Consider the following 72,089-nt stretch of genomic DNA (forward strand, 5'->3'; position numbering starts at 1 on the left):
TCTCTCTCATGCACCTCTCTCTCACACCCCTTTTCTCACCCAACTAGTTATATCTCTCCCCCTTGCTCTCTCTGACCCCCTCTCTCTCACATCCTCTCTCTCTCCACCCTGCTCTCTCACTCACACCTCTCTCTCTCTGTCACCCCTCACCCTCTCTCTCACCTCTCTCTCTCTCACCCCTTCACTCTATCTTCCCCGCTTACACCCTCTCTCTCACCCCCCCACTCTCTCTCCCACCCACCTCTCTCTCCCACCCCTCACTCTCTTCCATTCCCCCTCTCTTTCCCACCCCTCTGTCTCTCACCCCCTCACTAGCTCTCTCTCACCCTCTCTGTCTCAAACCTCCTCTCTCTTACCCTCTCACTCGCACTCTCTCAAACTGCCCCTCTCTCTTACCCCTCTCTCTCTCACCCCCTCCCTCTCTCCCACCCTCTCTCTGTCTCTTTCTCATCCCCCACTCTCCTTCTTACTCCCTCTCTCTCTCACAACCCACCTCACTCTCAACACCTCTCTCACTCACACCTCTCTCACCTCTCTCTCTCTCTCTAACCCCTCTCTCTCTCACCCCTCTTTCTCTCACCCCCTCTCTCTCAAACCCTCTCTCTCACCCTTCCTCTCACCCTCTCTCTCTCACACCCCCTCCTCCTCCTCTCTCTCACCCGCTGTCTCTCGCTCTCTCAAACCCCCTCTCTCTCTAAACCCCCCTCTCTCACCCCTCGCTCTCTCTCACCCTTCTCTCTTTGTCAGCCCCTCGCTCTCTCACCCCTTCTCTCTCACCCCCTTTCTCTCAGCCCCTTTCTCTCTTACCCCCTCACTCTCGAACTCTCTCTCTCTCACCCCTCTCTCTCCACCTCTCTCTCACCCCCCTCACCCACCCCTCTCAACCCCTCTCTCTCTCATCCCTCTCTCAACCCCTTCTCTCAACCCTCACCTCTCAACACCCCTCAGCCTCTCTCTCGCTCACACCCTCTCTCACCCCCTTACCCTCTCTCTCTGTCACCCCCTCTCTCTCTCCCTCTCTCTCTCTACCACCCTCTCTCGCCACCTCTCTCTCGAACCCTATCTCTCTCACCCCCCTCACCCACCCCTCTCAACCCCTCTCTCTCTCTCACCCCTCTCTCTCACCCCTTCTCTTTCTCACACCCTCTGTCTCACCCGCTCTCTCTCACCCCCTCTCTCAACCCCTCCCTCTCACCCCCTTCTCTCAACCCTCACCTCTCAACACCCCTCACTCTCTCCCTCGCTCACACCCTCTCTCACACCCTTACCCTCTCTCTCTGTCACCCCCTCTCTCTCCCACCCCAATGTCTCTCACATCCCCTCTGTCTGACCTCCCTCTATCACTCTCTCTCTCACACACACACTCGCACACAGCCTCTCTCCCTCACCCCCTCCCTCTCTCCAACCCTCTCTCTATCTCTTTCTCATCCCCTCTCTCTTTCTGACTCCCTCTCTCTCACCCCCTCGTTCTCAACCTCTCTCTCTCTTCCCCTCTCTCAACCACCCTCTTTCTCACTCCCATCTCCCTCTCTCACACCCTCTGCTCTCTCTCATCCCCCCTCTCTCACCAACTTCTCTCTCTCACCCCCACTCTCTTTCTCATCCACCTCTCTCTCTCTCAGCCCCCCTCACCGCCCTCTCACCCAGCTCTCTCACACACCTCTCTTTCTCCCATCTCCCTCTCAAAACCCCGCTATCTCACCCCCACCTCCCTCACCCCCCTCTCTCACCCCCTCTTCCACCCCATCCCCCACACACTCCCTCACGCACCGCCCCCTCTCATCCCCCCACCCTCCTCTTACACCCCCCTCAACCTCCTCTCTCTGTCATCCCTCTCTCACCACTCTAACTCTCTAACCTTCTCTCCCCCTCTCTCTTCCCCTCTCTCTCTCTCCCCCCACCCCTCTCTCTCACCCTCTCTCTCACCTCTCTCTCACACCCTTCTCTCTCACACCCTCCCTCTCTCCCCCTCTCTCCCCCTCTCTCGCTCCCCGTCTCTCCCCCTCCCTCCCCTCTCACGCCCCTCTCTCTCTCACCCTTCCTCTCTCGTCCCGTCCCTCTTTCTCCCCTCCCACTCTCATCCCTCCTCTCTCTCACTCTCCCTATCTCACCCCCTCTCTCTCACCCCCTCTCTCTCTCTATGCCCCTCTCTCTCTCAGCCCCTCTCTCTCACACTCCCCCTTTCTTTCTCACCTTGTTATAACTCTTCCCCTCGCTCTCTCTCACCCCCTCTCTCTCTCTCATCCCACTCTCTCGCCCCCTCTCTATTACACCCTCTCTCTCACGCCCTTCTAACTCTCTCACCTCTTCACACCCCTCTCTCTCCACCACCTCTCCCCCTCTCTCACCCCTCTCTCACCCCCTCTCTCACCCACTCTCTTTCTCACTCCATCTCTCTCACCACTCACTCCCTCTCTCTCCCCACTCACTATCTCTCTCACCCCCTGTCTCTCACCTCCTCTCTCCCTCACGCTCTCTCTCTCTAAGCCCCTCTCTCTCTCTCTCAGCCCTCTCTCTCACACACCCCCTTTCTTTCTCACATTGTTATATCTCTCCCCCTCGCTGTCTCTCACCCTCTCTCTCTCACCCCTTTCTCTCTGTCACCGCTCACCCTCTCTCCCCGTTACACCCTCTCCCTCACCCCTCTCTCTCTCACACACCCCTTCACCCTCTCTCCCCAGCTCACACCCTCTCTCTCTTACCCACCTCTCTGTCTCTCTCTCTCTCCCCTCTCTCTCTCTCACCCCTCTCTCCCCTGCCCTCTCTCTTATCCCGCCCTCTCTCTCGCTCTATTGCCTTCTGTCTCTCGCTCCCTTTTTCTCTCTTTCATTCCCTTTCCCTCTCGCACTCTGTCTCACACCCCGCTCTCTCTCTCTCTCTGTATGCTCCCTCTCTCGCTCCCTTTTTCTCTCGTTTGCCCCATTTCTCTCTCTCTCTTTTGACCCCTTTCTTCCTCCCTCCTCCTTGCTCTCGTTCTGTCTCTCTCTCTACCGCCCACTCTCTCACCCCATCTCCCTCACACCCCTCTAACTCTTTCATCCGTTCACTCGTTCTCTCTCTCTCTCGCTGTCTCTCTCTCTCTCTCAACCCGTCATTCACTGTCTATCTCACCACCTCTCTCACTACTTTTGCTCTCTCTCTCTCGCGTCCCATCTCTCTCATCCGTCTTTCTCTTGCTGTCCCCCTTTCTCTCTCAATCCCTTCTCTATCTCTCCCCTTTCTCTCACCCCCCCACTCTCTCTCCCACCCACCTCTCTCTCCCACCCCCCACTCTCTTCCATTCCCCCTCTCTTTCCCACCCCTCTGTCTCTCACCCCCTCAGTCGCTCTCTCTCTCCCTCTCTCTCTCAAACCTCCTCTCTCTTACCCTCTCACTCGCACTCTCTCTCACACCCTCCTCTCTCTTACCCCTCTCTCTCACCCGTCTCTGTCTCTCTCCAACCCCCTCTGTCTCACTCCCCTTCTCTCTCACTCCCCCACTCTCTAACAACGTGATCTCTCTCAAACCCCCTCTCTCTGTCACCCTCCACTTACCCCCTCCCCCCTCTCTCCCCAGTCTCTCTCCCCACTCCCCCTCTCACCTCTCTCTCTCTCACCCCCTCTCACTCAGCTCTCTCTCCCAAACCCTCTCTCTCCCATCCCCTCCCTCCCACCCCCTCTATCACACACGCACTCTCTCAGCCCCTCTCTCTCACCTCCTCTCTCACCCCACCTCTCTCACACACCCTCTCTCTCACTTCCACTCTCTCACTCCCTCTCTCTCGCCCCCCCCTCCCCCCCCCCCCCCCCCCCCCCCCCCCCCCCCCTCCCCCCCCCCCCCCCCCCACCTCCCCCCCCCCCCCCCCCCCCCCCCCCCCCCCCCCCCCCCCCCCTGTCTCAACACATCTCTGTCACGACCTCTCCTCCACTCTCTCTCCCCATTACTTCCCCCTCTCCCCATCTCTCTCCTCTCTCCCCCCCTCTTCCCCTCTCTCTCCCCCTTCCCCCTCTCTCTCCCCCCTCTGCCCCTTCTCTCTCTCCCCTTCTCTCCCCACTCTCTCCTCTCTCTCGCCATCTCTCTCCCCCTTCCCCCCTCTCTCCCCTCTCTCCCCCTCTCTCTCCCCTCTCTCTCCCCTCTCTCTCCCCTTCTCACTGCCCCCACTCCCACCCCCTCTCCCTCCCCCTCCCTCACCCCCCTCGCTCCCCTCTCTTGCCCCCCTCAATCTCTCGCATCCTCTCTCACTTTTCGTCTTGCTCTCTTCCTCTCTCTCTCCCCCTCTTTCTCTTCCCCCTCTTTCACCCCCCTCTTTCTCTCTCAACCCCTCTCTCTATCACCCCTCTTTCTCGCACTCTCTCTGTCTCTCACCCCTCTCTCTCTCCCCCTCTCTCTCTCTGTCACCCCCTCTCTCTCCCACCCCAATCTCTTTCACATCCCCTCTCTCTCAAACGCACTCTCACACGCCCTCGCTCTCTCATCCCCCTCACTCTCTCCCACCCCTCTCTGTCCCTCACTCCCCTCTCTCTCACCCCTCTCTCTCTCTCAGACCCCTCTTTCTCTCTCAACCTCTTTCTCTCTCACACCCTTCTCTCTCGCACTCCCCCTCTCTCTCTCACCCCCCTCTGTCTCACCCCCTCTCACCCAGCTCTCTCTCTCTCACCCCCTCTCTCTCCTACCCTCTCTCTCTTCCACGCTCTCTCTCTCTCAACCCTCTCACTCACCCCTCTCTCTCACCCCCAGACCCCTCCCTCTCATCCCATTGTCTCTCTCTCAACCCCACTATCGCTCACCCCCTCTGTCTCTCACCCCTCTCTCTCACTCTCTCTCTCTCACTCCCTCTCTCTCACTCCCTCTCTCTCACCACCATCTCTCTCAACCACCCTCACTCTCTCATCCGCTCACTCTCTCACACCCTCACACACATCCCCTCTGTCTCTCAACCCTCTCTCTCTCACCCCTCTCTCTCAACCCCTCTCTCTCAATCCCTCTCTCTCTCACCCCCTCTCCCTCTCTCACACACGTTCTCTCTTACCCCACACTCTCTCTAACCCCTCCCCCCACCCCTCTCGCTCACCCCCTCTCTCTCTCGCCTATTCTCTCTCTCACACCATCTCCTTCTCACTCCACTCTCTCTTACCCCCCACCCCACTTTCTTTCTCTCAATCACACCCTGTCTCTCCCCCCTCTCACCCATTCTCTCTTTCTCACTCACTCTCTCTTTCTCACTTACACTCTCTCTCTGTATTCACTCTCTGTCTTTCTCAATCCCCCTCTCTCTCACCCTCTTTCTCTCAAAACCACTCTCTCTCTCCCCTCTCTCTCTCCCCTCTCTCTACCCCCTCTCTTGCCCCCACTCTCTACCCCCTCTCTCCCCTGTCTCTCAAACCCCCTCTCTCTCACTCCCATCTCACTCTCTCACCCCACTGTCACTCTCACCCCTCTCTCTCTCTCCCCCTGCCCCTCTGTTTCAAACCCCTTCTCTCTCACACACCCCGCTTTCTTACCGCCTCTCTCGCACTTCCTCTATCTCACCCCCTCTCTCTCAACACCTCTCTCTCTCCCCCTCTCTCTCCCCCTCTCTCTCCCCCTCTCTCTCCCCCTCTCTCTCTCCCCTCTCTCTACCCCCACTCTCTACCCCCTCTCTCCCCTGTCTCTCACACCCCCTCTCTCTACTCCCATCTCACTCTCTCACCCCACTGTCACTCTCACCCCTCTCTCTCTCTCCCCCTGCCCCTCTGTTTCAAACCCCTTCTCTCTCTCACATCCCGCTTTCTCACCACCTCTCTCGCACTTCATCTATCTCACCCCCCCTCTCTCCCTCCTCTCTCTACCCCTCTCTCTCCCCGCTCTCCCCCTCTCTCTCCCTCCTCTCTCTACCCCCTCTCTCTCCCCTTCTCTCTCACCCTTCTGCCCCCTCTCTCTGCACCATCTCTCTGCCCCCAATCCTGCCCTTTTCCCCCTCCCTCGCCCCCTCTCTCCGCTCCGCTCTCCCCTCCTCTCTCGTCCCCTCTCTTGCACCACTCTCTCACCCCCCTCTCTCTCTCTCTCGCGTCCTCTCTCTCTCACTTCCGCTCGCTCTTTCTCTCTCATTCTCTCACCCTCTTCTCACGCTCTCTCTCTCCCTGCCTCTCTCCCTCTCTCTTGCCTCCCTCTCTCTTATCCCACGGTCTCTCTCGCTCGCTCTCTGTCCCTCGTGCTCTCTCTCTCTCTGTCGCTCATGCTCTCTCTGTCTGTCTCACTCTCTCTCTCTCTCTCAGTCCACACTACCTCTCTCACCTCTTCTCTCTCACTCTTGCTCTATCTCTCTCTCTGTCTGTCACTCTCTCTCTCCGTCTTTCTCTCTATCAGTCCTCCCCCTCACCTCCTCTCTCTCAACTCATCTTTCTCAACCCCCCCCCTCTCTAACCCCCTCTCTCTCACACACACCTCCTCTTTCCCCCGTCTCTCTCTCAACCCCCCTCTCTCTCAACCGTTCTCTCTCACCCCTCTCACTTAACCCTCCTTCTCACCCCCTTCTCTCTCTCTGACCCCCTTCTTGCTCTCAAACCCTCACACTCTCACCGTCTTTCACCACTGCTCTCTCTCTCACACTCTTTCTCTCTAAACCTACGCTCTCTCTCTAACTCCTCCCCCCTCACCCCCATGGCTCACCCCGCTCTCTCTTTCCCTCTCTCTCTCACCCCTCTCTTTCTCTCTCAACCCCTCTCTCTCACCACACTCTCTCACACCCTCTCTCTCACCTGTCTCTCTCTCACCCCTCTCTTTCTCTATCAACCCCTCTCTTTCACCCCTCTTTCTCCCACTCCCTCTCTCTCTCACTCCCCTCACCACCCCCTCTCTCAACACCCCTCAATCTCTCATCCCCTCACTCTGTCTCCCCCTCAGTCTCTCACCCCCTCTCTCTCAATCCCTCTCTCTCTCACGTCCATCTCTCTCTCACCCGCCTCTCTCTCCCCTCTCTCTCCATCACCCCTCTCTCTCCCACCCCAATCTCTTTCACATCACCCACTCTCTCGCTCCCTCTCTCTTACCCCCTCCCTCACTCACCCCTCTCTCTCTCCCACCCCCTCTCTGTCACTCACTCCCACCTCTCCATCACACTGCCCTCTCAGCCAGCTCTCTCCCACCTCCCTCTCTCTAAACCCTTTCTCTCCCTCACCCCTCTCGCTCCAACCACCAACCCTCTCTCTCAATCCCCCTCGCTCTCTCACCCCACTCTCTCAACCCCTCTCTCTCACTCCCTCTCTCTCTCTTAGCCTTCTCTCACATCCCCTCTCTCTCACCACAGTCTCTCACTCATGCTCGCTATTTCTCACTTACACTCCTCTCTCTTTTTCACTCACTCTCTCTCTTTCTCACGCCCTCTCTCTCACCCCCTCTCTCTCAAACCCCCTCTCTCTCTCCCCTCTCTCCCTTCTCTCTCCCCTCTCTCCTGCCCTCTCTCTCTCCCCTCTCTCTACCCCCTCTCTTGTCCCCAATCTCTACCCCCTCTCTTCCCTGTCTCTCAAACCCCCCTCTCTGACTCCCATCTCACTCTCTCACCCCACTCTCACTCTCTCAACTCACTGTCTTTCTCACCCCACGTCTCTCTCTCTCCCACCCCCTCTGTCTCACACCCCTTCTCTCTCTCTCTCACACCTCTCTTCCTCACCCCTCTCCCTCACTTCCTCTCTCTCACCCCCTCTCCCTCAACACCTCTCTCTCAAACCCTCTCTCCCCCCTCTCTCTCTCCCCCCCTCTCTCCCTCGTCTCTCTCCTCCTCTCTCTCCAGTTCACTCTCACCTTTCTCTCCCCCCTCTCTGCCCCCTCTCTCCTCCCTCTCTGTGCTGTCTCTCTGCCCCCAATCCCACCCACTCACCCTCCCTCGCCCCCTGTCTCCCCTCCTCTCTCAGCCCCCTCTCTCGCACCTCTCTCTTACACCCCTCTCTCTCGCATCCTCTCTCTGTCACTCTTCCGCTCTCTCTCTTCCTCTTGCGGTCTCTCTCACTCTCTCACCCTCTTCTCACGCTCTCTCTCTCTCTCCCTGCCTCTTTCACTCTCTCTTGTCACCCTCTCGCTCTCATCTCATGGTCTGTCTCACTCGCGCTCACTCTCGCTCGTGCTCTCTCTCTCTCTGTCGCTCATGCTCTCTCTGTCTGTCTCACTCTCTCTCTCTCTCAGTCCAACCTACCACTCTCACCTCTTCTCTCTCAGTCTTGCTCTATCTCTCTCTCTCTGTCTGTCGCTCTCTCTCTCTCCCTCTCACTGTCCTCCCCCTCACCTCCTCTCTCTTTCAGCCCATCTTTCTCAACCCTTCTCTCTCCCCTCTCTCTCTAACCCCTCTCTCTCACACCCCCTCTCTCTCTCACCACCCCCTCTCAACCCCTGTCTCTCTCTCTCTCACATCCATCCCTCTCTCACACCCTCTGTCTCTCCCCTCTCTCTCCGTCACCCCTCTCTCTCCCACCCTAATCTCTTTCACATCCCCTCTCTCACACACACTCTCACACATACTCTCACACACCCTCGCTCTCTCAGCCCCTCCCTCTCTCCCACCAACTCTCTGCCTCCTTCTCATCCCCTTTCTCTCCTTCTCGCTCCCTCTCTCATCCCCTCTCTCTATCACCCCTCTCTCTCGCACCCCTTCTCTGTCACTCACTCCCACCTCTCCCTCTCACTACCCTCTCACCCAGCTCTCTCCCCCCCTCTCTCTCCCACACCCCCTCTCTTCCACCGTCTCTCTCTCTCAACCCCCTCTCTCTCACTCCCCTCTCTCTCACCCTCCTTCTCTCTCTCACCCCTTCTCTCTTTCAACCTTCTCTCTCAACCACTCTCTATCACCCCTCCGTCTCTCACCCCTCTCTCTTACACTCTCTCTCTCACCCCTTCTCTCTCACCCCCCTCTCACCCCACCCCCCTCTCTCACCCGCTCTCTCTTTGTCACCCCCTCTCTCTCTCACCCCCGCTCTCTCAACTCCTTTTTCTCTCCCACTCTTTCCCTCCCCTCTCTCTACCCTCTCTCTTGCCCACCACTCTTTACCCCCTCTCTCCCCCTGTCTCTCACACCCCCTCTCTCACACCCCACTCTCACTCTCTCACCCCACTCTCTCTCTCTCAGCCATCGTCTCTCTCTCTCTCCCACCCCCTCTGTCTCTCACGCATTCTCTCTTACACCCCTTCTCTCACTCACACCCCTGTTTCTCACCCCCCTCTCTCACCCTCTCGCTCTTCGGCTCTCTCATACTCCCTCTCTCCCCCATCTCCTTCACTCTCTCCCCCTCTCCTCCCCATCTCACTCCCCCACTCTCCCCCTCCTTTCCCCCTCTCTCTTCCCTATCTGTCTCCCCCCTCTCTGTGCCGTCTCTCTGCCCCAATCCCGCCCCTCTCCCTCCCGCTCCCTCGCCCCCTCTCTCCCCTCCTCTCTCGCCTGCCTCTCTCGCACCACTCTCTCACCCCCTCTCTCTCTCGCGCATCCTCTCTCTCTCACTCTTCCACTCGCTCTCTTCCTCGTGCTCTCTCTCTCTCACTCTCTCACCCTCTTCTCACGCTCTCTCTCTCTCCCTGCCTCTCTCCCTTCCTCTTGCCTTCCTCCCTCTCTTCTCTCACGCTCTCTCGCTCACTCTCTCTCGCTCGTGCTCGCTCTCTCTCTCTGTTGCTCATGCTCTTTCTGTCTGTCTCTTTCCCTCCATCTCTCTCAGTCCACCCTACCTCTCACACCTCTTCTCTCTCACTCTTGCTCTATATCTCTCTCTGTCTGTCGCTCTCTCTCCGTCTCTCTCTCTCTTAGTCCTCCCCCTCACCTCCTCTCTGTTTCAACCCATCTTTCTCAACCCCCCTCTCTCTCATCCTCTCTCCCCCCTCTAATTCAAACCCTTTCTCTCGTCAACTCTCTCTCACCCCTCTCTCTCTCACCCCCGTCTCTCTCACTCCCCTCTCTCTCACCTTCCTTCTCTCTCTCACACCCCTTCTCTCTCTCAACCCCTCTCTCTCACCCCTCTCTCTCTCACCCCCCTCTCTCTCACATCCATCTCTCTCTCACCTCCTCTTTCTCTCTCCTTTCTCTCTCCATCACCCCTCTCTCCCCCACCCCAATCTCTTTCACATCACCCTCTCTCTCACACACACTCTTACACATCCTCGCTCTCTCACCCCCTCCCTCTCTCCCACCATCTCTCTGCCTCTTTCTCTTCCCTTCTCTCTCCTTCTCGCTCCCTCTCTCTCACCCCCCTCTCTCAACCCCTCTCTCAACCCCTCTCGCTCATTCCTCGCTCTTTCACCTCTATCTCTCACACTCCATCTCTCTCACTCCCTCTCTCTCTTAGCCCTCTCTCACACCCCCGTCACTCCCATCTCACTCTCTCACCTCTCTCTCTCACCACAGTCTCTCTCTCTCTCAGTCCCACTCCCTCTGTTTCACACGCCTTCTCTCTCATACCCCGCTCACCCCACCCCCCTCTCTCACCCCCTCTCTCTCACCCACTCTCTCTTTCTCATTCACGCTCTCTCTTTCTCACTTACACTCTCTCTCTTTTTCATTCACTCTCTCTTTCTCACCCCCTCTTTCTCACCCCCTCCCTCTCAACTCCTCTCTCTCCCACTCTCTCCCTCCCCTCCCTCTCTTGCACCCCACTCTTTACTCCCTCTCTCTCCCTGTGTCTCACACCCCCACTCTCTCACCCCACTCTCTCTCTCACTTAACCGTCATCTCTCTCTCTCTCCCACCCCCTCTGTCTCACACCCCTTATCTCTCACACCCCTTCTCTCTCCCACACCCCTGTTTCTCACCCCCTTTCTCACAACCCTCTCTCTCAACAAATCTCTCTCACCAACTCTCTCTCACCCCCCTCTCTCCCCCTCTCCCTACCCCTCTCTCCCCCTCTCTCTCACCCCCTCTCTCCCCATCTCCTTCACTCTCTTTCACATCCCCGTCTCTCTCACACCCACTGTCTCTCACCCCCTCTCTCTCTCACACCCCCTTCTATCTCACACCCCCTCCCTTCCACCTTCTCACCCTCTCACCCCTCTCTCTCTCACCCCTCTCTCTCTCACACCCCACTCTCTCCCACCTCCCTCTCACTCAATCCTCTCTCTCTCATCCCTCTCTCTCTCTCTCACCCCTCGCTCTCTCACCCCGCTCTCTCACACTCCCTGTCTCTCACTCCCTCTCTCTCTTAGCCCTATCTCACATCCCCTCTAACTCCCATCTCACTCTCTCACCCTCTCTCTCTCACCACAGTTTCTCTCTCTCTGTCCAACCCCCTCTGTCTCTCACCCCCTCTCACCCCACACCCCTCTCTCACCCCCTCTCTCTCACCTGCTCTCTCTTTCTCACTCACACTCTCTCTTTCTCAACACTCTCTCTCTTTTTCTCTCACTCTCTCTCTTTTTCTCTCACTCTCTCTCTTTCACCCCCTCACCCACCCTTCTCTCTCAACACCTCTCTCTCTCCCACTCTCTCTTTTTCACATTCTCTCTCTTTCTCACCCACTCTCTCTCACCCCCTCTCTCTCACCCCCTCTCTCTCCCACACTCTCTCCCTTCTCTCTCTCCCCTCTCTCTACCCCCTCTCTTGACCCCAGTCTCTACACCCTCTCTCCCCCTGTTTTTCACACCCTCTTTCTATCACTCCCATCTCACTCTCTCACCCCACTCTCTCTCTCTTAGCCGACATCTCCCTCTCTCTCCCACTCCCTCTGTCTCACACCCCTTCTCTCTCACACCCCTTCTCTCTCTCACACCCCTGTTTCTCACCCGCTCTTTCTGACTTCCTCTCTCTCACACCCTCTCTCTCAACAACTCTCTCTCACCCCCTCTCTCCCCCTCTCTCTCCCTCTCCCCATCTCCTCCATTCTCTCCTCCTCTTCTCCCCATCTCTCTGCCCTCTCTCCCCCTCTCTCTCCCCCTCTCTCTCACCCTTCTCTCCCCCTCTCTCTTCCCCATCTCTCTCCCCCCTCTCTGCGCCCTCTCTCTCTGCCCCCAATCCTGCCCCCTCTCACTCCCTCTGCCCCCTCTCCCGCTCTCTCCCCTCCTCTCTCCCCTCCTTTCTCGGCCCCCTCTCTCACACCACTCTCTCAACCCCTCACTCTCTCTCACCCCCTTCTCTCTCTCTCAACCCCTCCCTCTCGACCCCACTCTCTCTCACCCCTCTCTCTCTCACCCCCCACCCTCTCGCTCAACCCCCCTCACTCTCTCATCCCCTCACTCTCTCACCCCCTCACCAATCCCTCTCTCTCCCTTCCCCTCTCTCTCTCACCCCTCTCTTTCTCTCTCAACCCCCCTCTCTCTCATCACTCTCTCTCACACTCTCTCTCACCCCTCTCTTTCTCTCTCAACCCCTCTCTGTCAAGCCTCTCTCTCTCACACCCCTCTCTCTCACCACCTGCTCTCTCAACCCCCCTCAATCTCTCATCCCCTCACTCTCTCACCCCCTCAGTCTCTTCCCTTCTCTCTCAACCCCTCGCTCTCTCTCACATCCATCTCTCTCTCTCACCCTCCCTCTCTCTCCCCCTCTCTCTCCCCCACCTCCTCGCTGTCACTCACTCCCACCTCTCCCTCTCACCGACCTCTCACCCAGCTCTCTCTCTCTCATTCCCTCTCTCCCACCACCCCTCTCTTCCACCCTGTCACTCTCTCACCCCTTCTTCTCTCTCACCGCTCTCTCCCACCCCTCTCTCTCAACCTTCTCTCTCTCTCATCCCTCTCTCTCTCACCCCCACCCTCCCTCTCTCTCAACCCACCTCTCTCTCTCACCCCCTCTCTCTCTCAATCTCTCTCTCACCCTTCACTCTCACACCCCTCTCTCTCACACTCCCTCTCTCTCACTGCCTCTCTCTCTTTCACCACCCCTTCTCTCAAACCCCCTCACTCTCTCAGCCCCTCACTCTCTCACGCCCTCACTCTCACCCCTCTCTCTCATCGCCTCTCACACCCTTTCTCTCTTACCCCGCGCTCTCTCTCTAACTCCTCCCCCTCTCACCCCTCTCGCTCACCCCTCTCGCTCACCCCACTCTCTCTCACACCCTCTCCTTCTCACTCCACTCTCCCTATTCCCCCTCCCCACTTTCACTCTCTCCATCACCCATTATCTCTCATCCCCGTCTCACCCCCACCCCCCCTCTCTCTCAAACTCCTCTCTCTCACCAGCTCTCTCTTTCTCACTCACGCTCTTTCTGTCTCACTTACACTCTCTCTGTTTCACTCACTCTCCCTCTTTCTCACCCCTCTCTCTCTCTTACCTTCTCTTTCTCTCTCTCTCACCCTCTCTGTCTCCCATGTCACTCTCTCACCACACTGTCTCTCTCTCTCTCTCTGTCCCACCCCCTCTGTCTCTCACCCCTTCTCTCTCACACCCCTCTCACCCCCAACCCCTCTCTCACCCTCCTCTCTCTCACCCACGCTCTCTTTCTCACTCACTCTCTCTCTTTCTCACCCTCGCTCTCTCACGCCTATCTCTCTCCTCCCCTCTCTCTCTCCCACTCTCTCCCTGTCGCTCCCCCACTCTCTCCCCAAACTCTCACTCCCTCTCTACACCCTTTCTCTCCCCTCTTTCTCCCCTTCCCTCTCCCCGTCTCTCTCTCCCCCTCTCTTTCACCCCTCTCTCCCCTTCTCTCTGCCCCTTCTCCTCCCCTCTCTCTCCCCCCTCTATTTCCTTGTCTCTCCCACCCTCTCCCCAAAATCTCACTCCCGCTCTACACCCGTTCTCTCCCCTCTCTCTCACCCTCTCTCTCCCCCTCTCTCCCCCACTCTCTCTACCCTCTCTCCCCCTCTTTCTTTCCCCTCTCTCTCCCCTCTCTCCCCCCTCTCTCTCCCCCACTCTCTCTGCCCTCTCTCTCTGCCATCTCGCTTGCCCCCTTCCCGCTCCCTCCCCCTCTCCATCCCCCTCTTGCCTCCCGCTCCCCCCCCCCCCCACCGCCCCTCTTTCTCTCTCACTTTGTCTCTTTGTCTCCCGGACTCTCTTGCTCTCTCAGCTCTCCCTCCCTTTCTTGCTGCCTCTGTCTGTGTCTTTTGCCCCTCTCTCCCTCTCTCTCATCCCTCTATCTCTCTCTCGCCCCCTCTATCTCTCTCACACCGTCTGTCTCTCTGTCTCTCTCAGCTCTCCCTCCCTTTCTCACTGCCTCTGTCTCGCTCTTGTGCCCTCTCTCTCTCTCATCCCTCTGTCCCTCGCTCGCATCCTCTCTCTCTTGTTCTTCCTCTCTCTCTCTCCCGCTCTATCTCTATCCCTCTCTTTGCCCCCTCTCTCTCTCTCACTCTTCCTCTCGCTCTCTTCATCTCGCTCGCGCTTTCTCACCCTCTCACCCTCCCTTACGCTCTCACGGTCTCTCTCTCCCTCCTTCTCTCCCTCTCTCTTGCCTCCCTCTCTGTCTCATCTCACTCTCTCTCTTGCTCGCTCTCTCTCACTCGTGCTCTCTCTCTATTGCTTGTGCTCTGTCTGTCTGTCTGTGTCTCTGTCTCCCTCTCTCTGCCCTCCCTCCCTCTTTCAACTCTTCTCTCTCACTCTTGCTCTTTCTCTCTCTCTCTCTCTCTCTGTCTGTTGCTCTCTCTCTCCGTCTCTCTCTCTCTCTCTCTCTCAGACCTCCCCCCCCCAGCTCCTCTCTCTCTTGCACCCCTCTCTCTCATTACTCTGTCTCTCGCTTGTCCCCATCTCTCTCTCTCTGTCCTCCTCTCTCTCGCTCTCCCCGTCTCTCTTTCACTCGCTTGGTCTCCCTCGCTCGCTTGTGCTCTCTCTCTATCCCTCTCTCTATTCCCCCTCGCAGTTTCTGTCCCTCTCTCTCCCCCTCTCTCCTCTTTCACTCTCTCTCTCACTCCTCTCTCTCCCCTTTCTCTCTCTGTCGCACCTCTCTCGCCCCTCTGTCGTCCCTCTCTTGCTCTCTCTCACTCATTCTCTCCCTCTCTCCCTCACCCTCTCTTCCATATACACTCTCCCTCTCTCCCACCCTTGCTTTGTCCTTTCTCTTGCTCTCTCACTCTCACCTCTCTCCCTCTCTGTCTCGTTTTCTCTCTCTCTCTTTTTCACTCTTTCTTACCCTTGTCTCACCCCACTCTCAGTCACTCTCTCCCTCTCTCTCTCTATCCCTCCCTCTATCACCCGCCTCTCTCTCCTCTCTCAATCTGTCTCGCTCTTGTCTTTCTCCCATCAGTTTCGCTCTCTCTCTCGCCCCTCTCTCTTGCTTCTCTCTCTTGCCTCTCTCTTTCTCTCTCGCCACCTCTCTCCCCCGTTCGCTCTTGCCTCATCGCTCTCGCACCCTCTCTTCATCTCTCACCCCTCTGTCTCGGTCTGTCTTTGTCTCTCTCGGCCTTCCCTCCATCTCTTGCGACCTCTCTCTCTATCGCCCCTCTCTCAACTCTCTACCTCTCACTTGGACCGTCTCTCTATCTTGCTCTCCCTTCTCTCACTCTCTCTCTCTCTCACAGCCTCTCTCTCTCACTCTCCCACCTCTCTTTCTCTGCAGTCCTCTCTCTCTCTCTCTCTCTCTATCCCGCCCCTTCTCTCTCTCTCTCTCTCTCTCAACCATCTCTCTTGCTCGCTCACTGTCTCTCTTTCTCTCTCTCTGTCAGACACTCTCTCTCGTATCTGTCCCCTCTCTCCCTCTCTCTATCCCCCTCCCTCTCTCTCTCTACTCCCCTCTCTCTGTCTCTCTCTACACCCCTCTCTCTCCCACCCCACCTCTCTCTGTCTCTCTGTCTCTTGTCTCTGTCACTCAATTATCCCCTCCCTCTCTCTCAGTCTTCCCCCTTGCTCCCCCATCTCTCTCGTAAACTCTCTCCCTCATTCGCTCTCTCTCATACCCTCTCAATCACGCTCTTGCACCCTTTTCTCTCTCATCTCTCTCCCTGTCGCCTTCTCTCGCCCTCCCCTCTCTCTCTCCCTGTCGCTCTCTCTTGCCCTCCCCTCTCTCTCGCACTCTCATCTCTCTCTCGCCCTCCCCTCTCTCTCACCCCCTCTCTCGTTCACCCCTCTGTCTCGCCCTCCCCTCTCTCATCCTCCGCGCTCTCACACTCCGCTCTCTCGCACTCCGCACTCTCACTCTCCCCTCTCTCTTTCACCCTCCCCTCTCGCTCACCCTCCCCTCTCTCTTTCACCCTCCCCTCTCTCTCACCCTCCCCTCTCTCTCTCGCCCTCCCCTCTCTCTCGCCTTCCCCTCTCTCTCGCCCTCCAATCTCTCTCCCTCCCCTGTCACTCTCCCTCCACTCTCATTCTACCTCCCCTCTCTCTCCCTGCCCTCTTTCGCCCTCCCCTCTCTATTCACTCCCATCTCTCTCGCCCGCCCCTCTCTCGCCCTCCCTTCTCACTCTCCATCCCCCTCTCTAACCCTCCCCCTCTCTCTCCCTCCCTCTCTCTCACCCTCCCATCTCTCGCCCTCCCCTCTCCCACCCTCCCCTCTCTCTCACCCTCCCCTCGCTCTGGCCCTCCCCTCTCACTCTCCCTCCCCTCTCACTCTCCCTCCCCTCTCTCTCACCCTCCCCTCTCTTTCAACCGCCTCTCTCGCTCACCTCTCTCTCTCTCGCCCTCCCCTCTCTCGCCCTCCCCTCTCTCACCCTCCCCTCGCTCTGGCCCTCCCCTCTCACTCTCCCTTCCCTCTCACTCTACCTCCTCTCTCTCTCCCTCCCGTCTCCCTCCCTCCCTTCTCTCACTCTCCCCTCTCACTATCCCTCCCGTGTCACTCGCCCTCCCCTCTCATTCTCCCTCCCCTCTCACTCTCCCTCCCATCGCTCTTGCCCTCCCCTCTCTCTCGCCCTCCCCTCTCTCACCCTCCCCTCACTCTTCCTCCCCTCTCTCTCCCTCCCGTCTCCATCCCTCCCCTCTCTCCCTCCCCTCTCACTCTCCCTACCCTCTCTCTCACCCTCCCCTCTCTTTCAACCCCCTCTCTCGCTCACCTCTCTCTCTCTCGCCCTCCCTTCTCTCCCCCTCCCATCTCTTGCCCTTCCCTCTCTCACCCTCCCCTCTCTCACCCTCCCCTCTCTCTGCCTCCACTCTCATTCTCCTTCCCCACTCACTCTCCCTCCCCTCTCTCTCGCCCTCCCCTCCACTCACTCTCCCTCCCCTCTCACTCTCCTTCCCCTCTCACTGTCCCTCCCCCTTACTCTCCCTCCCCTTGCTCTCGCCCTCCCCTCTCACTCTCCCTCCCCTCTCACTCTCCCTCCCGCTTACTCTCCCTCCCCTTACTCTCTCTCCCTCCCCTCTCACTCTCCTTCCCCTCTCAGTGTCCCTCCCCTCTCTCGCTCTCCCCTTGCTCGCGCCCTCCCCTCTCACTTTCCCTCCCCTCTCACTCTCCCTACCCTCTCTCTTACCCTCTCCTCTCTCGCCCTTCCCTCACTCTCCCTCCTCTCTCTGTCCTTCCCGTCTCCATCCCTACCCTCTCTCCCTCCCCTCTCACTCTCCCTCCCCTCTCTCGCCCTCCCCTCTCTCTCGCCCTCCCCTCTCACTCTTCCTCCCCTCTCACTCTCCTTCCCCTCACACTCTCCCTCCCCTCTCTCTCGCGCTTCCCACTCTCTCTCCCTCCCCCAACTCTCGCCCTCCCCTCTTTTCGCCCTCCACTCTCACTCTTCCTCCCCTCTCACTCTCCTTCCCCTCTCACTCTCCGTCCCCTCTCTCTCGCGCTTCCCACTCTCTCTCCCTCCCCTCTTTCACCCTCCCCTCTCACTCCCTCCCCTCGCTCTGGCCCTCCCCTCCCCCACTCACTCTCCCTCCTCTCTCTCACCCTCCCTCCTCACTCTCCTTCCCCTCTCACTCTCCCTCCCCTCGCCCTTGCCCTCCCATCTCACCCTCCCTCCCCTCTCTCTCCCTTCCCTCTCACTCTCCATCCCTCTCTCTCACCCTCTCATTTCTTTCACCCTCCCCTCACTCCTCCTCCCCTCTCTCTCCCTCCCTACCGTCTCCATCCCTCCCCTCTCTCCCTCCCCTCTCTCTCCCTCCCCTCTCTCTCCCTCCCCTCTCTCTCTCCCTCCCCTCTCTCTCTCCCTCCCCTCTCACTCTCCTTCCCCTCTCACTCTCCCTCTCCTCTCTCTCCTTCGCCTCTCTCTCTCCCTCCCCTCGCTCTGGCCCTCCCCTCTCACTGTCCTTCCCCTCTCAAGCTCCCTCCCCTCTCTCCTTCCCCTCTCTCTCCCTCCCCTCTCTCTTTCCCTCCATCTCTCACTCTCCTTCCCCTCTCACTCTCCCTCCCCTCTCTCTCCTTCGCCTCTCTCTCTCCCTCCCCTCGCTCTGGCCCTTCCCTCTCACTGTCCTTCCCTCTCAATCTCCCTCCCCTCACACTCTCTCTCCCCTCGCTCTTGCCCTCCCATCTCACCCTCCCTCCCCTCTGTCTCCCTTCCCTCTCACTCTCCATCCCTCTCTCTCACCCTCTCATTGATCACCCTCCCCTCTCTCTCCCTCCCCTCTCTCTCCCTCCCTACCGTCTCCATTCCTCCCCTCTCTCCCTCCCCTCTCTCTCCCTCCCCTCTCTCTCTCCCTCCATCTCTCTCGCCCTCCCCTCTCTCTTTCCCTCCATCTCTCACTCTCCTTCCCCTCTCACTCTCCCTCTCCTCTCTCTCCTTCGCCTCTCTCTCTACCTCCCCTCGCTCTGGCCCTCCCCTCTCACTGTCCTTCCCCTCTCACTCTCCCTCCCTCTCTCTCACCCTCTCATCTCTCACCCTCCCCTCACTCTTCCTCCCCTCTCTCTCACTCCTGTCTCCATCCCTACCCTCTCTCCCTCCCCTCTCACTTTCACTCCCCTCTGTCTCCCACCCGTCTCCCTCCCACCCATCTCTCACTCTCCCGCTCATTATCCCTCCCCTCTCTCGCCCTCCCTTCTCACTCTCCTTCCCCTCTCACTCTCCCTCCCCTCTCTTGCCCTTCCCTCTCACTCTCTCTCCCCTCGCTCTTGCCCTCCCATCTCACCCTCCCTCCCCTCTCTCTCCCTTCCCTCTCACTCTCCATCCCTCTCTCTCACCCTCTCATTTCTTTCACCCTCCCCTCACTCCTCCTCCCCTCTCTCTCCCTCCCTACCGTCTCCATCCCTCCCCTCTCTCCCTCCCCTCTCTCTCCCTCCCCTCTCTCTCCCTCCCCTCTCTCTCTCCCTCCCCTCTCTCTCTCCCTCCCCTCTCACTCTCCTTCCCCTCTCACTCTCCCTCTCCTCTCTCTCCTTCGCCTCTCTCTCTCCCTCCCCTCGCTCTGGCCCTCCCCTCTCACTGTCCTTCCCCTCTCAAGCTCCCTCCCCTCTCTCCTTCCCCTCTCTCTCCCTCCCCTCTCTCTTTCCCTCCATCTCTCACTCTCCTTCCCCTCTCACTCTCCCTCCCCTCTCTCTCCTTCGCCTCTCTCTCTCCCTCCCCTCGCTCTGGCCCTTCCCTCTCACTGTCCTTCCCTCTCAATCTCCCTCCCCTCACACTCTCTCTCCCCTCGCTCTTGCCCTCCCATCTCACCCTCCCTCCCCTCTGTCTCCCTTCCCTCTCACTCTCCATCCCTCTCTCTCACCCTCTCATTGATCACCCTCCCCTCTCTCTCCCTCCCCTCTCTCTCCCTCCCTACCGTCTCCATTCCTCCCCTCTCTCCCTCCCCTCTCTCTCCCTCCCCTCTCTCTCTCCCTCCATCTCTCTCGCCCTCCCCTCTCTCTTTCCCTCCATCTCTCACTCTCCTTCCCCTCTCACTCTCCCTCTCCTCTCTCTCCTTCGCCTCTCTCTCTACCTCCCCTCGCTCTGGCCCTCCCCTCTCACTGTCCTTCCCCTCTCACTCTCCCTCCCTCTCTCTCACCCTCTCATCTCTCACCCTCCCCTCACTCTTCCTCCCCTCTCTCTCACTCCTGTCTCCATCCCTACCCTCTCTCCCTCCCCTCTCACTTTCACTCCCCTCTGTCTCCCACCCGTCTCCCTCCCACCCATCTCTCACTCTCCCGCTCATTATCCCTCCCCTCTCTCGCCCTCCCTTCTCACTCTCCTTCCCCTCTCACTCTCCCTCCCCTCTCTTGCCCTTCCCTCTCACTCTCTCTCCCCTCGCTCTTGCCCTCCCATCTCACCCTCCCTCCCCTCTCTCTCCCTTCCCTCTCACTCTCCCTCCATCTCTCTCACCCTCTCATTGATCACCCTCCCCTCACTCCTCCTCCCCTCTCTCTCCCGCCCGTCTCCATCCCTCCCCTCTCTCCCTCCCCTCTCACTCTCCCTCCCCTCTCACTCTCCCTCCCCTCTTACTCTGCCTCCCCCTCACTCTCCCTCTCCTCTCACTCTCTCATCCCTCTCTTTCTCTCTCCGCTCTGTCGACCTCCCCTCTCTCTCTCCCTCCCCTCTCTCTCTCCTTGCATCTCTCTCGCCCTCCCCTCTCACTCTTCTTCCCCTCTCACTCTCCCTCCCCTCTCACTCTTCTTCCCCTCTCACTCTCCCTCTCCTCTCTCTCCTTCCCCTCTCTCTCCCTCCCCTCTCACTCTCCCTCCCCTCTCACTCTCCCTCCCCTCTTACTCTGCCTCCCCCTCACTCTCCCTCTCCTCTCACTCTCTCATCCCTCTCTTTCTCCCTCCGCTCTGTCGACCTCCCCTCTCTCTCTCCCTCCCCTCTCTCTCTCCTTGCATCTCTCTCGCCCTCCCCTCTCACTCTCCCTCCCCTCTCACTCTTCTTCCCCTCTCACTCTCCCTCCCCTCTCTCTCCCTCCCCTCTCTCTCTCCCTCCCCTCTCTCTCTCCCTCCCCTCTCTCTCTCCCTCCCCTCTCACTCTCCTTCCCCTCTCACTCTCCCTCTCCTCTCTCTCCTTCGCCTCTCTCTCTCCCTCCCTACCGTCTCCATCCCTCCCCTCTCTCCCTCCCCTCTCTCTCTCTCCCCTCTCTCTCTCCCTCCATCTCTCTCTCCCTCCCCTCTCTCTCTCCCTCCCCTCTCACTCTCCTTCCCCTATCACTCTCCCTCTCCTCTCTCTCCTTCCCCTCTCTCTCCCTCCCCTCTCTCTCCCTCCCCTCTCTCGCCCTCCCCACTCTCACCATCCGCTCTACCACCCTCCCCTCTCTGGCCCTCACCTCTCTCCCTCCCCTCTCACTCTCCCTCCAATCTCTCTCACCCTCCCCTCCATTCTCTCGCTCTCCCCTCTCACTCTCCCTCCCCTCTCTCACCCTCCTCTCACTCTCCCCCCTCTCCTTCCCGTCTCCATCCCACCCCCTCTCTCCCCTCTCACTCTCGCTCTCCACTCTCTACCTCCCTCCTCCCTCCCTCCTGTCTCTCACCCTCTCCTCTCACTCTCCCTCCCTCTCTCCCTCCCCTCTCACTCTCCCTCCACTCTCTCTCCCTCGCCTCTCTCGCCCTCCCCACTCTTGCCATCTGCTCTATCGCCCTCCCCTCTCTCCCTCCCCTCTCACTCTCCCTCCCCCTCACTCACCCTCCCCCTCACTGTCCTTCCCCTTTCTCTCGCCCTCTCCTCACCTCTCTCGCCCTCCCCCGACCTCCCCCCTCGCTCTCCCCCTCTCTCTCTATCGCCTCTCCCTCACGCTCCCCTCTCACTCTCCCTCCCCTCTTACTCACCCTCCCCTCTCTCACCCTCCCCCCTCGCTCTCCCCCTCTCTCTCTATCCCCTCTCCCTCACGCTCCCCTCTCACTCTCCCTCCCCTCTTACTCACCCTCCCCTCTCATTCTCCCTCCCCTCTCACTCTCCCTCCCCTCTCACTCTCCCTCCCCTCTCTCTCCCTCCCCCTCACTGTCCTTCCCCTTTCTCTCACCCTCTCCTCACCTCTCTCGCCCTTCCCCGACCTCCCCCCTCGCTCTCCCCCTCTCTCTCTATCGCCTCTCCCTCACGCTCCCCTCTCACTCTCCCTCCCCTCTTACTCACCCTCCCCTCTCATTCTCCCTCCCCTCTCACTCTCCCTCCCCTCTCACTCTCCCTCCCCTCTCACTCTCCCTCCCCTCTCTCTCCCTCCCCCTCACTGTCCTTCCCCTCTCTCTCGCCCTCCCCTCCCCCCTCTCGCCCTCCCCCTCTCTAGTCCTCCCCTCTCACTCTCTCTCCCCTCTCACACTCCCTTCCCTCTTACTCACCCTCCCCTCTCTTTCTCCATCCCCTCTCACTCTCCCTACCCTGTCACTCTCCCTCCACTCTCTCCCACTCCCCTCTCTCTCCATCCCCTCTCTCGCCCTCCCCTCTTACTCTCCCTCCCCTCTTACTCTCCCTCCCCCTCCCCCTCCCTCTCCTCTCACTCTCTCTCCCCTCTCTTTCTCGCTCTTCTCTCACTCTCCCTCCCCTCTCTCACCCTCCCCTCTCACTCTCCCTCCCCTCTCACTCTCCCTTCCCTTACTCTCCCTTCCCTCTTACTCTCCCTCCCCTCTCACTCTCCCTCCCCTCTCTCTCACCCTCCGCTCTCTTTCTCCCTCCCCCTCTCTCGCCCTCCCCCTCTCACCCTCACCCCTGCCTTCCCCTCTATCTCGCCCTCCCCTCTCTCTTTCGCCTCCCCTCACTATCGCCTTCCCCTCCACTCTCTCTCCCTCCTTTCTCTCTCCCTCTCCTCTCTCGTGCCCTCCCCTCTCACTCTCTCTCCCCTCTCACTCTTCCTCCCCTCTCACCCACTCCCCTCTCTCTCCCTCCCCTCTTTCGCCCTCCCCTCTCACTCTCCCTCCCCTCTCCCTGTCCCTCCCCTCTCTCTCCATCCCCTCTCTCGCCCTCCCCTCTTACTCTCCCTCCCATCTTACTCTCCATCCCCCTCTCTCTCCCGCCCCCTCTCTCACCCTCCACTCCCTCGGCCTCCCCTCTCTCTCTCCCACCCTCTCTCTCTCCCCCATCCTCTCCCTCCCCTGTCTCTCTCCCCAGCCCTCTCTCTGCCCATCTCACTCTCTCCCCCCGTCTTCTCCCTTCTCTCTACCCCCTCTCTCTATGCCCCTCCCTCTATGCCCCTTTCTCTACCCCACTCTCTCCTCACCCTCTCTCTAACCCCCTCTCTCTACCCTCTTCTCTCTACCCCCACTCCTCTCTCACGCCCTCCTGTCCCCTCCACTCTCCCCCTCCTCTCTCCTTCCTCCTCTCTTTCTTCCTCTCTGTCCCCCCTCTCTCTCCCCTCCTCTTTCTTCCCTCCTCTCTCTCCCACTCTCTCTCCCCTCTCGCTCATTTCCCTCTCCCTTTATCTGCTCTCTCTTCCCTCTCTCTCTCCGCGCTCTCTCCCCTTTCTCTCTCCCCTCTCTCTCCTTCCCCTCTTTCTCTCCCCCACTTTCTCTCTCCGCACTCTCTCTACCCACTCTCTCTGGCCACTCTCTCTCCCCTGCTCTCTCTCCCCTCTCTCCCCCTCTCTTCCACCCTTTTCCCCTCTCTCTCACCCTCACTCTCTCGCCCCTCTCTCTCGCCCCTCTTTATTATCTCTTCCCCTGTCTCTCTCTCTCTCTCTCTCTCTCCCCCTCTCACCCTATTTCTCTCTTGCTCTCTCTCTCCCTGTTCCTTCACTCTCTCTCCACCTTCTCTTACTCTCGATCCCCTGAATTCCGTTTCTCTCTCTCTCTCCCCACCTCCCATCGTTTCTCTTTGACTGAATCTCTCTCCCACCCTTCCTCTAGATCTGACATAGTCCGATCTCCCTGGTCCTTCCCTCTTACTCTGACCCAGAGACTGGGGGTGGTGTTGAGGTTGCGTGTGGGGGGTGGGGGTGAGACGATAGAGAGATGCGGGATGTAGGAGTTCGGGGAAAATGGGGGTAGAGACGGAATTGCAGGAGGGAGACAGAGACGGCAGGAGAGAGAGAGAGTGAGGGTGAGGGGGAGAGAGAAGAATGGAGGCAGGTGGAGAAATTCATGTTGAGGTGTGAGAGAGAGAGGGGGAGAGTGAGGCAGAAAGAATAGTGGAGGCAGGTGGAGAAACCGGGGTTGGGGGGGATGTCTGAGAGGGGACCAGGGAGAGTGAAAGGGAGAGGTGGTGAGAAAGAGAGAGTGTGCAGAAAGAGAGGGAGAGAATTGAGGAGGAAAAGTGGGGGAGAGGAAATGGGGAGGCCAGGTTGGAGTGGGGGGGGACAGAGGGAGTTAAACCCAGCTCCTGAGCTCAGGGCGCGGTGCCCTCCCCTTCCCTGAGGACCAGGACTTGGGGCTGAGTCTGTCTCTCTCCAGCTCAGCTTCTCCAACACAAAGACACACAACAACATCGGTCACTCTGCTGCTCGGCACGATTTAATCAACATTTTTATTGGTTACAAATGGAAGTGATGGATACAGTCAGTGGGATGGTGCCTTTTCTCACTGGCCCCTGAGTTGTGAGAAACATTGAAATGTTTCCCTGTAACCCCCCTGTGGGATAAGGATGGGCAAACCAGCGCTACCCTCAGTCTGTTACCATAGTGACAGGCTGCTCCATCGCTGAAACACTGAACTGAAATGAGAAAATCCCGGATTGATTGATTAATGAGGGAATTTGATGGATGGATGGATTTGTGTGAAGGGATATTTCAGCACATTCTTCAGCTGCTGCCTGAACTTAGTCTGGGTCACGGCATAAATCGCGGTGTTTGTGCAGCAACTGAGGAGCTGCAGCATGAAGCCCAATTCCTGCACAAAGTAATCGAGATACACAGACTTATATCCAAAATACCACATCCGTCTCCATATAGAATACAGCATTAACGTTGACCATAACAGGATGAAATTGGCCGAGATCACAAACAGTAAAATGATGGATTTTTTTCGGTTTCTCATTTCAGTGTCAGACTGAGTGTCCCCATTGGTGTGAGCGCGGAGTCTCCTGCGGGCTCTGCTGGTCACTAAAATGTGTCTGACGGTGAGAACATTGAGCAGCAGAATCAGGAGAAATGGGACACACGGGGTTAGAATGTGGTGGAGGAACTCGATTGTGACCCAGACACTGGAGACTCGAACAGCGTCTGTTACATCACAAAACCAGGGGTCGTTCACCAGCCAATACTGAGCCGTGAGAATAAAATACCAGGAAATGTTCTTTAAACAGCTCAGCACAGTCACTGCTCCCAGAACCACAGCCGCCGTTTTCTCTCTGCAATATTTACTTTTCAGCTTCTGGCAACAAATGGCCACAAACCGATCAAAGGTGAAAGTGACGGTGAACCAGACAGAGCAGTCAGTGGCTGCATAAAGCAGGACGGCGTGGATATTACACACGGGGACGGAGTACAGGAAATAAAACTGTTCCCGATAAACAATGGGAATGTGTCTCAGGATCAGGTCGAGGATAATGACCAGGAGATCCGCCGCTGCCATGGCCCCCAGGTAACGTCTGACACATGGAGACAATCCACAATCTTTATAAAGCAGGACGTAGATGGTCACTACGTTAACTGTGAGGAAGGAAAACAAACCCATTATCCATCAGCCTGGAGGCAAAGGGACCCGTTTGATCGGGGACCCAGTGAGATTTTCAAATGTGTCCCTGTATTCAGGGATTTATTAAAATAATTGGAGCTGGAATAACAAATGGGAAGGTCGGAATTACTGACAAAAATGTGACATAAATCACAAGAAACCCTCCCTCCCCAAACACACAGAGACACATCCATAAGGACAGATGGTTTCTAGAATATTCCCACATACTCGATCACTCGAGAACAGACACAGGTCACTCCTTCCCAGTTCCTAATATAGAGGGTGGAAACGTTGCTGTCCTGAAGGATTCTCTCCCAGTTTCCTGAAGACAAATGGAGTTTGGGAATTCCTGTATTTTGGTCTAAATTGTGGTCGATCCTGTGTCGGGGAGAAATGTAAACGCAGGGAAAACGTATTAACCCCTTTAACTGCCTGAGGGTCCTTCGGAACAGAGTCTCCTTCTCCCTGGAACGGGATCCCTTCCCTCGGGATCTTATCGTTTGTTTAATTCACTGACGTCCGGCCGTTCACAAACAATGTCAGGGACAGAACGTTCCGGGGAATGTCAGTTATAGAATGTCAGGGACAGAACGTTCCGGGGAATGTCAGTTATAGAATGTCAGGGACAGAACGTTCCGGGGAATGTCAGTTATAGAATGTCAGGGACAGAACGTTCCGGGGAATGTCAGTTATAGAATGTCGGGGGCAGAACGTTCCGGGGAATGTCAGTTATAGAATGTCAGGGACAGAACGTTCCGGGGAATGTCAGTTATAGAATGTCAGGGACAGAACGTTCCGGGGAATGTCAGTTATAGAATGTTGGGGACAGAACGTCCCGGGGAATGTCAGTTATAGAATGTTGGGGACAGAACGTCCCGGGGAATGTCAGTTATAGAATGTTGGGGACAGAAATTTCTGGGGAATGGCAGTTATAGAATGTCGGGGATAGAACATTCTGGGGAATGGCAGTTATAGAATGTCGGGGACGGAATGTTCCCGGGAACTCCTTGACCTGTCCATGACCTTCCCCCAATCCACCCCACCCTCCTCTCTGACCTATCACCTCTCCCCCTGTAAACCGGGAGCCATCCCCCCCCCCCCCCCCCCCCCCGCAGCATGTAGGACTAAGTACACCGACACAGTGCGTTGATCTGTAACCCAGGAGCAGTTACCCTCCCAGCATGTAGGAGTGTGTACACCACCCCAGCACATTGATCTGTAACCCAACAGCAGTTACCCTCCCAGCATGTCGGACTGTGTACCCCACCCCAGTGCATTGCTCGGCAACACTGTGCTAGACCCCTGCCCAGTGTGGGGAAACTTGCAGCCCATTCTGTAACTGACAGGATGTGCAGCTCCCATCCATTTACAGCTCCATATCCCCATTATTGCCCTGACAAGGGGATGTTGTGGGTGTGAACCTCACTGCCAGAGAGAGAAAGCGTGGGAATCAGTTTAAATATCACCACATGGGAGGGGTTTGGGGTATAGACAGGGAGGGGGAGACTGAGAGACAGTGTCATGGAAGGATGTGTTCCCAGGTTTCAGAATGCTGAAATGTAGACACTTCGATAGCATCCTGTAACATGAGCCTGTCTTCCCAGGAAAGATGGGCAAATGGGATATTTGAGCATTTGCACTACAGCTTTGTAAATGGGAGTTGTTTCAACAGAATCTATGACTCACTGGGCTGAATCAAACAAAAAACTGTCTCAGTGACATTATCCCTTAGTCTGACAGAACGATTATCTGCACGATGCTGAGCTAGTTTCCTGGTGATATCGGATCAAACTCACCTCATTAACTACCCACCCCACCCCATGGTGTTCCTCTTATTCAATACCAGCCCGATTCTCCCACCCATCATGGCTGGAGGTACTCACCATCTCCCGGGCGACCCTGGATATTCATTGTTCCCTGACACTGGGGCAATCTTTAAAAGGCCAATGAGCACATGGTTGCGCTTTCTCAGTTAGGAGCTGCCCTGCGCAGTTTAACCTGTGCATGGGGGAATAAGAGACAATTACACTGCGGTTTGTCGACAGGGGCACGGAGGTCCTGGTGGATGTGCTAGTACAGAGGGGGACCATTCTCTTCCCAGAGGGGGCCACACCACCTGACCCACTGATCATGGTCTGAGCTCCCCACCCAGCTCAGTGCAGTATCTGGGGTCTGAGGAAATGCCCAGCAATACAGGACAAGCATCAATAACCTTCCCCACTCTGTCAGGATAAGGGTCACCGTATTCTGTCTGCTCCCTCACACTCCCTGTATAACAGGTAAAGCACCATCCCACCCCGCCGTGATCTCTCTCTCCCTCTCTCTCCCACTCTCTATCCCTCTCTCTCTCTCTCCCTCTCTCTCTCCCCTTGTCTTCCTCCTCCCTCCACTTTAACCCCCCCCCCCCCCACGTTAATAACACTGCATGGATACAACACTGTGAACTGATTCCCTCCAGACCCCTCACCATGTCCCCGTCCCCTTCACCTAAACCAGCACTAACAGCAAGGACACCCACTCCCACCCTCACTCCCTCTCTCCCTTTCTCCTATTTCAGGAGAAACAGCCTGGAATTGGTCAGAAAGTGCCAAGCCGGGTGGTGGAGTGCCCGATATCCGTTCCCTCCCCCCCCTCCCCCCGCCATGTGGGGAGGACCCTGGTAGGAGCTGGAGAGGACAGGGACGCCTTGTGTGGAGATTCTGAAACATCCATGTCCCACCGACCGAGTAAGGAGCAATGTTCAGCGAAGGGCAATTCTCACTTTAAACCCACTGGCAGCTCCGTTTCCCCCCGGCACAACTTAGAAGCTGTGGCCCTGATGCCGTCTCCCTTTTGTGTTGAGCTGGTACAAATGGATTCCCCACGGTCTCGGTGGACAGGAGGGTGGGCTCACAACACATCGTCACCACCACCTCCCAGGAAGGGAGCACAGAGACTCCCTCCTACACCTCCCCCTGTAAACAGCTCAGATACTGAAACTAATCTGTGATAGTTACTGCTCTCCCCACTTGTCCTGATATCTTCAACAATCTGTGCTCATATACACCCAGAGCCCTCTGCTCATGCAACCCCTTTATTATGGTACGGCCTGTATTAAACTGCCTTTCAATGTCCTTCCTACCACAGTACATCACCTCACACTGCTCTGCATTGATCCCCATCTGCCTTATAACTGAACACTACACCAACGTGTCACTGTCCTGTTAGAGTTCCACACTGTCTTCCATTGATTTCAGAGTTCTTCCAGGTTCGGTGCCATCTACAAACATTGCGATTGAAATCGTGTCACAGTCCCTATGAAACACCTGAAATCCTGCCCCACACACACAAGTCTGAGCAAGTGAAATACTGATATATTCCCACGGACAGAGTCGAATAATGACATGCTGTCAATGGAGCAACAGAAGTCCTGACACATACCAGACAGAGTAGATGAATTATTGACAAACCACAGAGCAAGAGAAATCCGGTTAGGTCCCACTTATCCACTTCATCAGAGTATAATGTGATGAAGTTGAAAGTGTGTACTGTACTTTTAAGAGAGGGAATGCTGTTTTGAACTGAGAGCTGCCTAGCACCTGTGGTATGAGAAGGTGGCAGACCCAGAAACAGTATATTGCTATAGAGCTGGAGTCGGGTAATAAGCAGTTAAGGGAAAGAGGGTCCCTGAGTTGTGAATAGTTGATGGAAAATGTTCACTTTCAGAGTGAAAAAAATAAATTGATGTTTTTATTTAAACAGTGGAAGTTGGCGGATCTGTCCCTCATATTTTAACAGTTTACGAGGGGAATTGAGCATTTCTTTGTGTCATTGAAGTTCCCAGATGAGCTTCATGCTGTATCCTTACCATCCCCATGTGTGTATCTGTGCACCTCCACACACATCATCTATTGTATCTGCTGCACCCGATGGGGCCTCCTCTATATTGGGGAGACAGGCCGCCTACTTGGGGAACGTTTCATAGAACACCTCTGGGACACCTGGACCAACCAACCCAACCACCCTGTGGCTCAACACTTCAACTCCCCATCCCACTCCAACAAGTACCTTGGACTCCTCCATCGCCAGACCATGGCAACACGACGGTTGGAGGAAGAGCGCCTCATCTTCTGCCTGGGAACCCTCCAACCACAAGGGATGAACTCAGATTTCTCCAGTTTCCTCATTTCCCCTCCCCCCAACTTGTCTCAGTCAAATCCCTCGAACTCAGCACCGCCTTCCTATCTTGCTATCTTCTTCCTGACCTCTCCGCCCCCACCCCATTCCGGCCTATCACCCTCACCTTAACCTCCCTCCACTTAGCGCATTTCCAATGCCCGTCCCCCAAGTCCCTCCTCCCTACCTTTTATCTTAGCCTGCTGGACACACTTTCTTCATTCCTGAAGAAGGGCTTATGCCCGAAACGTCGATTCTCCTGTTCCTTGGATGCTGCCTGACCTGCTGCGCTTTTCCAGCAACACATTTTCAGCTCTGATCTCCCGCATCTGCAGTCCTCACTTTCTACTCGGGTAATAAGCAGTTAAGTGAAAGAGGGTCCCAGAGTTGTGAATTTTTGATGTAAAGTGTTCACTTTCAAAATAAAAAAATAAATTGATGTTTTTATTTAAACAGTGGAATTTGGGAGTTCTCTGTCTCTCATATTTTAATAGTTTACGAGGCAAATTGAGCATTTCTTTATGTTTCATTTAACTTACCAGATGAGCTTCACGCCATGTCCTAACAATTCCTGTCAGTGTATCTGTGTGTCTCTGTGTGGGGCAGGTCTGCCAGTCTCTGTGGTGCTTAAAGTGATGCAATGCCACCCTCTGCTGGCCTCCCCTCGCCACTGCAAGGCATTGGCAGAGGGTGAAAACCAACAGGGATTCATTCAGAGAGGGGGAGGGAGAGAGCAGCTGCTCACAGCACCATCCAAACTGATGTCTTATACATGTACTGATCTAAATGTCCTTTAAACGTTGTAACTGTCCCTGCTTTCACCACTTGCTATGCAAGTTCATTCCACACACAAGCCAGCTTCTGTCTAAAATAATTAACTCTTATGACTTTTGTAAATCTTTTTCCTCGCACCTTAAAATATCCCTCAGTTTTCAATCCCCTACTCTAGGGAAAAGACATCAGCCCTTCAGCTTATCTGTACCCCTCATTATTTTGTAAACTTCTGTGAAGTTATCCCTTAACCTCATCCTCTCCAGTGAAAAAAGTCCCAGCATACCCAGCCTCTCCTTATCGCTCACTCCCTGCATTCCCAACAACATCCAAGTTCATCTGTTCTCAATCCTCTCCAGCTTAATAATATCAAGGTCAATAATATCAAAGTGAATAGTCAAGGTATTTTCTAAGGGTAGGGTAGACCAAAACTAGAGGGCAGAGGTTTAAGGTCAGAGGGGAAACATTAAAGCGACCTAAAGGGCAGCTTTTTCACCCAGAGGGTGGTGTGCCTATGGAATGAGCGGGCAGGATGACCAGACTGGACACAGTATTCCAGTAGAGGTCTCACCAATGTCCTGTACATCCTCAACATGACATCCCCATTCCGATACTCAAAGAGTCTGACCAATGAAAATAAGTGTGTTAAACACCTTCTTAACCGTACTATCTCTATGAGATGCAAATTTTAAAAAATTATACCTGACGGCCTACGTGTCTATTCTACAACACTGCCAAAGGCTCTACTTTTAATTGTATAGGTCCTGCTGTTGTTTGATTTACCAAATCCAATACCGCACATTAATCCAAACTAAACTCCATCAGCCACCCCTCTGCCCGTTGTGTGATATTACTGCCACCTCCCCTCCCCCTTCAATTTTAAAACGCCCATTCCTCTCCAGACGGCCTGCACACTCCGGCCTTGATTTTCACAAAGACCCTGAGCTTGGTTTGCCTTGTGTGGTTTGGGGGAGGAGGGACAGATTGCAGACACAGTCAGTGGGGAGGAGAGGCTGGACAGTAATCACCGGCCTGGTGTCATTTCATGGTTTTAGGAAAAGGGCAGTCGCACGTGAGAGTTGGGTAATAGTGATCGGTGTTTTGGGGTCAGAAATTAAGCTCTTCCTTCGTCTCTGCTGTTCAGTAATAAATATCCATTTGAGACCCTTCATTGGGCAGAGTGTTTCTGCAGGATTTCTTTCCGAAATATTGCAGACTACAGATACTAGCAATTAATCAATGGCATAGCACGTCACTCAATATCCTACAGTTGAGACAAATACCTTGCATTTGTTTAACAATACAAAGTGTTTTGTGTAGTTCAGTAATGGTAACCTGATTATAATAAATCCTCACCGAGCTGAAAGTGGGCACTAAAATATGACCCAAAATCTGGGTATGGCAGTGTGGTGGGTAGTGTCCCTGTCTCTGAGCCAGAACTCTGTATTTGATTCCAATTCCTGAACTTGTGTGGTAGTGTTCCTGGCTCTGGACTATAAGGCCTGGATTTAAGTCCTGCCTGTTGCAGAGGTATGTCCCAGCATGTCAGAACAGTCTGATGAACTAACACACAGGAGAATACTGTTATAGCTTTATGGGTATTGTTGAGTGATGCTAGTCCCTCCCTCTGGGCACAAAGGTCTCGGTGTAAATCCCACAGAAGTTTCTCATGATAAATCTGAACAAACTGATTAAAATGGATTTAGAATTGTGACTTGATGGATAAGGGAGCGGTGTCAGTATTGAATTTCAGAATTTAGGCCCAGGATGACTGAACGTACAGCTATTCGTGTTGATTGGAGTCACATTTCACAGCAGTAGGGGTTTATAAAATCAGAATGGTCATGGATAGGGTGAGTATGTCAGGGGTTATCCCCAGGTTAGGGGCGTCCAAAACTAGAGGGCATTGGTGGAAAGTGAGAGGGGAAAGATTTTGATGAGGCCTAAAGGAAACCATTTCACACAGAAGGTGGTGTGCATATAGAATGAGCTGCCAGAGGAAGTGGTGGAGGCTGGTACAACTACAGCATGTAAAAGGCATCTGGGTACTGACAGACCTGCCGAGCTTTTCCCGAAATTTCTGCATTTGTTAAAAAATGCAGTCATTTTAACACAGGTATTCTGAATATATTAAATAAAAATTTTTTAATGACGCAGGGCCATGTAAACATATTTCAAATCAGTCGAGACCATTTTCTGCTAAGGGTATGGCTCTGTCTATGACAGCAGCAATGATGGACCTACATGGAACAGGGAATGTGATGGAGACATAGTTTGGACAATGTACAAGGAGACCTCACATGGTCCAGTTTGGGAGAGGATGACATTACTGTGTGATTCAGCTCAGAGAGGGAGAAAATGTAACCTGCCTGAGAAGGAATTGCCTATCACACACTCTCTTCTTCGTTGTTCCTCATCACAGCAATGTGTGCAAGCTATAAAAAAAATTCTTCAGTCATCGTTACTTTTATAGAATCACTGCAGTGTTGAAACAGGCCCTTCGGCCTAACAAGTCAATACCAACCTTCCCAACCGATTTCCCTATATTTGCCCCTGACTAATGCACCTAACCTAGAAATCCCTGCACACTACAGACAATTTAACATGACAATCCACCGAACCTACACAGTTTGTGGGAGGAAAGTAGATCACCAATTAGAAGCTCTTACAGATAAGGGGAGAATGTGCAAACTCCACACAGACAATCACCCAAGGCTGGAATCGAACCCAAGCCCCTGCTGCTGTGAAGCAGCAATGCTGCCCACCGTGCTGCCCTTTGGGTGCTCCCTGACCAGAATTTACTGGAGTCTACTCACTGCCTAAAGCAAAGGGAATTCAGCCAAATCCAACTCTCCCAGGATGAAATCCCATTGCTAGCAGCTGTGTGTGTACAATATCTTCAGAAGCAGAATAACGTTTTGGACAATCTCAATTTTTACTTTTGTCATGAGTTCCAATAATATCTGGACAAAGTTCTTTCAAATTAAATTGCAGAAATTTTGTTAATCGGTGTGTGTTTGTGTTTGCATGTGTGTGTTTGTGTGCGCGTTTGTTTGTGTGTTTGTGTGTTTGTGTTTAGAAAGGGAAATATTAGACCTTAAGACATAGGAGTGGAAGTAAGGCCATTCGGTCCATCGAGTCCACTCAGCCATTTAATCATGGCTGATGGGCATTTCAACTCCACTTACCCGCATTCTCCCCGTAGCCCTTAATTCCTTGTGACATCAAGAATTTATCAATCTCTGCCTTGAAGACATTTATCGTCCCAGCCTCCACTGCACTCTGTGGCAATGAATTTCACAGGCCTACCACTCTCTGGCTGAAGAAATGTTTCCGCATTTCTGTTCTGAATTTACCCCTTCTCATTCTAAGGTGTAACGGAAAAAATTTCTTAGCGTCCACCCTTTCCAAGCCATTGATTATATAATTGCAATACCCAAACAGTTTGCCATTCATCTTTCCACCATAGTTTGAGTAACATTGCTCTGGATCATAAACGTGTTGTTTTAGCAGATTAAAGAAACTAGCCTGACTTGTTCCTAAAACTGACCCTGACCCAGTCTGAGAACGATATCATCGGCCATATCACTAACCTGGTTACAGTTAATATTTGTTGTGAGCAGTGGAGGTGTGGGACTAGAAAATGAAACAGTGACCCCAAAAGCCGGGGAACTATAATCCAGTGAGCCTGATGTCAGTGGTGGGTAAGTTGTTGGAGGGGTTTCTGAGGTATAGCATTTACATACATTTGGGAAGGCAAGGGCTGATCGGGGTAGACAACGTGTCTTTCTGCATGGGAAATCATGTCTCATTAATTTGGTTGAGTTTTTTGAAGAGGTGACAAAGAAGATTGATGAAGCCAGTTTGGTAGACGTTGTCTATATGGACTTCAACAAGGTGTTCATTTAAACAACAAAGAACAAAGAATATCTACAGCCCAGGAATAGGCCCTTCACCCTCCAAGCCTGAGCCGATCCAAATGTACTGTCTAAATCTGTCGCCCAATTCCTAAGCATCTGCATTACTCTGCTCCCCACCTACTCATACATCTGTCCAGATGCATCTTAAAAGAATCTACCGTGCCTGCCTCTACCACCAATGCTGGCAACACGTTCCAAATGCCCACCACTCTCTGTGTGAAGTACTTACCATATGTATCCCCCTTAAACATTCCACCTCCCACTTTGAAAGCATGACCTCTCGTTATTGAATCCTTCACCCTGGGAAAAAGCCCATCTCTATCCACCCTGTCTATACCCTTCATGATTTTGCAAACCTTAATCAAGTCCCCCCTCAATCTCCTTTTATCTATTGAAAATAAACCTAAGCTACTCAGCCTCTCTTCACAGCTGATATTTCATTCTGATTGGTAGACAGATTAGTAAGTTTCAGTCACGTAAGATACAGAGGAAGCTCGTCACAATTGGCTTGAAGGAAGAGGGATATTTTTCAGCCTGGAGGCTTGTGAGCAGCAGTGTGCTGCAAGAATCAGTACTGAGTTCACTGCATTTCATCATTTATGTAAAGGATTTAGATGTGAATATTGGGGCCATAGTTAGTAAATTTACAGATGACATCAGAAAGGTGGTGTAGTAGATTATCTCAGAGTACAACAAGACCACAATTAGATGGGACAAAGGGGCAAGGAGTGACAGATGAAGTTTAATTTAGATAAATACGAGGTTTTGTATTTTGTGAACGCACACCAGGCCAGGAATTATACACTTAATGAGAAGGTCCTGGGGCGTGTTGTAGAACAAAGGGACATAGGACTGCAGGTATATTGTTCCTTGAATGTGGAATCGCAGGTAGACAGAGTGGTGCAGAACACATTTGGCACATTTGCCTTAATCAGTCAGAGTATTGAGTATAGGAATTGTGGTGGGATGTTGTATCTGTACGGGACGTTGTGAGGCCACTTTAAGAATACTGCGTACAACTCGGTTTTCTGCAGAAATAACTTACCCAGATATTCCAGGACTGGAGGTTTGAGCTTGAGGGAGAGGCTGATTAGGTTGAGGTGCTTTCTCCTGGAGTGTCAGAGGCTGAAGGGTGACATTATAGAGGTTTATAAAACCATCAGGGGCATGGATATTCTGAACAGCCACGTTCTGCTCTCCAGGTTAGGGGAGTCCAGAACAAGAGGGCATTGGTTGAAGGGGAGAGGGCGAATGATTTAGAAGGGACCTGAAGATAAATGTTTCACAGAGAGAGTGGTGTGTGTACAGAAAGTGCTGTCAGAGGAAGTGCTGAAGGCGGTTACAATCTCACATTTAAAAAGTATCTGAAAGAGGAGGGATATTTACCAAATGCTGGCAAATGGGACTGGATCAGATTTGATATCTGATCGGAATGAACAGATTGGACAAACGGGTCTGTTTCCATTCTGCATGACTCTCTGGTCCTATAAGAAGGATGTTGAATAATTCTTAAAGGACCTTTCAAGTGGGAATTCTCTTCAGTGGAAGTTAATTGTGCCTCTATGTTCACATTGATTGAAAGCTGCATCAGTTAAATATTTGACAGAGAAGTGAGTCACGGATAATGGGATATAGACAGGAAAGTGGGGCTGAGACCACAACCTGATCAGCCACAATCTTAGTGCCTGGTGGAGAAGGCTCAAAGTATCTAATGACCCACTCCTGCTCCTCAGTCCCATGTTCCTGTGTTCCATTCAGCCCCTAATACCTGCTAGACAGGAACAGTTGGAGGCTACTTACTCCTATAATCTGGTGCACAGAAACAGAGGAGACCATTCAGCCTCTCAATACTGTCACACATGCTTTGAAGTGATTTGCGAAGTGTAATTGGAAAATCCAGGCACAGGTATGAAAGAGGCCCCTCATCTCTCTTCACAGAGCTTCTCCTCTCTGCAACTTGTGCTTCATTTGTTGGTCATGTTGTAGACCCAGATTCACTGTGAATACAGCCCCCATACCTCAACCAGAGTTGGCTCACAAAATCCTCTGGTCTCCCTTACTGCAATATTCAGTAATTGCACCTTCATGAAAATAACACCCACTAACTCTCCAATAACAGAATGTGAGAACATCAGGAACAGGAACAGATCGTTCACCCCCCAAGCCTGCCTTGCCCTTCACTAAGATCATGACTGATCTGCTCTTGGTCTCAAATTCTCTTTCAAACCCAATTCTTCATAGCCCTCACCGCTCTGTCAGGTCAATATCCATCTCCCTCCTCTTCAAATACTTTCAGTCATCTAGCTTCCCGAACACTCTTGAGAACAGAAACCCTGACATTCAATCCCACCTGTTTGAAGAAAACACTTGCTGCTCCTATATCATGGCCTATTGATGTGAACAAAAGAGGTTGAGACAAGGGTTCAGGTAAAAATGACTGGCCCCGATATCAAGGCAATGGTTGGCTTCTGTTGACATCAAGGACCTTAACAAAACTGGACTTAATGGGAATCAGAGTAAACTCTCCAGTGTTTGGGGTCAAACATGTCACAAAGGAAGATGGTCATTATCTCAGCCCTGGGTCACCTCTGTGGGAGATCCTCAGGGTAAGTTCCTCTTCACAAACAGCTTCAGCTGCTTCATCAATGTCTCCCCTCCCCACCTTCCCCACCATAAGATCAGAAGTGGGGATGGTCACCGAAGATGCCACAATGTTCAGAACATTTTGATCCCCCCTCAGCTCCTGAACTAGTCTGTGTCCGTGTGCAGCAAGACCCTGACTCCATTGAGACTTGTGCTGTTAAATGGTCCGTAACATTCATCTACCAGCGCTGCCTGTCACTGCACATTGCCACAGTAAAACAAGAGTTCATTCGGCACCTCACGCTAGTTTCACAGGAATATGAGGAAGCCATTCAGCCCATTGACACTATTGGAGAAGAACAGGGATAGCCCATTCAGTGCCTCCAGCCTATTACTCAGGAAGAGAAGGAGTCTAGTGTGATGGACCACACGAGAGCCCCTCGAAAATATTTGAAGGCGGTCACCTAGACTCTATATTTTTTTTTATTTTAAAGGGAATATAAAGTGACTGTTCCAGATGCAATGTGACAGGTCAAACATCTCGGTGTGAAGCTAAACACTATTTATTGAAACGGGAAAGATAAAATGAATGCAAAGAAAGTGGAATTTAGAAAATCATAATTCCATTAGACAAGTTAGCAGAATAACAAATCAAGGAACTGTTACTAATGAACTGTACCAATATAGGAAAATCCCAAAAACACAGCGCCTGGCAGAAAGGAAAATTCAGACACAGATCGTAACACACATTTCTCTAATCCGGGAATTAAAAACAGCACCAAGAGAAAATTCAGAGAGAGTAGCACCCAGGTGATAGTCACTGAAGATTCCAACTCTGTGCAGACCCCAATAGTTTCTGATGTTACTGAGAAACCAAAACCCAGAGATCCTAACCTGTGAGAGCTGGCCACACCCATTCAGGCTGCATTAAAATAAACCCAAGACCTCCCTAGCTGTTTACTCAGTGGTCTTAACTAACCAGTTTGGCAACGATCATTCAATCTCTCTCTTAAAAGTTACCAGGACAAAATAACCTCTCAAAGCCTGTAGCATCATCACACTTGTCAGTACATTGAGCTGTCAAACAGGAACCAGGGGTAACCCAATCAGGCCCTTGGTCCTGTCCAATCGGAAGAGGAAGAAGCCATTCAGACCCTTGAGTCTCTTACACAGGAACAGGAGGAGGCCATTCAGCCCCTAAAGCCACTTCCACAGCAACAGGATGAGGTCATTCAGCTCCTTCAGTCTCTTACACAGGAAGAGAAGGAGGCCATTCCCCCCTCAACGCACTTGCAAAGGGACAGAATGAGGTAATTGATGCTGATTCCTGATGAATGGCTTATGCCCAAAACGTGGATTCTCCTGCTCCTCGGAGCTGACTGACCATCTGTGCTTTTCCAGCAATCTACTGTCTACTACAATCTCCAGCATCGGCAGTCCTCACTGTCTCCCAATTGATGCTCCAATATGATGAACAAGTGGGGCAGAGGCTGCACGGACAGACTGCTCCACGTTGTTCCTCCTGGCTCCGTTGCTCATGATGAACACGTGGGACTTTAACATGGTTTTCTAGTGGTGAGGAGGGAAGCCATATGTCTTGTGTGAAGTCTCAAGAAGGCACCTTCCATCTCTGAGAAGCCAGCCTTTCTCTATGCAGGGTGGAAGCTGGTGGGAATGGTTACCTGTTTCAGATGGAAGGTATTATGGCTGATGTTGTGGATTGTGAACATCATGGCGTTCAGTACGGGTTCACACGCCAACAGCACAATAACATGGGGAGAGTTAATTTAGGCATATAAACTATTAGGAAAGTCACGTTAGACTGATGAATCGAGATTGATAGGTTCTTGTTGTCTAGAGGAATTAAGGGCTACGGGGAGAATGCTGGCAATTGGAGCTGAAATGCGCATCAGCCATGATTGAATGGCGGAGTGGACTCGATGGGCCGAATAGCCTTACTTCCACTCCTATGTCTTATGGTCTTATGGTCTTATGGACTCCCTGTGTTCAAATAATGCTGATCTTCCTCATGTTGATCTTGTCGAGTGCACGTCCTGTTCAGTGTAACCTGTGTGCCTTACTCTGTCCAAGTCTATTTCCATCCTATGATCTGTCTGGCCATGCTTACTATGATCTGCCTCCACTGCTCATAAATAAAGTGTTTCCCTGTACTGAGGTACACGTGGCAATAAATCAGATCAATCAATCCTGAGTAAAGTATGGAATTTCTCACCCTATCAATGTGTCTTTTGGAAATATACCTGCTACACCTCGTGTTTCAGCGTCACCATTTCAGATTTTACAGCTCTGCAGATTAAACTCTCAGGTTCTTCACTCTACCCTCATGATACTGCCATCTGTATCTGTGGTAAGGAGATCATTCCTTACAAAGGAGATCAAATCTGTAGAGAGCGCCCCAAATGCTCTCTCAGCAAGGCTCTACAACAGCAGGAAGATGGCTTTACTTATGTACTCGAATCATCTTACAATGAAGGACAGCATACCATTGACTGCACCCATTACTTACACAGGGTTTGATTCGGAGCAGTCAGCATAGACTTGTAAGTGGGAGATCATGCTTCCCAAATTTGTTAGAGTTCTTTGATGAAGTGACCAAGAAGGTTTACGAGGACAGAGCAGTAAATTTAGTCTCTATGGATTTCAGTAAGGCCTTCGATAAGGTTCCAAATGGCAGGCTGCTCTGGAAGGTTCCATCACGTGGAATGCTGGGGGAACTGTCCAATCGGATACACAGTTGGGTTGATGGGAAGCAGAGGGTTTAGTGGAAGGATGATGGTCAGACTGAAGGCTGTTTGTTTGTTATCTATGATTTGGTTGAGAATGTACAGGGCATGATTAGTAAGTTTGCAGATGATACTAAAATAAGTGGTAGCGTGATCAGTGAGGAAGTTTATCAGAAATTGCAGTAGGACCTTAATCAGGTGGGGAACTGGGCCGAGAAATGGCAAATGAAATTTAATATAGATGTGTGAGGTATTGCATTCTGGAAACTCAAATCAAGGTAGGAGTTTCACGGTGAATGGGAGGGTCTTAAGGGGTGCAGTGTGCAGAGAGACCTTGGTTTTCACGGGCACGGTTCTCTAAGAGTAGAGTCACAGGTTGACAGGGCAGTGAAGAAGGCTTTTGGCACATTGGCCTTCATCAGTCAGGACACTGAGGATAGAAGTTGGGAATTTATGTTGCAGTTACACAGGACATTGGTAAGGCCGCACTTGGAGTATTGTATTCAGTTTTTATAACCTTGTTATAGGGAGGATGTTATGAAATTAGAAAGAGTGCAGAAGAAATTTACAAAGACGTTGCCAGGACCCAATGGTCTAAGTTATGGGGAGAGGTTGGACAAGCTAGGACCTTTTATTTTTTGTGTAAGAGACTGAGGGAGTCCTTATAGAGCTGTATAAATTCATGAGGGGTATGGATAGAGTTAATGCTCTCAGTCTTTTTCCAAGGTGTACAGAATCGAGGAGTAGAGGGGATCAGTTTAAGGTTAGAGGGGAAGGAATAAAAGGGAACCTGAGTGGCCACTTCTTTACACAGAGGGCTGGTACATGGATGAGCTGCCAGCAGATGTGGTTGGTGGTGATGCGGGTGGGAGGTGGGGTGTACATTAACAACATTAACAACATTTCAATGCATTTGGATAAATATGTCGATAGGAAAGGACTGGAAGGATATGTGCAAACTGCAGGGAAATGGGGCTAATGTGGATGGACATTTACAAGGTGGACTCGAACCCCTCTGTTAATTAAAACCAAACACCCAGAAAAGCTCGTCTTACCTCGTAATCTGTTAAAACATGAGCGACACAGATCTCCTATATTCCACTATTTAAACAAAAATTAACAAGTTTGTTTCTTAACATTAATAGTGAACACTAAACAACAACTATTGACAAATACAAGCCCCTGTTTTCTTAGCTACTTTATATCTGACTCCAACTCTGTAAATATATGCTGTTCCAACAGCCCACATATAAAACATTACAACCTCGAGAGCACACAGTCTCTGTCTTCCCAACTGTGCTCACTCATTCAGCTGCTGATCTCCCCGGGTCATTTTATTATTGCATGTAGGTTTAGATGAACATGTATCTTTGATAGAGAGTGTTTGGGATGGCCAGTTAGCACTGCTGCTCTACAGCAGTTGCTCTGCTGTTGGATGGCAGTAGCTCTCCCTGTAGTGTTCAAAATGCTGGGTATGTATACTCCCCATGATATAGTAATTCTCATAATTTGGTTGCTTACCAGGTGTCCAAACAATAATATTCAAATTCCATTGGCTTCTGGTTTACTGAGCGTTATTTAAACTCTTTGTTTGCATTTCAATGGCTGTCACAATAGCAACCAAAACTCAGGGATCCATTTCTCAGCTAATGTGGACATGTGGAACAGTTTGACCTTTAGCTGGCATTTGTGGCTTTAATTTCTATTCGGCAAAACCCGTTCTGTTTTAAAGTACTCTACATGTTTTTGGCTTCACAACATCTCCCCGCTTCAGAAAATAAAGTGAACCAGCAGAATGAAAAGATGACTACATTTCTTCTCCTCTAATTTTAAATCCCAATTTTATGAAATACAAAAGTATTTATCTCAGTTATATCATTCATATTAATTCTGCACACCATTATAACACTGGAATAACACTAAATCTTATCTACACTTTTTCCTTTAAATCCGTGATAAAACCCATCTGCTATCACATTGTAGGAGCCGCAGCATGTACCTTTTGTAAGTTTAAAGTCAGGAAGGTAAAACTCCAATGAAATAGTCTCAGATTCTGGTCTTTAACTATTCCAAAAAATGCGAGAGATTTGTCATTGTCCAAAACCATCTCCGACAATTTGTTTGTCATATACACATTAAAATATTGTCAGGCCAGTGCGAAACATAATCATTCTTGTTCAATAATGGAGATTTTGTATCTTTGTCCTGGTGGATATTGAGTTTTTTCGACAAGTAGCCAAATAGCCATTCAGTTCCATCATCATCTTTCTGTATCAATACATCTCTGACCCCGATAGCCCGAGCATCAAACACAATTTTCAAAGGGTTTCAGAATATTTGGTGTAGCTCAAATGGGTGATGTGATTAATCCTGCCTTAAAATTCTCAAATGCCTCCTGGCATTGTTCTGTCCACCACAATTCTGTGTTTTTCTTTAGTAAATCCATCAGTGGTGCTGAAGTTTGGAACAAACTTCTGATAGAATCCACTCAGTTCCAAAAATCGAAGCATCTCTTTCTTCGAGGATGGTTGTGGAAATCCCTCAAAGCCCTTCGACTTTGTGTTCCATGGGGTCAACCTCCCATGTCCAATGTAATGTCCCAAGAACGTCACCTCTGCCTTCGCGAATTCTGTTTTCTTTAAGTTTATTACCAAGTTTGCTTCTTGTTCAACATGATCTGTCAACTGTAACATGTGAGCTTTTAATCACTTGCTAAATATCACCACATCATACAGATAAACTACACAATTTGTTCATCTGGCCACAGCTCTGTTCCTGAGTCATAAATGTGTCTGGAGCATTATTCATCCATATAAAATACTCGATAAATTTTTTGTCATCTCCAGTATCTTTACTGGATAGCTGAACTGACTCCACATTTTTTTTAATTTGAAAGGGGCCCCCAAACCTGGCTTTGAAGGGATTACCTACCCCTGGTGGCAATACTAATACGTCATCCCCACGGGATATCCTCAAAGTTTCAGTGTTTCTATCTGCCACCTGCTTCATTCTATGTTGTGCTCTTCAGATACTATTCAGATATAATATTTAGCAAACTCACCTACTCCATCTACTCTCTCCTTCACCTCACACACAGAATCCAAGGGTGAGATTTCCGACTTCGGTCCTGTCAATTTATATTTAATTAATTTCAACGGACCTCTCACTTCATGTACGAATATTAACTTAAAGGAAGTAAAGTGAGTAGATTTATTTGGGGCATCTCTAATGGCAAACTAATAATGGGACACCTATTCCAATCATTCTGGTCATCATAACAGTATGCTGTTAACATGGTCTTCAGCGTCTGATGCTAACTTTCCAAGGCTCCCTGGGATTCAGGATGGGATGCCCTTGATTTAAACTGCTGCATGCCGAAGCTATCCATGACTTCCTTAAACAGCTGAGCGGTAAAATGAGAACTTTCGTCTGACTCAATCTTACTGCCTAGCCCACAGCGAGTAAAGAAAGCTACCAACCCCTCCACCTCCCTTTTTATCTTAACATTCCGTAATGGAATTTCCTCTGCAAATCTGGTGGACACATTCATTATGGTCAGCAAATATAGTTTTCCACTTCTATGTTAGGAAGTGGAGCTACACAATTAATCATAACCCACGTGAAATGTTCTTCGAATGCAGTAATTGGCACGAAAGGTGCTGGTTTTATTACTGCCTGTTACTTACCTACCATTTGGGATGTATGTCACGTACAAAAAAAACCACGTCCTTGTGCATTCCAGGCCAGTGGAAATGCTTCTGTACCTTGGCCTGAGTCTTCTGTACACCTAAGTGACCGCCTGCAGTTATTTTTTGAGCTACCCGGAACACTGTATGTTACTGCAAACACAATCTGGTGCACTTCGGCCCATTTCCCTTCTGCAGTAACCTATCGGGGTCTCCATTTTACTTTTAGGATTCTATCTTTAAGTTAATAACATTCAACAATATATTCTGATTCCTTTTCTGTGTGTGTGCATGTGTATGTGTGTGTGAATGTGTGTGTATTTATCTGTTGGAAGTCCATGAGCCTTTCTGGATAAAACCCCTCTGCCTGATCCTCTGCCTGTTCAGGGTTTTCCTGCACCGTTACATCAAACAGGGTGTCAGGTCACTGAGCATCAATTCATTTGTCTTTTTCTTTCTTCCTGCTGTAACTTATGACAGTGGGATCTTGTTACTACACACTCTGGAAAGATTCCTCGGTATTTTTCTTTTAACACCCCAATTCCCTAGACTTCTCCACCACAAGGAGTGCGTCTCCCACCTCGTCTCCTGCTAAATCGTTCCCAAGAACTAACTGTATTCCTGGAACTGACACTCTGTTACTCACTGTCACTGTTACTTCCCTAATCTTGATTTGGCATTCCATCCTGATGTTACACAAGGGAATGCTTAATTTCTGTCCCCATTCCACAACGTAACACGCCAGAAAGAGTGAAAAAAACTTTCATCTTTTCCTATTAGAGGGTGAGAGAAAGTGAGGGCTGCAGATGCTGGAGATAAGAGTTGTAAAGTGTGGGGCTGGAAAAGCACAACACGTCGGCAGCATCCGAGGGGCAGGAGAGTTAACGTTTCAGGTATAAATCCTTCATCAGGAAAGTGGGGGGTAAGGGAGGGGGAAGGAGGTTGAGAAATAAATAGGAGGGTGAGGGTGGAGCTGGGTGGAAGGGAGCTTGTAAGGCAATAGGTAGATGCAGGTGGGGTGTGATGGTGACAGGTCGGACCGGAGGGTGATAGAACTCCTATCGGTGGTAGGAAAGCTGGAACCCTCAAACTGTACAGCATCAACGTTGACTTCACCAAATTCCAAATCTCCCCTCCACCAACCTCTCCCAGATCCAACCATTCAATCTAGCACTGCCCTCTTGGACGGCCCTAACTGTCCATCTTCCTTTCCACCTATCGACTCCACCCTACCCTCCGACATATCACTATCACTCCCACCTACATATTCCTATTGCCTTCCAAATGACCCTCCCACCAGCACAGCTACTCCCCTCGTATTTATCTTTCAGCCCCCTTGTCCCCCCACCATGTCCCTGACGATGGGTTTCTGCCTGATATTCGATTGTCCTGCTGTTTGGATGCTGCCTGATCTGTTGTGCTTTTCCAGCGTCTCACTTCTCAACTATTACAGACTGAGCAGATCCCATATCTCACAAAATTATAACTTCTTGTTCTTCTCCCCCTGTTCTTTCTGAGTAAACTTTATCGACAGAGGTGAATTCTTTAGAGAGATCAGGCACTGCCTCCATACCCAGCCCTTGCCTCGGCTGTGCACTCTCCTGCAGCTCCTCGGCTCCACTTGGGGTCTCCTTTACCAGTTTCACTAATGCCACTGGGCTTAGCCTCTTCTACCGCATCATTCCCCAAAGTGTCTTCCTTTAACGCCCAGCACGGTGTGTCCCAGCTTACTGCAGTGAAAACAACTTTTTCCCTCTACCCTTCTTAAACCATCGGCACTGTCATTTTATGTTTTCCACTCCCTTATAGTGAGAATACCTGAGGCCTTTCACCACCTTTCAACCCCCTTGGGCTTCTTTCTTCACCTGTGGTAAAGTATTGTGCGTTACTGTTCGCTTTGTAATGTGTGATCTTCCCTTCTCCCAATTTCTATCCCTCACAGGATGAAACTCCTGCCAGAAGCTAAATATCATCTCATGCCCCAGTACATATTTACCTGCCCTTTCTGCCGTGCTTCTCACTTCTTGAACTTTCGGTACATTCACATGAATTCTTACTATCTCTGGAAGTGAGTCTTTTAACTTCTCCAGCAAATTAATCTCCCTTCAAGCCTCATAGGTCTTATCCATTTTTAAGGCCAGCACCCATTTATCAAAATGACTGTGGTTACTTCTTTCAAACTCAACATAAGTCTGACCTGGTTCCGTCTCTTTCCGTCTATTTTTCTGAACTTCTGTCTATATGCTTCTAGTACCAATTCATAACCAATCAATATAGCCAATTTGACATCTTGATAATCTCTTGACCCCTCATCTGATAGCGCTGCACATACCTCACCAGCTGTGCCCACCATCTTAGTCTGAACTAGCATTACCCACAAGTTCACTGGACATGTCATCTGACTAGTCATTTTTTCAAATGAAATAAAAAAGGTTTTGACATTTTTGTCACCGAAATATGGCAAGTTATTAACATAGTTGTATACATCCCTATGTTCTCCCTTCATCTCCATCCTGTTAACTTAACTTTCTTGTCTAATTCCCAACCTCTGCATTTCAAATCCTCTCTCTGTTTCTTTTTCTTCTCTTTCTTCTCTCTATTTCCTTCCCTTTAGTTATCTTCTATCTCCAGTTGCCACATATGCAATTTAAGTTTTTTCTAACTCCACTGCAGTTGCCTATTTCTCTGATACATCAAAGTGCTTGACCAACTCCATAACAATTTCAGCTTCTCTTTTCTCCCTGGTTAAACTCAATTCCAACCTATTTGCTAATTCTAAAAAAATGTCCTCCTTCTGTTTTTCGAAACTTCCTTGGAAAATTTGGGAACCTCTTTAGTAATGTTAAAAGCCATTTCCCTCACTTTTGATTTAATCAACCACAAGTAACAAAATTAAACGAATTTTCCCATTGGTTTTATTTGAAGATCAAAGTCACTAATTGCAATGAGTTGGAATTTGCTGGGACCTTTTGTACCCCAAATCTGTTCAAGTCGGTCCAAGTGCCACACGGCCAGGCCCCAAACTGTTATGACATCAATGCCGAACCCCTCTGTTAATTAAAACCACACACCTAGAAAAGCTCACCTCACATCATAATCTGTTAAAACGTGAGCGACAGAGAACTCCTAAATTCCACAAATGAACAAAAAGTAACAATTTATATGTGTGCAAGTTAGCTCGCTGAGCTTGAAGGTTTTTTTTCAGAAGTTTCGTCACCATGACTAGGTGACATCATCAGTGAGAGTATCTGCTGAAGCTCTGGTGGTATGTCCCGCCTCTCTATTTATAGGTCTTGGTTTCTTAAAGTGGGTGATGTCATTTCCGGTTATTTTAACAAGAGAATGTAGACAGGATCTAAATTGATCCGTTTATTGATGGACTTCTGGTTAGAACGCCATTCCTCTAAGAAGTTCCTTGCGTGTCTTAGCATGTGTGTGTGCTTTGTCCCAGTCAAAGTGATGCCCTTCTTTGTCTGTATGTATGGAACATAGTGATAGTGCGTCATGTCTTTTGCTGGCCAGTTGGTGTTCATGTATCCTCGTAACACAACAACAGGACAGTTTCAATGGTCGAAAAGTGATTTTATACACACTGTTTATCAATGTGTGTGTGCAGTTAAGTCGCATTTTTCACACGTGCACAACACATTGTAAATGAACAACAGAGGCACAGTTAACGAAAAATGATGCACATGATTTATAAAATTGATAAAACATTAAAACATGATTTGATCCTCTCAACGTTCCGTCCTTTTCTGGAATTCCCTACTCTACTCTCTCATTCTTACCAGGATGAGTGCTCCAAATTCTTGATTCTCGTGTCCCAAATTATTTCAGTTAACACCCTTCTATATATTGGCCTGTTGGGTTCTTTCCAAAGCTAGTGTCTGTCATAATATCGGAGATAAATATTCTGGCATCAGACTCAGCATTTGAACATATTACTCTGTTGTACATGCACTGAACCAAGGACCACAGCACACAGGCGTTGCCAAACCATTGGGGAATGTTCATCTACTTCTTTCGATCATGTAGTTTTCTCATTTTCCACATCTCCAGATCTATATCCTCTCTCTCGTTCTCCCTTTGCATCTAGATAAGAAATCCACCAATTATTCTTCGTGTCCCATATCCCAAAACTCCTTCTTTCAGTTTATATCTAATGTTCTCTTCAAGATGTAATGTGGTTATAATTAAGCAATGTAACAACCAAGACGTGTGGAAGGAGCTGGCCAGAGTTAATTGGAAGGGGAGCTGAACAGGAAAGACCATGGAGCAGCATTGGGAGGAGGTTCTGGGGATAATTCAGAAGATAATACCAGAAATGCAACCCCAAGAAGATGAAACATACTCATGGGAGAACAAGGCAGCCATGAGTGATAATGCATCAAACCAAAAGAGAAAACATACAATGTGGTGTAGATGATTGGGAATCCAGAGAATTCATTGGTTCTGAAACTACATAAGGCTGGCATTACTGACACTACAGAGCTCTTAATCATAGTCAGGGAAAGGAACAGAGGAAACACATTCACTTTAAACACAGAAGATGGCATTTCTCAAGGAAAAAGATTCAGGTGAATTAAACATTTGCATTAAGATCAGTTAAATGCTTTTGCAGAATGTGTCAGATTGGAAGCAAGACCCGGGAAGACAGACCCTCAGCAGGTTGAGAGTTTGAAAATGGAAGTATTTCCACATCAGAAACCAGGTCAGGTCACTGAGTGCAGGGCTGATGGGTGAATGGGTCTCAGTGAGAATTGGGGAACAGACAGCAGAATTGCATTGCAGATATTGCAGCTCGAAACTGCGTATTCATGTAGTGCTGTAGACCACAGCAGCAGGAGAAGCAGACCTGCATTCAACCACAACCTGTAACTTTTTACCAGGGAAACACCTCAGTCTGTCATTACCATCAACACCATCTATGGCTCAGTGACGAGTGTGGTTGAAGATATCAGAGTCAGAATCACGTGAACTTTAACCTGATGCTAACTCATTAAAGCTACCAGACTTGACCAACAGATCTGGTCTAAGCCCTGAAGTCCTGTCACGTTCAGTTATAAAATGGTGATGGACGATTAAACAAACGACTGGAGGCGAAGGTTCCACAAACATTCCCATCCTAAATAATGGAACAGACCTGCACATCAGTGTAAAAGAGAAGGATGTTTCATCTGCAGCATCTTCTGCCAGAAGTATTGAGTCGATGATAGACCTCACCCTCATCACGATGCCCACAGAATCACAGATGTCAGTCTTCAACCAATTTCAATTGCTGCACGTGACATGAAGAAACAGCTGAACAGAGTAGATATGACACAGGCAATGGGCCCTGACACCATTTCTTCAATAGGACTGAAGACTTGTGCTGCACAACAAGCTGTGTCCCTGGGGAAACTGTTTCATTCCAGCTCCAACTCCGACATCTCCCTGGCAGTGTGGAAAATTACTCAGCTATGTCCCGCTCCCTAAGAGGGGAATAATTACAATCTGAACAATTACCACTCCCTCAGTGACATCACGACAGTCAAATTGGTTGGAGTTCTTTTTGACAGAGCTGGCAAACAGCAGAGAAATAACCAGCTCAGTGTAGTTTCCGATAGGTCCCCATGTGGAGACGGTGCTGTTGTGGAACTCTTACTGGATTAATAATCCAGACCAGGCTAATGTTCTGGCAGCGGGTGGAAGTTAAAGACAATTAATAAAATATCGAGATCTAAAATCTGGGGTCAGGAATAGTGACCTTGAAGCTAATATGGATTGTAAACAGAATTTCCTCCTCCAATGTACTTTTGGAAGTGAATCTCCCATGATTTCCTGGGCTGGCCTAAAAGTGACTCCAAAGACCCTGACATGGGATAAACATTTCAATGGTCTCTGAAACGGTCAATCAAGGGCACTCATTTGGATCAAACTACTCCGAGGTCTGAAAGGATGAAACCGGACAGAACACCCGGCCTCAGCATCAATGTCGGAAAAGGGAATGGGAACACAGTCCTGTCGACCCTGCAGAAACCTCCTTCCTAACAACTGAGAGCTTGTGACAGCATTTACAGAGCTTTCCCACAGACTGCATAGAAACAGCAGGAAAGGAGTAGGTCATTCAACACATTGAGCCTCCCCCATTCTAGTTCATGGAAAAGTCTCCTCAATACACTTACCCCACACGATATACATATCCGTTAATGTGAGTAACCTTGGGAAGCTATAAAATAGGAAGTGCAGTAGTACATTTGGTCTATCGAGTTTGCTACCCAATTCATTGTAATGATGGTTGGCCCTTCATTTCCACACCGTACTCCTGCTCTCCCACCATCCCTTTACTGTCTCTAAATCCTTACCAATAATCAATGTCTCGGTTTCCAGGTGCGAGCGAATTCCCCAGGTTCACCAGTCAGTGAGTGCAGACATTTATTCGCATCTCAATGCAGAGTGACCTGCTTCCAATCTGACTCACCCTGTCAGAGTTTTGTATATTTCACTGTGATCTCCACTCATTTTCCTAAACGCCGTGGAATACTGGCCCAGTCTCCCCAATCTCTGCTCCCATAACAAGCCCGTCATCCCAGAGATCAGTCTGGTCATCCTTCACTGCTCTCCATCAATGTCAGGTTTGCCCTTTATTAGGTAAGGAGACCAAAACTACACACAATACTGCACAATGTTCGGGATGATATCTCACCAAGGCCCTGTACAGCTGCAGTAAGACACCCTTACTTCTGGACTCACATCCCCCTGAAATGAAGGTCAACACACCATTTATCTTCCTCACTGCTTTCTGTTTCTGCAAGATTGTTTTCAGCGACTGGTGTACAAGGAGATGCAGATCCTTTTTAATGTTACAGCTCCCCACTTGGTGGGTCTGTGTACACTGGGCAGCGTGCCAATGCCATGCCCAGTATTGACTTCTGGTTACAGAACTCACTGCACTGCAGGGGCCTCAGAGGTTTATGCAGAAGGAAAAAACAAACAGGAGCATAAGTCCCTTTGTAGATCAACATGTTTCAACCAATCCCTTTCAAATGGTAGGCTGCCAATTTATCGTTTCCACCAAAGGGCACACCGTCACCTCTATCCACATTATTCTCCATCTGTCACGTATTTACCCATTCACTCCACTTGTCTTAGTCTTCTCGGTGCTTTTTTACATCCTCCTCATCCACTCACAATCCCACATCCGTTAGTGCTGTCAGCAGGCTGGGATATATTGTATCTGATTCCAGTAACCAAATGTTTAAAGGGCATTGTGAACAACTGGGCCCCAAGCACCGATCTCTGCGACAACTCAGCAAACTTCCTCTGTTAATTTCTATTAATTTATTCGTGAATCTGGGTATCACTGGCTGGGCCAACATTTATTACCTGTCCCTAATTGCCCTTGAGAAGGTGGTGGTGAGCTGCCTTGTTGAACGCTGCAGTCCACCTGCTGTGGTTGACCTCCAATGCCATTAGGGAGGGAATCCCAGGATTCTGACCCAGTGACTGAGAAGGAGCAGTGATATATTTCCAAGTCAGGATGTTGATTGGCTTGGAGGGAACCCGAAGGTGATGGTATTTCTATACATCTGTAGACCTTGTCCTTCTAGATAGACATGGGAGTTGGGAGGTTTGTCTCTGAGGATCTTTGGTGAATCATTTCATTGCAGCAAGTAGATAGTAAAACACTGCTGCTGCTGCTGAGCGTTGATGGTGGAGCATTGTGGATGAAGGGACAGTCAGACTGGCTGCTTTGTCCTGGATGGTGTAAAGCTTCTTGAGTGTTGTTGGGGCCGCACTCAACGAGACAAATTGGGAATCTTCCATCACACTTCTGACTTATTCATTGTAGTTGATGGACAGACGTTTGGAAGTCAGGATGTGAGTTACTCGCCGCAGTATTCTTAGCTTCTAATCTGCTGTTATAGTTACTGTATTTATGTGGTGAGACCAGTGAGTTTTTGAGCAATGATTACCCACCAGGACTTTGATACTGGGGGATTCAGTGATAATAACACCATTGAATGCCAAGGGGCAGCTTAGATTGTATTTTATTTATGATGGTCACGGACTGGTATTTGCGTGGCCTGAATATTACTTGCCACTTGTCAGCCTGGATACTGTCCAGATCTTGTCGCATTTGGACATGGACTGCTTCAGTATCTGAGGAGCAACAAATGTTGCAGAACATTGTACAATCATTGGTGAACATCCCCACTGCTGACCTTAAAATGGAGGGAAGGTCATTAATGAAGCAGCCTTGAAGAAGTTTTCGGTCACTGCCCGAGGGACTCCTACAGATTTATCCTGGAGCTGAGTTGACAGACCTTCATCAACCATGACCACCTTCCTACGTGTCAGGTATGATTCTAACCAGCGGGGAGTTTGCCCTGATACCCATTGATTCCAGTGTTGCTAAGGCCCCTTGATACCACACTTGGTCGAAGACAGCCTTGATTTAAAGGGCTGTCACTCTCACCCCACCTCTGTAATTCAGCTCTTTTGTCCATGTTTGAACCATGGTAATGAGATCAGGAGCTGAGTGGCCCTGGTGGAGCCCAAACCGCGCATCAGTGACCAGGGTATTGCTGAGCAGGTGCTGCTTAAAAACACTGAGACCTTCCACCACTTTACTGATGATCGAGAGTAGACAGATGGGGTGGCAATTGCCCCGGATTGGATTGGTTCTGCTATTTACATACAGGAGCAATGATTACTTGGGGTAATTTTCCAAGTAATCAGGAAAAGCCATTGTTGTAACTGTATTGAAATAGTTTGGCTAGGGGAGTGGCAAGTTATGGAGCACAAGTTTTCAGTACTATTGCCATAATGGTGTCAGATTATGCACCTTTTGGATATCGTGTGGACTGAATCGAATTGGTTGGTGACTGGTAACTGAATTGCTGAGAACCACTGGAGGAGGCTGAAATGGATCATCCACTCAGCACTTCTGACTGAAGATTGTTGCGAATGCATCAGCCTTATCTTATACACTGAAGTGCTGGGCTCTTCCATCATGGAGGAAGGGGTTATTTGTGGAATCTCTTCCTCCAGCGAATTGTTTAATTGTCCCCAACGTTTCTTGGCTAGATGTGGAAGGACTGCAGAGCTTAGACCTGTTCCTTTGCTTGTGGGATCACTTAGCTGTGTCTATCACTTACTGCTTATGCTGTTTGGTGCACAAGTAGTCCTGTTTGGTGGCTTCACCAGTCTGACACCCCATTATCAGGTATGGCTGGTGCAGCTCCTGCCATCCTGCACACTCCACTGAACCAATGCTGATCCTCTAGATTGATGGTAATTGTTGCGAGGGGGATGTGCGGGAGGCCATGAGGTTATGCGGGAGTACATTTCCACTGCTATTGATGACCCACAACACCTTATGGACATCCAGATTTCAGCTGCTAGATCTGTTCGAAGTCTGCCCTATTTAGCAACGTGATAGTACCACCCAAAATGGTGGAGGTTATTCTCAATGTGCAGGTGTGATTTTGTCTCCACAATGACTATGCAGTGGTCTCTCTTACCGATCATGTCATGGACAGATACTTCTGCAACTGGCAGATTAGTAAGGCTGCGTTCAAGTATGTTTTTTCCGCTTGTTGGTTCTTTCCCCACCTGCTGCAGAACCAGTCGAGCAGTTATATCCTTTGGGGCCTGGCCAGCTCGATCAGTAATGCTGTCGCTGAGATACTCTTGGTGGTGAACATTGAAATCCCCCACCCAGAGTACATCTTGCATCGGTGCGACCCTCAGAGCTTCCTCCAAGTGTTGCTCAGCTTGGAGGAGTACTGATTCATCAGTTCAGAGAGGCTGGTTCATGGTAATGAGCAGGACGTTTCCTTTCCCATGTGCAAACTAATGCCATGAGACTTCATGGGATACGGAGTCACTGTTGAGGACTCCAAGAGCAATTCCCTTCCAACTGTATCCCACTGTGCCACCACTTCTGCTGTGTCCGTCCTGATGAGACAGGAGATATCTGGGGAAGGTAATGGGGTGTCTGCGATATAGTTATACTCACAGAATCATATCTTACAGACAATGTCAGGCTGTTGCTTGACGAGTCTGTTTATTTCTATTCACCGTTTCCTGCCAGCTGTCCCATTCTAGAAACATATCCATATATTAGCCCCCAATCCACTCAGATTTGATTTTGCAAATTGGGCTTGGAGCTTTACCAAAATCTTTAGAAAAATCCATATGTTTTACATCCATTGCTTCTCTTTCATTTGTCTCCCATTCTGTTTCTCAAACATAATTCCCATTTCATAAATTTACGTTAGTGTTGCCTATGACCAATACTTTCAGCCACAATAATTTCTCCTAAACCATTTACTTACTATGTTCTATGTTCAATGTACTCTATCATTTTCCTCCACCAGACTTGGTTTTCCTTGTATTGTTTGAAAGTTCTGTGAAGACAGAACTGAAGTAGTGGCTTCATAGTTCTGCCATTTCCCTGTTTCCCATTCTCTATTCTCTGGTTTCAAACTGTAAGGAAACTGTACTTGTTTTCTCATATTTCTCACATTGGCATAAATTAACCAGCTATTACAGTTCACTCTTTTAACCCTTGTGAATACACTCTTCAGAAAGCCATCAATTCCTGCCTTAGACTGCTCAATAATTGACCTTCCATACCATACACTCACAGGAGCATAGACTCTGTGCCAACAGAAATACAGCACAATCTATATTAGTCCCACTTTCCTACACCAGGCCCATAGCCTGGAATGTTATGACACTTCCATGTGCTCGTCCAAGTACTTTTTAATGATTGTGAGGTTACCCGTGATAATTCCCCTTCTCGGGAAGTAATCCCAGAACCCCACATCCTCGAGGTGAAAAAATATTTAAATCCTCTCTGAACCTCAAACTTTTCACTTTAAATTGGGCTCATTTGTTCTTGACCCTCTGACTAAAAGGAACAGCTGCTGTCTATCCACCCTGTCCATGTCCCTCATAAACTTATCCTCCTGAATCACGGACCCCTCAGCTTTCTCTGCTCCAAAGTAAACAACCCGAGCTTATCCAGCCTCTCTCCATGGCTGATATGCTCCATCCCAGGGAACATCCTGGTGAATCACCTCTGCACCCTCTCCAGTACAATCACATCCTTCCTGGAATGTGGCTCCCAGAACCACATACAGTACTCCATTTTGGCCGAACCAAAGCCCTGTATTGCTCTTATAATCTACATCCTGATTAGGAAACACAACACCCAAGGTCCAATTCTTAACTAGCCCATTAACCTGTCCAGTCACATTCAGGGATGTGTGGAGAAGCACAATCTGAACTTCCCAGTGTGCTGCCATTCATTGAGTCCTCCCCTGTCTGGTTCCTTCTCCCAAAGTGCATCACCTCATATTTATCAGGGTTACATTCTATCTGCCATTGATCTGACCATCTGACCATTCCATCTGCATCTTCCTGTAACTTAAGGCCTTCCTTCTCACTGCGAACCAACCGGTAAATCTTTATGTCAAACATACAGTTACTGCTCACACCTCCCCCACTCTCCACCTTGCCCCCTCCACATTCACATCTTTTTTTATGAATAACACAAACAATAAGGGACACAGCACCGATCCCTGTGGTACACCAGGGGACACTGGTCTTCAGTCGCTCAAACAGCCTTCTCCCACCACCCTCTGCCTGCTGCCATTAAGAGAAATCTCCTTGTAACCTGTCCAGGTATCCTTCATATTGTGAGATTTTACTTTATTTCTCAGTATCCCAGCTGGAAATTTGTCAGAGACCTTCCTACAAAACTAAACAATTGACCTCCTCAAACTAATTCAATCAAATCCATTAGATGCGACTCCCTTCTGATAAAGTCATGATAATTATCCCTCATCAAACCTTGCGACTCTGATTGGAGTTCGATTTTCTCCTTCCCTATTTTCTCCAGTAGTTTTCTTAACAGTGATCTAATACTCGCTCATCTATAGTCACCTAGACTATCTCTCCCACCTTTACTGTGAAGTGTAATCGTATTCGCAGTCCTCCAGTTCTCTGGCACCTCCCCTATGGTCAGATTCTAATTAAAATATTCAATCAGAGTCATTCCTCCGTTGACCCCAACAGCCGCCTGTGATACAACTTATTCAGACATGGAGATTGGTCCAAATTTATATAGAACAAAGCCTCAAATCCCTACTCGTATTTCACATCAATCTGTTCAAGAGTTGTCCAATCCATCTTCTTGAATTCTGTACCTGCGTCCTCCTTCTCCCAAGTAAAATAAATGTGAAGGTCTCATGTTACAATCCATCAATGTTCTCGAGCTTGACACACAGATTGCTCCTTTGGTTTCTAATGGACACTGACTGTTTGCTGATTATTCTGTTCTACTTGTCTGTGTAGAATATCATGGGATTCTCCCAGATCTCACCTACTTGTACTTCCTCATGTCCCTCTGTTATTCAGTCCTTTCGATGTTTCTAAGATTCACTACGATCACCTCTCTTGTTTCGAAACTCGAGATTACAGGCTGAGTTACCCCATCAGACAACCTTGCCAACTTAGGGGTTAATTTGGAGAATACCTTTTGCAGTTCCTCTGTAGTCAGTATATTCTTTCTTAGATTGGGACTCCGAACGATACACAATATTCTACGTTTAGTCTCACCAATGCTCGATGCAACTGGTACACGACATCCTCTATCTTCCAATTACATTCACATGAATGTAAACCTAATTTTTATTTTCCTATTTGCATATGTTCTTCCTAATACCTCTCGGTTTAACTTTTCTTATGAGCTCAGTGTGTGAGTTCTTTAAAAAAGCTCATGAATATCCAACTATACGTTATCCATTGGTTCTTCATTGCCTTTGTCCACAAGAATCATCTTCAAACCATTACAAAAAAATGTTTGTCAATTCTGGTTTTCCGGTCATCGGTACATTCTCACACTCCCCAGTTATGTTATTACCTTCTAAATATCTAGTAGCATGTTCTTTGTAATCGAGTCCAAGAGATACCGGAATGCGGATGACAGGTTAACTGGTCTGTAGTTTACCATTCTCCAAATTCATCTCTTCTTAAACTGTTGGATAATATTTATAACCTTTACCTTATCCAGATTGGCAAAATGCTTTTCGGGAATGTGTCGGAAAATAAAGTGAAAATCCACGATGCAATCAACATGTCTATTGCTGCTTCCTCTGAAATTTTTGTATGAAGTACATCTAGTCTGTCAGAACTATAAATACTCAATCCAGCTTTATTTTCAAAGATGACCTCAACACTGATAAGAATGATCTTAGACGTTACTTACACAAGTCCCATGGTCACTTGGTATTTCTGGGAGAATTTCTGGACATTTTTCCATGAAGATAGACACAAAGAAACTGTTCCTTTTCCCTGCGATTTCTCTGTTCTCTGCAATAAATTACCCTGTCTGCACACCAACTGTTCCACATTTGGCCTTGTTTTTATTTTTTTGATATATTGATAAACGCCTTTTAGCAGTCTTTATGTTTTTCTTTCGTTTGCACGCTTTTTCTCTTTTTGATTTTCTTCTCAGTTTCTTGGTCATCCTTTGCTGGGTCCTACATCTCTCTGAATCCACTGGCTTACTGCAACACTTGGTATTTTTCTAAGCTGCCTCCTTTCATCTAATAGGTAGATGAAGATGGGGTTGAAAGTGATAGTCGGAGAGGAGGGTGGCCCAGATTGATAGGAAGGACTATGGACATATAGGAACATTCAAAAGGGCGGTGCTGACTTAGAATATTGGAGTAGGATAAGGTGGGATTAGGGGAAATGGGGAAATGGGGAAATCCACTATGATCCCTTGTGGTTGGAGGGTCCCGAGGCAGATGAGGAGGCTTTCTTCCTCCAGGCTTCTGGTGGCTCGGGTTTGGCGATGGAGCAGGCCCAAGACTCTCATGTCCTTGGCAGAGTGGGAAGGGGAGTTAAAGTGCTCAGCCACTAGGCGATGGAGTTGTTCAATGTGGCTGTCCCAGAGATGTTCCCTGAAATGATCTACATGTTGACCTCCTGCCTCGCCAATGTAGAGAAGACCACATTGTCTTTAATGGATGCAGTAGATGAGGCGTTCTGTCTCCCTTCATCACCTATCACTTTCAACCCCACCTTCATCTACCTATCGTAATCCCAGCTACCTCCCCCCTGCCGCATCCTCTTCCCATTTATCCCTCAGCCCCCTGGGCCCATAAGCTTCATTCCTGATGAAAGGCTTATGCCCGTTACATCGATTTATCTGCTCTTAGTATGCTGCCTGACTGTGCTTTTCCAGCACCACACTCTTCGACTCTGATCTTCAGCATCTGTAGTCCCCACTTTCTCCTCACACCTTCATGGTCTGCATGACTCAGATTTCAAATGGTTACTTCAAATACAACAAAAACTGTCGTGTACTCAAACAGCATAAAAGAAAACCAATACATTGTGGTCACTGTTCCCAAAATGTCCTTTCTGGCAAAATTTTCAATTAGCTCTTCTGATCACTCAACACCAATTCCTCAATAACCTGATCTCGAGCTCAGTGCTCAACATAATATTCATGGAAACCATCTCACACGCGGTCATGAAATCCATTTTCCCAGCATTAGCATTCAATTGGGTTAACACAGTTTAGATATAATGTAAGCAGTATATTATTATTGCAGTACCCACGAATGTGTATATCTCATTTCCTGTTTTATAACATGTGGGCGGCACGGTGGCACAGTGGTTAGCACTGCTGCCTCACAGCGCCAGAGACCCGGCTTCAATTCCCGCCTCAGGCGACTGACTGTGTGGAGTTTGCACGTTCTCCCCGTGTCTGTGTGGGTTTCCTCCGGGTGCTCCGGTTTCCTCCCACAGTCCAAAGATGTGCAGGTCAGGTGAATTGGCCATGCTAAATTGCCCGTAGTGTTAGGTAAGGGGTAGATGTAGGTGTAGATGTAGGGGTATGGGTGGGTTACGCTTCGGCGGGGCGGTGTGGACTTGTTGGGCCGGAGGGCCTGTTTCCACACTGTCAGTAATCTAATCTAATGTCCAGCATTTGTATTGCAGCTTTCACTTTGATATGTAACTCCCATCAATGTTTGCTCCATCTTACTAGATTCTGTGGAATCTGAGCGATGTGGGCTCTGGAGAGATTAATGGTAGAGATCATTTCGCCACATCATTTATTAACTTCTCAAACTTTAATTTCTCCAGATCTCCCGTTATGCTGATGGAGTAGAGAAGGACAATGATTTTCCAACAATGCTCTATATTCCCCCAGAGAGCTGAGACTGCTCTAACCTGGGTGGGAACCTTACAACAGGCTGGTAAAGTGTTGCTGCTGATGTACAGGATCTTAGTGAGATCACATCTGGAGTAGTGTGTACAGATTTAATCTCTTCAGTGAAGAAATGATGTTGTTATATTGGAAGCAGCTCAGAGATGGTTCCCTCAACTGATTCCTGCAATGAAGGTGCTAGCTTATAACGAAAGGATGATCAGGTTGACGCAGTAGCCATTGGAGTTTACAAAAAATAAGGATGAACTTACTTCAACATAGATGACAGATGTAATCAACGAGTGAAGCGAATTACACAGATAGTGGAGGAACCATTCCGTTCTCCAGTGTGTTACACAGGAACAACAGGAGGATATTCAAGCCTTCGACCCTGTTACACCAAAACAGGATGACGCTATTCAGCCCCTGGAGCCTGATATACATTTATAGAAGGAGGCCAATCAGCCACTCGAGCCTATAACAGTAGGACATGCTGCACCAGTATCCTGTGAAACAGCAACAGGATCAGTCCATTCAGCCTCCTCAAGTCTGTAACATAGGAACTGGAGGAGGTCACACAGTGACTGGAGATTGTTACACTGGGATAACAGGAGGCCATTCAGACCCACCGAGACCATTGCAAGGGAATTGGATAAGGATAAAAACTATCTGAGACTTCTTTAATGAGAAAGGAAGAAGGAATTTCGACACGTGTCTGTTGTATGGGAACAAGATAAGACCAATCAATCCCTCGGAACCATCTCCGGATACATGAGGAGACTGTTCAATATTTCCTTGGAGAAGTATGAGAAGACCCATCAGCCCATCAAAATGTTAGAGAGCAACAGGAAGATTCCATATCTCCCAATCCTCTAAAGCATCAACAGGAGCAGGTCATTCTGGCCTTGGAGCTGACAACATGGGAACACCAGAAAGACGTCAGCCCATCGAGTTTGTACACCAGCAGGATGGTGAGTCCATTCAGCCACACATGGCCCTTACACAGCAACTGGAGCAGATCTCTTAAAAACGTGTGCCCATTCAATAGGAATTCAAAGAAAACGTGAAGGCTTTCGAAAGGGAAGAACTTATAATAATGGGATACATTAGGGACGAAAGTGTAACAATAAACCATTGTAATTTAAGGCAAATTGTTAGAGTCCATTGTTCAGGACATTTGCAAAGTTAAACCACAATCCGTCAGAGTCAACATGGTTTTACAAAGGACAAATCAAGTTTGAATTGTTTGCTTGAGTTATTTGAAGATGTCACAAAAAAGGTGGATCGTGGGAGATGGAACATATCTGGTCTTCCTGAAGGCATCAGATATGTCGCTTCTCCAAAGAGTAAGTGGTAAGATCAGACAACATGGGTTTAGGAGTAATTTATTAGCTTGGATGGAGGATTGGTTAACCAACAAAATTGAGTCAGATGGAATAAATGTGTCATTTTATTTTGAAAATGGAATTTGTGGGGTACCATTGATTTCAGTACTCATGCCTCAACCATTTACATTGATTGGATTACTGTACTCGGTTGACGGGAGAGAAAATACAATGCCACATTTTCAGATGACTCTCACATCGGTGGGAAATTACTTTGGAATGATGATGCAAGAGATTTTAAAACTATATGGATAGGTTGCGTGAATAGGCCAATATTTAGCAAGGAAAATTAAAGGGAATAAATATGGGGCTATTCAAGTTGGCCAGGGTAATAGAAAGACAAATTATTATCTAAATGGAGAGAAAGTTCAAAGTGCTTAGGTGCAGAGGGATCTAGGTGTCTGCTTGCATATCACAGAAAACCTGCCTGCAGGTACTGCAAGTAATGAGAAATGCAAGCATAATTTCAGTGTTTATTTATAAAAGGATAGAGTAGAAAGGTAGGGAGTGTTGCTGTAGCTATGGAAGGCATTAGTGAGGCTGCAACTGGAGTACAGTTTGGGTGTCCTGCAGAATGAGGTATTTCCATTGGAGGCAATTCAGAAGAGCTTCATTAGATTGATTCCATATTTGAAGTGTTTGCCTTATGAAGAGTAATTGAGCAGTTTAGGCATATACTCTCGAGTTTATAAGAATGAAAGGAGATCTCATTGAGGTCTGTAACATTCTAAAAGTAATTGAATGTGTAGATATGGAGTGGATTTTTTTTTCATGTGGCGCAATCTACAATAAGAGACTAGAGTTTTAGGTTGGAGAGATGGCAGGAAAGTGGAACAGAGGCCGTGTTGACATCAATGTAATCGAGGGGTTGGATTCCTCACAGATACTCCTTGTTCTTATTCAACCCTTCGACAGTGTTTCACTGGAATGGGGGAGGACTGGGTATCATACACGAAGCAGGCACTCAGGATAAACCAGTCTCAATCAGTTAGACAGAACGTAACCAGTAGGGTCACACATTGTCCAGCGCTGGGTTCTCAACTATTTACAGTCTATATGAATGATCAGGAGGATGGAACAGATATACAGATGCTGAGTTTGGTGATGTCGCTGTGGTAAGCAAGAGAATAAATTATCAAGAGAGGGTGGAGAGTCTGCAAATAGATTCAGAGAGGTATAGGCAATAGATAATAGTTTGGCAGGTGGAATTTAACATGATATAATCTGTCATTTCATTTACAGGAATAATGGAAGGCAGTATGCTACTGAAATGGAGAGGGTTACAGGGATTAATGATACTCTGTACTGGGGGGTTCACTCAGCCCCGTTCAGACATGGGAGGTTTTGCTCCATCCCTGATCGTCTATTCCCAGACACCCCAAGTGACCCCATTGCTCTCCGTACACATGGAATACTTCGATGTGGTTGATTGGTGATGGGGATGGTGTTTTGAAACGTGCATCAAGGGGACGGCCTTTATCCAAAATATATTCATTCCTTTCTACGTGGAGACCCGATGACGATGGGACTGGCTGACTGCTTCTGAATGAAGAGACCATGACTGCTGCCAGGACAGTGGGTATTCACCGACATGATGTACTGTGATGGGCACACTGTGACATTAATGGAGTGAGAGAGAGCTCCTTTAGTTCCTCTACATCTCCGCATTAATATGGATACTTTGCAGATGCATCGGGAATCCCACTATCCAGTATAGATACAACCGGCAGCTCCCTGCTGAGAGAGAAACAATCTATTTACCTCATCCACCATATATATCCTCCATCACCGAATGGTAACATTGATGTTGAGATACTGGGAGATGATGGATATGTCACCTAGTCCTGTTTGGAAAGTTCTGGATCATAGAAGCTGAATGAAACAATGACCCTCACAGCCCCTGGCAGCACCATCCTCCCCCTGGTGTGAGGCTGCAGGTCGTGTTGAAGGAGGTGACACCGCTCTGTGACCAGCTCCTTGTTCAGTCAGGGTCCCCTCATACTTTGATCCTGGGTTAAGTGGAGTTTTGGAAATTGTTCCTGGAAAATCCGGGGTAGATACAGCAGATCCCTTTCCCCACACACACTCACTGTGTGATTTCAGAGCTTCCCCTCTCTGCAGCCTCTGCTCCATTTGTTGTTCATGTTCCAGACACAGATGCTGTAACTACAGTCCCCAGGTTCCATCCAGAGTTGGGTCGCTAAATCCTCAGGTCTCCCTGAATGTCTGAGGCAACTTACAGCACAACCTCCAGCAAAACCTCCCCTGACCCTCCACTAAATTTTCAATTGCAGAAGCCAGTCAGAAGCCCCTCACTACAAGTGTTTTCGACCAGACCAGATTCCCTCAAAATATTTCCAGAAGGCCGTTTAGACCCAAACCTTTCCTTATTTTAAATATAGATGTGAAGTGTGCGTTCCAGTTATGTTGTGACTAGTCAAACCACTCGACATTGAGCAAAATATAATCTATTCAAATGCTTTAGTTAAAATACAATCAAAGAAAAGAACGTTTTGGAATAGCTTATATGTTGGAACACTTACACAAACAATAGATACCGTACCTGTTTGGTTTACACCGCTTGGCACAAAGATATATTCAAATTCAATCCTTACAGCAGTTTTCCAATGCAGGGGGAAACAACATCAACAGAGATCTCAGAGAGAAAAGCAGCTGGGGATCATGTATTGAAACTTCCAACCCTTCTGGGATCCGCAGCAGCTTCTGAATGCTGCAGCTAAAAGTAAAATGAGGAAATCTGGTCTGGGAGAGCTGGCCACTGCCCTTCCATTGTTACCACCGTTTTAATGAAACCTAAAATCTCAGTTATTTATTTAAACTGTTTTCAGACAGCAGTTCTGCACCTCTGCCTTTAACACCTCTATTCAAAAGAAAAACCCAAGAGAAAATAACCTTTTTACAGTGATAGTGTCCTCACAACTCCATCTTTAATAAAATAATCTATCAATACACAAAGGTGGATTCATTTTAGACCTCCTAATCTTCCTCTATTAGTAGACTGAAATGCATATATATTACATTGACTCTGAGCATACAAATATTCACATCTATTTCGATTTCAGTCATTTTACTCCTGCCACAGAATGCCTTTGTCTTTCTTCATCCAAGTCTCCACACTTAGGTTTTATCGCCCTGTCGCCTGTATAGTTTCAAACTGAATGGCAGCAATAATGAGCTCAATTGAAACAGACTGGTGTTTTTCTCCCTAAGCTTCTCCAAAAACTTTAAGGGGTTATGATCAGTGATAAAGATTTGTCTCAGGTATGTTATTGGCAATGTAAATCTGAAATGTTGCAATGCCAACACCAAGGCCTCCTTCCCCATTGTGGAATAAATCTGTTGATGTTTCCACTGGACACTCCAACCACACGTTACATAATGGAGCACTTCTCATCTCTCCAATAGTCCTTTTGAATGACATAGCTCCTCATGTCTCAGCATAAAAGAATGACATGCTTCTGTACCTCTTAATGCTCTAACCTCTTTACCTGCTACTCTTGGCCTATGCCAGTAAACCTTAACAAGACCTCGCACATTCTTCTCCATCTCTCACAGAAACCAAACTTTGATTTCTGAACTCAATCACCATCATCAGCCATTTCAGCTTCTAATCTTGCCGCTTTAACTCTGCTCTTCCACACGAGCTTTCACGACTGTACGAAGTGAATGGTTGAACTTCTCCAAAATAAGAATCTTTCTAAGAGTGTCTTAGGTTTGCTCTGTTTTTAATACCCTTACCACCTTTCAAAATTACTTTGTTTGATCCTTTCAAACTCAATGTGCGTTTAACCAGAGACTCTCTTTTAGATTCCTGTAACGCTGTCTGTCAGTGTCTGGCCCAAGCTCATATGCACTTCAGATGGCTTTCTACACACCTCATACTCCCCAGATACCTCCTCCGATAGGGATGCAAATACCTATCAGCTTTGGATCAAATAAATTCACATGATCACTGGTGTCTGCATTTGTTTAGCCACTTTCTCAAATGAAATTCAAAAGGCTTCCCCATCCTTCTCATCAAATTTAGAGAATGCCTGGATGCATTTAAACAGAACCTCGTTAGGCCATTGGTTACAATAGGGTTGCTCAACCGCACTACCCTCCTCATCCCACCGACATTCTACCTTCATCTCCGCCTTCTATATCAACTTTCGTCTCTAATTGCTAACGTTTTAAGTTGAAACTCTCTGCTTTTCTTCTATCCTTTTCTCTCTTTCTTCTTCGTTTCCCTTTCTTTTATTTCTACTTTTCATCATAATTCAAACTCTTTCAATTCCTTCTCAGGTTCAAAGACCATCATTTGAAATTGAATTCCAGCCATTTCCAAAGAGTCTGATGGCGGTTCCACTCAACGTAATTGCCGATCTATAGCTGTAATTATCTCTCATTTTCTCACAGACAATCGCAACCCTAACTCCAGGTTGTCTGTCAATTCCTAAAGCTTTACCATCATTACCTTTTGTAAAACCGCCAACTTCACTTCTCCACACCCAGAGAACTGTTAAGGACTGAATCGTTTTACACACAATACTGTTTAAACCAACCAAATTCAACATCCAGAAAAAAGACACTATCAACTACCATACACGACCTTTGAACCCAATAGCCTCCTGGTGCATACTCTCCAGTGTCTGCATGAGCTTATTCTGGATGATTTGGTTTCCTCCCACAATCCAAAGATGTGCATGTCAGGTGTATTGGCCATGATAAATTGTTCATAGTTTTCAGGGATGTGTGGGTTAGTTGCCTTTGTCGGGGTAAATGTGTAATAATAGGGTAGAGGAATGCATCTGGGTAGGTTACTCCTCGGAAGGTCGGTGTGGACTTGTTGGGGAGAATGGCCTGCTTGCACACAGTAGGGATTGTAATTCTAAACCCAATTTGGTATTATCGATATAGAACAAGACAAGAGTCCACAGTTTGCTATAGACGAACCAGACTGCCTCAAACTATTTTAAGAAGGTAGGTTGGATGCCAACCTTTCCTTATTTTAAAGGTAGATGTGAGTTGGGTGTTCCAGATGTCAAACTATTCAAACACAATATATTTAAACACTCTAATGAAAATCCAATTAGAAATGAAGATGAATTTAGAATAATTTATCTATTGGCAATCGTAACCGAATAATGGATACAGTACCTTCTACTAATGAACTGTTCTAATATATCAACATCCCATAAACGCACCCCTTCGCAAAAAGGACCATTCAGACATGCATTCTTTCATACAGTTCTCCAATCCAGGAGGAAACACCATCAAGTGAGGTTCCAGAGAGAATACCAGCTGTGGATAATTTACTGAAACTTACAACCCTTCTGCGACCCCAAGCACCTGGTGATTGTTATAGCTACAATATAAAAAAAACCTAGAAATCCTGGTCTGTGCCAGCTGGCCATTGTTACTGCTATTTATTTAAAAACCCTAAAAGCCCCATAAGTTATTTACTTGAGCCGTTTTCAGTAGGAAGTTTTGCCTTTAAGGTCTCTTACTAAAAAAAGGGAGAAAATAACCTCTTATTTAAAAAGTGACAGCATTGTCAGGCAATTTATATGCGTGGTCCTTTACTCAGTGGGCTTCCTTTTGTTACTAATCGCATGGTCACCTGAGAGCGACAGCCACAGGTACACACCAAGTTACAAGGATGTTTCTCATAACTTCTGAAACACGCCTGTCCATGGACCATCACATGGGACATACCAGGAAGTGAACAACAGCTTGACACACCCCATTTCATTATTTCGGAGCTACACAATGCCAGCACTCGATACACTAGGGAGGCCAAAACCCAAGGCCAGGGAAAGAAAGAAAGGGACAAGAGATTCACATTAAAGACGGAAACAGACAGTTAATTAACTGAAAAGATGTTGTGCAAATATGTGGAAAACGTCAGGGCAGTGGGACTAACTGGCGAAGTGAGATCTTCGAGAGTAAAATTACAAGAATGAGAACAATGAATAAAGGCATTGTCAGATCAGCTGAAATGGTTTGTTACATCAAGTTCTCAATCTGCTTCACAGAACACCACAAACAACATAAACTGGGACAAGGTGACAGCCCAGCATGGAGAGCTGTGCAGAGCATGCTAGTGTGTTCCTCAGTAAACTGCACTATCTGCACAGCATAGAGAGTATTGCAAACTTGACTATCATATGCTAACTATACTCGCAACAGATTTACTGCTTACAGTGGGAAGGTTTGCTCTCTCTGCGTGTGTGTGTGTTCATCAGAGACTGAGAGAGAGTGTGTGTGTGTGTGTGTGTGCACGCGATTGGCGTGGTTGAGTGCAAAACTCATTGTTTGAGAAGGAACGCACATGGAGGAAATTATTTTAAATACGAACAACAGGCAAGCTTTTTGTTAATCAGTAGAGAGAACGAGAGAGGTTTCATGGACAAATGAGCTAAAGAGTTTGAGAATGTTAAAATAAAGGCATTGCCAGACACAATAGCAATATCCATCGGCGTGCACATGAATGACAGATGGATGGGAGTTTGGTGTGAGGTTGAATCAGATTTGCTTCAGCAGGTTTGAAGCCCGGAGTGTCAGCAGCAGATTATTGGCTTCATTAAGACTGTATTTCATAGCTCAAGGTTCAAACAGCAGATGGAATAAACCAGTGAGATATATTCTGGAGTGGTGAGTATTTCAAGTTCGAAATGGTCAGGGTATGGTGTCAGGAATCAGCTCATGGTCAAAGGGATCCCCCACAGTTGTGACCTGACTGCTTCAGCTGCAGATATTGGCCAGGGATGGGATGGAAACAGTGGAAGGAAGTGGAGTTTGTAACCAGAAGAGTAGAAAGTGACCTCCATGCTCTTAACAGTAAAGGCAATGAGACAATGCATTGTGGTTCTCCCCTGAAACTGAATAGTTCAACATAGAGACCCGTGAGTAACACTGCCAGAGCCGAGAGGGAGACAGAAATTGAACACCTTCATTCATGTAGTTAGTAGTGGTCTGTAGAGTGAATATCTGGATTGAGAGATTGGATTGTAACAATACTAGTGGCAGGAAGTGTAGACAATATGAAATAACAATAATACAGTCATGACCGGTTTATAGAAAACAAAACCTGGATAGTGACACTCACCAGGAACCCCAACGATATCCAGGAAGGGATAATAAAAGGATTGAAGAATGAGAAGAGAGTAATAGATCCGCAATGATAATGACATCCAATCAAATGCAGAAAGATACCAAACATAATCGGATAAGCTCCTGTATATTGTTGGAATATTCCTGTCTAATGTTCTCAGATTCTGATCCATTGTTGGAATATTTCAGTCTAATGTTCTCTGATTCTGATCCATTGTTGGAACATTCCAGTCTCATGTTCTCAGATTCTGATCTCCCCTCCCCTTCTCTCTGGATCTGCTGATCCCTATCAGTGCTGTCAGTGATGCTCCCGCTCATGTTATGGGTTGACACATTGAACGGAGCCCATTTATCATTAAAAGATTGAAACCCTCCACTGGGATAATTCGAATCCATGGGGATTGGCATTAATCACAGTCACTGAACAAACAGGCTCCGTTAACCAATTCATCACTTTTCATTTACTGGTTTTGGACGGAATGGATAAGGTTGCTGAGGGATGGACCATAAATCTTTCAATATTTTTAATCTTTTTTCCCCTTGTATATGAGAGTATTAACAGAACACTGCAGCAGTCTATATATGTTCCACTCTGTCTATGAAAATAGGCAGTTATAAAATGACAGATCTGCTGCGTAAAAAAAAAACGTCTGGTGGGCACGTTTCTAGATACCTGAAACAAAGTATGGTACTTATTGACCAGTGTGAGGCTACTCCTGGTTTTAATACCCTGTTTTCAAATCCTTTCATAACCTTGAGACAGAGCATTGCGACTGCTGCTCAGTAACAGGCCAAAGCAATTCTGTCCCTATGGGCCCCTTACAGAGGGATAGGAGAAGGCCATTCAGCCCATATTAACCTGTTGCTACTTGAAAAGGTGGAAAGTTGGAATATTGGCACATTTTGCCAACAGAACCATTCAAAACAAAGAGATTTGTCATTGCAGCTGTATCAGGTGTCACTGAGAGGGCACCTGGAGTACATTGTGTTGTTTGTGTTTCTGTAACTGAAAAGGAATGGACCTCCATCAGATACAGTTGACCGGCTGCTCGTAATCCACAGGTTGCTGTGTCTCGGATCTGTTACACAGGGACAGGAGGAGGCCATGCAGCCTCTCGAGTGTGTTTAGAAGAACTGGAGGAGGCCATTAAGCCTCTTGGGTCTATTACAGAGGGACAGCATTTCCAGTGTAATACAGAGGGACAGGAGGAGCCTATTCAGTCTCTCGAGCCCGTTATAGAGGCACAGGAAGTGTTTATTTAACTTTCAAGTTTGTTATGCATAAATATTAGTTTTAAATTAATTATGGAATCGGAAATACTTGATGTCAACATTAAAGTTCTAACTTTGAACAAGGCCAATTTTGAAAGTGTTAGGTGAGCCCTGTGAAAGGCTGATTGGAATACCCTATTCACAGGTAAAGGGATGGTTGGAAAATGCGAGGCCATCAAAATTTGGTTTCAGAGAGTCCAGAGCAAACGTGTTCCTATTAGTGAGAGGGGCAAGGCTGGTGGGTGCAGGGAGTGCTGGATGGCTAGATATATTGATGTTATGGTCAAGGTAAGGAAGGAGGCATATGTCCGGTAAACAGAGCTGAGATCAAGTGAATCCCGAGAGGTGCATAAGGGCAGCAAGTGTATCATCAATCGGGAAATCGGGCCAGAAAAATGTGGACAAGAGATTGCTTTGGAAATTGGGTTAATGAGGCATTGAAGATATTCTACAAATCCTTTAATGGCAAAAGATTAACTCGGGAGACAATCGGGCCCCTAAAGGATCAGGAAGGCTACCTATTTATGGAACCACAACAAATTTGAGGGATACGAAACAAGTATTTCTCCTCAGTATTTAATGTGGAGGAGGTTACAAGAACGAGAGAATGAAGAAATATGCAATGATACCTTGAAAAGTGTCTATATTACAAGGAGGTGTTGGACATTTTAAAACACATAAAGGTGAACTAATCCCTGGGACCTGATCAGTTGTATCCCAGATGTTTGCGGGAAGCTAGGAAATAGATTGCTTATGCATTTTGCTGATATATTTGTAACATTGATTTTCACAGGTGAGGTGTCAAAAGACTGGAGGGCTGCTAACATAGCGCAATTATTTAAGAAAGTAAAGAAAAAACAGGTAACTCTAGATTGGTGAGCATGACGTCAATGGTGACTAAATTGTTGGAGGAGATTTCGAGGAAAAAGATCGATATGTATTTGGAAAGACAAGGACTGAAGAGGGCTTTGTACAATTGAAATTACGTCCCACTGACTCGGTGAAATTTTTTGAGGAAGTGATGAAGATGATTGATGAAGGCAGGAGAGTGGATGTTGTCTTTATGGAATTCAGTAAGAAAACCAAAATGTTCTACATGGTAGACTGGTTAACAAGGTCAGACTGCCTGGGATCCAGGGAGAACTCGCCATTTAGGTCCAAACTTTTCTTGAATATTGGAGACAGGGCGTGACAGTGACATTTGTTCATTAAACTTGGAGACCTGTGACCAGTGGCGTGCCGCAAAGATCAATAGTGGGTCCACTGCCTTTTGTCACTGATACAAATCATTTACATTTGAGTATATGAAGTATGGTCAGTAAGTTTGTAGATAATACCAGATTTGGTGGTGTCGTCGACAGTGATGAATGATCTCTCAGACTATAATGGGACTTTGTTTAGGTGAACCGAGGAGTGGCAGATAGAGTTTATTTTAGTTAAATGTGAGGTGTAGCATTTTGGCAAGACATATCAAGGCAAGACATGTAGGTAGGGTCCTGTGGAAAGCTGCCAATCAAGGAGAATTCCATAGAAATTATCGAATCCCCTACAGTGAGGAAACAAACGTTTCGGCCCATCGAGGCCACACCGACCCTCTAAACAGTATCCCACTAGACAAACCTCTACCCTATCCCTCTGAGCCTGCATTTTCCATAGCTAATCCACCTCGCCTGAACATCCCTGGGTACTTTACGCAATTTAGCATGGCCGATCTACCCTTATCTATATATCTTTATACTGTCGGAGGAAAACATAACATCTGTAGGAAACTCATACAGACACGGGGAGAATGTGCAAACTCCACACAGGCAGTCATTCAAGGATGGAGTTAAACCCAGATCGTTGCGCTCTGAAGCAGCAATGCTAGTCACTGAGCTACTGTGTCACCTTGTGGTGCAGGTTCTCTGTTCCTTGAAAGTGCCATCACAGGTAGACAGGTAGATAAATGTCCAGTGGGGGGAGATGTGCAGACCTCACTGGTTTATTCATATATAAACACAGGTTGTTCCAGTTTTCGGAAACACTGTGTTAGATCAGTGTGGGGAAACTTGCTGGAAGTGACAGGATGTGCAGCTCCCATCCAGTTACAGCACCATATCTCCACTGTACCTTGACAAGTTTTGATGCAGATGTGAAAATCATTGCAAGGGAGAGATGTAAATGGAAACAGTTGAAACACCAATAGTTCTGATTAAGGCGAGTATCCCACAAGTATTTAAAGATGAAATAACTGAGATATTATCCGATGAGGTTCTGTGAATGGTACAAGGAAGGAAGAGGGGGTTAGTGATGTTATAGTGGTTGCACTATAAGCCTCCAAATCATCAATGGGAATTAGAGGAACAAATATGCAGGGAAGCTGGTGAGAGTAGCAGGAGCATTAGGATTGTTATAATAGGTGATTTAAATATTTCTAACATAGACGGGGACATGCAGATGGTTAAGAACTTCGATGGAACGTAGTTTCTTAAGTTTGTTCAAGAAAGTTTCCCCAAGCAGTATATAAAGGGTCCTACACGGGAATGGACACACTCGACCTACTGTTGGGAAATAGGGATGAATAGGTGACGGTGGTAAAGTGGGGGAGATTTTTGGGAAAAGTGACTGGCGTTGTATTAATTTTAAAATAGTTATGGGAGGGACAAAATTGATCCACAGATTCAAGTTCTAAATTGGGGCAAGGCGTATTTTGTTGGAATTAGACAGAGGATTGCAGGGGTTAATTGGAGTAGTTTGTTTTCAGGGAAAAGGATATTGGGCACGAGGGAGGGTTGTAAAAGTGAGATAGCTCGAGTTCAAGGTTTATATATTCCTGTGAGGGTGAAGGGAAAGTGAGGGTGGAAGAGAAAACCCTGGATGACAAGAGATATTGATGCTCTGACCAACAAAAAGGAGGCGTGGTTCAGGTACAGGCAGCTGGGATCAAGGGAATCTCTCGAGGTACACAGGGGATACAGGAGTTTACTGAAGCGGAAATCAGGAAGGCAAAAAGGGAGCATGAGATAGCCTTGGCTGAGAAGATTAGGGTGAAACCAAGTTCACTATAGTAAAGAAAAAGAACAACTAGAGAGAGAATAGGATGCCTTAAAAACCAAAATAGGCACGCATGTGTAAAACTACAAGAGATGGTTGAGGTCCTCAATTTCCCCTCTGTGTTTCCCATGAAGAAAGACATGAAGATCCTGTGACCTTTGGGAGGTTAATTGTCATATCTTGGTACTGTCGAAATCACAGTAGAGGTGCTGCTGGACATATTAGAGTGCACAAAGTCAGATAAATCTCTTTGTCCTGACCAGATATATCCAAGAGCACTGCAAGAGGTGAGAGAAGACAGACGCCAAGGTCCTGGAAGACTGGGCAGTAACAAATATATAGTGCCCTTCTTCAAGAAGGGCTGCAAATAAATGCCTGGGAAATACAGACCAGTAAGCTTCACATCTGTTTGCGGTAAACTACTTGAGAAGGTTCTGAGATACAAGATATGCATGCATTTGGAAAGACAGTGTTTGACTTGGAGCAGTCAGCATAGCTTTGTGCATGGCAGATCATGCCTTAAAAATTTTATTAGGGTTTTTTAAGGAAGTGACCAGGAAAGTTGTCGAGGACAGGGCGGTCAACATAATCTATATGGATTTCAGTAAGGCCTTTACTAAGATTCCACATCAAAGGCCGCTTTAGAAGGTTACATCGCACAGACTCTAAGGTAAGCTGGCAATTTGGCGATGCAATTGCTTTGACATTATAAAGCAAATGGCTATGGTGGAGGTATGCTTGTCGGACTGGAGGCCTGTGACTAGTGGAGTGCCTCAGGGGTCTGTACTGTCTCCATTGCTGTCTGTTATCTAGATCAATGATATAGTCGAGAGTGCACAATGCAGGTTAGTAAGTTTGCAGATGGCACTAAAATAGGAGGTATTGTTTACAGTGAGGAACATTATGAGAAATTGCAGCACTACCTTGGTCAGTTGGGGAAGTGGGCTGAGAAATAGCAAGTGGAGTTTAATATAGATAAATGCAACATCTTTCATTTTGGAAAGTCAAATTCAGGTG

The sequence above is a fragment of the Chiloscyllium punctatum genome, chromosome 30 (assembly GCF_047496795.1).
Source record: "Chiloscyllium punctatum isolate Juve2018m chromosome 30, sChiPun1.3, whole genome shotgun sequence".
Lineage (NCBI taxonomy): Eukaryota > Metazoa > Chordata > Chondrichthyes > Orectolobiformes > Hemiscylliidae > Chiloscyllium > Chiloscyllium punctatum.